At 36.5% G+C, this 72,089-nt stretch overlaps 1 protein-coding gene across 2 annotated transcripts; it reads right to left on the reverse strand.

Moving 5' to 3' along the window:
* Positions 1 to 3,321: 3,321 nt before the first annotated feature.
* Positions 3,322 to 54,941, reverse strand: LOC117425861 (A disintegrin and metalloproteinase with thrombospondin motifs 18-like). Of its 2 annotated transcripts, XM_058993766.1 has the most exons (23): positions 54,552 to 54,941; positions 54,325 to 54,403; positions 53,202 to 53,518; positions 37,449 to 37,713; positions 36,670 to 36,869; positions 36,149 to 36,232; positions 35,898 to 36,057; positions 35,400 to 35,505; positions 31,892 to 32,029; positions 31,511 to 31,664; positions 29,352 to 29,447; positions 28,917 to 29,065; positions 25,443 to 25,615; positions 22,574 to 22,704; positions 21,222 to 21,345; positions 19,780 to 20,024; positions 15,596 to 15,737; positions 15,139 to 15,265; positions 11,047 to 11,251; positions 8,921 to 9,115; positions 8,408 to 8,638; positions 7,961 to 8,108; positions 3,322 to 7,677 (listed from the first exon to the last, which is right to left on the reverse strand). In XM_058993766.1, the coding sequence occupies exons 1-23, from the start codon at positions 54,651 to 54,653 to the stop codon at positions 7,559 to 7,561; spliced, it is 3,690 nt and encodes a 1,229-aa protein (XP_058849749.1). In that variant the 5' UTR covers positions 54,654 to 54,941; the 3' UTR covers positions 3,322 to 7,558. The 2 variants fall into 2 exon arrangements, with proteins under 2 accessions (XP_058849749.1, XP_058849750.1); XM_058993767.1 differs by lacking the exons at positions 54,325 to 54,403; positions 54,552 to 54,941 and having other exon boundaries at positions 37,445 to 37,713; positions 53,202 to 53,337.
* Between the last annotated feature and the right edge of the window lie 17,148 nt (positions 54,942 to 72,089).

Raw genomic sequence — 72,089 nt, forward strand, 5'->3', positions numbered from 1 at the left:
TCTTGTCCTTGCATTTACCTTGTTTCTCCTAAATTATCTGGCATTCAGTTATGTCCTCTGAGCAGGAAACAACAACAGATTAACCTACAAACAGAGGATAGTCAAAAATCCTTTAACAAGTACCCTTCAGGAACCGGTGAACAAGGACAATGAAATTCCCAGACACTGCATTTTCTAACATAATTGAATATTCGTATTCATTGTATAACGTATGCCATGTGCGATGCGTTTTGCAACATCTGTGATTCCACAAACAACTAATTTCCAAGCATACTGCACCCTCTAGTGGTAATAACACTAATATTGCTTTAACAGTTAACTCTACCTTTTATAATTGGAAATGATCAAGGTATAAGAGTATCAATATGTTAGTATTTTTTTTTCTGTTTAACCATTTATCTTACTGATGGTCAATTAACCACATTATCAATTAAACATACTCACTTTTTTGACAGTACTGCTAAACCACCACACCCCAACATCCAGATTTTACCAGAAAACTGCCTTCTTGTAATTCATATTTTGCCCTTTAAACCACCACATTAATGGGCCACATCGTTTATACTTCCATCATTCAATTTTTCCAGTATTTAGATCTGGTAAAAATGACACACTTGGTTATATCTTTGAAGAAAAATGGCAGACATGAAAGTTGTTTTCTTCTTCTTTTTCATCATCATAATCATCATCGTGGTAGAATTTGAATTATTATAGATAAAGCCTGTCCTTATAACACATGGTAAATACTGTACAACAGGTTTAAATGAATGAAACTATGTATGTGGGCAGCAGTGTGGAGTAGTGGTTAGGGCTCTGGACTCCTGAACGGAGGGTTGTGGGTTCAATCCCCAGTGGGGACACTGCTGCTGTACCCTTGAGCAAGGTACTTTACCTAGATTGCTCCAGTAAAAACCCAATAATTTTATGTTTAATAATTTTAGGTAATTGTATGTAAAAATGATGTATATCTGTATAATGTGAAATAATGTGATATCTTGTAACAATTGTAAGTCGCCCTGGATAAGGGCGTCTGCTAAGAAATAAATAATAATAATAATAATAATGTTCTGAAAACTGTCTCTCTTAAAACAGTCCTAATCTGTTATATGTCATTGTCTCTGTAAAGTTAATGCACCTTCCTTCTGTATTCTTATTTAAAAGAAAAAAAAATACTGGTGAGCCTTTAGATTACAATGTTGTTTCCTTTAATCATTGCAGTCTGTGGTTCTTAGAAATCAGGGACACGCTCGCACTTTACAGTCAATAGAAGTAATTAGATTTGGCCTCAGGCTGGGTGTTATTAATCCAAAGGTGTCAAAAGAAGGTCCTTGGACTGCCTAAGACCCTTAAGGTGATTCATTATGACCACTTAAAAGTCCTGCAGTTCTGTGGAGCAACCTTGGAATATTCTGATGCATTTTCACATTGAGATATGTATTTGAGTATATATATATATATATATATATATATATATATATATATATATATATATATATATATATATAAACACTGGCATTGTACAGATAGTGAATAGCAAATGAAATGTTTAAAGTGAATGGACCTGAAAAGCAGATATATTTCATGAATGATCACTTCAGTTATCACTGAACAGAGCAATTATAACGGAATGCCAGAAATACATAAGAGAGCAACCTAAAAGTATGTGGGTTATTTGTATTGGGGTGTCCCATTAAAATAAACTATTATATTGGCACAAAATATTGTGCAGATAGCAGTTTACTCCAATTGTATCACAATGTGTTAACACTTAAAATGGATGGCTCTTTAACTGCAAAACTATAAAACTGCAATTAATCGCAGAAAGAGCTTTATCTATTAAATGAAATGAGATTATATCTTGTGAAGATTTCATAAGTTGCTTCTACATGGTTTGAAAGATACACAGAAAATTGTCCAAGGTTAGCATAGAAATCCATGTTAAAATACACTGGTGCTCTTTCTAGAAATAAATGGATGTTGACCCCTTTTTCATTTCAGTTTCAGGTAAAACTGAAGCTTTTACTGCCGCAGTATCAGACAGTACATTACTTTTTGGAAGAGATATAAAGGCACGAAACCCAAAAACATATCAACGTATAAGAGTCTTTCAATCCAGGAGAGCAGTGAGTCGCACAGTCCGGGCTTTAAGCATCCATCTCCCTCGCAAGCGGGGTATTCCCTACCTGCATGCCCATGTCTGGTTTAGAGGACTTGCAGGTGTTCAGAGTAAAAAGCCTTCTTTCTGCTAACTAAGTGAGCCTTACAGCTGCTGACATTTTAAAAACAGGCAAGCCAAACTAAAAACAAACATCAGTATGGGGGTTTCAAAATAAAGCCACAAGACTGAGGAACGAGAGACATGGTATTTCATATGAACGGGAGCAAACGTCATTTCATTTTAAAGCTTGGAACGAGACAATGTATTGTACCACTCTGTGAGTAGCTTCATTCCCTTCCAAGGGAGAGCATCTCAAGCAGAGTTCATGTTTACAAATGGGTGGTTTAATAGCTAATATGCGATGTAAACTTAACAAACCACATACTGTTTGGTATAATTTAAATATTAAACCCTTCACCTCCTGGAATGTGCTCTCTCCAATGCTTCCAGGGTGTCCCCCTGCATCCTATATTAGACAATACAGCACGTTAAGCTCTAGCTAATGCATATTGGTAATATGTGTGAAGCATTGTTTGGTATAGGCAAGAGGATTTTTCTGATTGTTGTAATTTTTTGTTGCTACTTTGTTCTGGACATACAAGTATATGTAAATAATGATTGGGGTCTAAGGGACAAACAGCTATTAAACAAGTCAATCACTGCAGTACATTTATATCTATAATTACGTGTGATCGTGCAAAAAAAAAAAAAAAGTTACATTTTTGTGTGTTTGAACTGGATATATTACATATATTGATTTTACATCCCATTGTTATTGTACATTCCTGTGCTCATCCTCAAGGCTATATTGAATGTCTCCCTGAGGAAAGATTATTGCTTGTTGTGCATGGCATTTCAGATGATGCATTGCAGGGCAGTCACCCCTCAATCATACTGTATTGCAAATAAAGGCTCTACTTATAACCTTACACTGACTTTCTTGGACTCAAAGAACAAAAAACCAATAAGCCAAATATCAAGAAACCTTGAACAAAGTAGAACGGATCTACTGAAGGGTTAAATTTAGGACACAAGTAACATTTCTTTTTCTAGCTTGTGGTCCCATACATATGTATATCTGCCTCATCATGGCAGACTCTTTTTGTCAGTTGTCTTTGGTTAAAAAAAAAGAAAAAGTAATAAATGGCACACAACAGCTTGATGCAATGTTTGGTGTACTGTAAAATACATTGTCAGAGTCAGGGTTTGTACAATTAAGAGTAGGGAGCATGACACTACATCACTGGCACTGGGAAGCTAACAGAAGCCAATACATTTATAAAACTGAGATCTTACTCTTCTGTTGAGAAGGGAAAATGCAGTGGTTGACAGAAAAGATAAAGCTTAAAAGATTTTCAAATGCTTTTTTTTTCTTATTAGAACTACCAATAATACAAAGGCCCCCTTTTTATTCTGTTTTGGTTCTTTGCTTATATTTCTTATTTGGCATATGAATATGAACAAAAAATATGTCTCAGTATTCCAGCCTTTACAGGTTTCCCAATGTGCATCTCCTCGTGTTTGTAATTACAGATCTTTAATTTGTACTTCACAGTGTACTTCACAGAGTTTTAGTGAACTTTATTTATTTTTCTTCTCCAGTTTTTATAGAGCAAATGCTCAGTCAGTAGCAGCAGTATATTTAAATATATTGAATTCCTTAACACACAAAAGCACTCAAGGGACTAGTAAAGTGCATTTAGTGTCATATTAATCAGTCTAGAGATTGGATTCCAGACAAAAGGTTAATGCCACCAATCAGGTTTACAAAGTTGGAAGGTTATAAGAGTCACTGTTTCTAGAGAAAGTGCTGCACACTAGAAACCCAGTTCTGTCAAACAAAATTCCATCAGACTTGTAAATCACCTTCTAATCATAACATAGAGGTGACCATGGCATGTCTTTGATATGATTATCTTAGGATATGCCTGGTGGAAACTACCAACCGAGTACTGGGGAAATATATCCTTGTATTGTCAGGAAGAAGTACAGTGTGACTATGTGGACAGCTATGGCCAAAAGTTTTGCATCACCTAGAATTTTAGGATTGAGACATAATTTAAAAATAAAAAAAGCTGTGTGAACATAATTTAGATCTTTTGTTTAACATCATGTAATCAGAGGAACTACAAAGGTATATTGCAGAAGTCTACCAGAAGCCATAATAATAGTATGGTATTTCATGTTAGATTTCACATGTGACGGAAAACATTTGGCCACAGCTGTACATGCTGAAATCAGCACCACTCTCATCAAGCATTCTACAATTAAAAATTAGACTGTTTACAATTACAAAGTAGTTCACATTTCAAGTATTCTCTAGTACACATTCCAGACCAGTATGTCGGTTTGGCCTGCATTATAAATGTTTTACTAACCACTCTGTACTCTTTGTTTGAGTGGGGAAACAAGCATTGGGGCAGTGTGCACATTAATGAAAGGTTTAAGAATAGGGAGTGGTGGTTCTGGAAACAGATCTAAAAATGTTAGAAAAATGTAATGTAAATTAGAATCAGTTTGTTTATCCACCCATCTTCCTGAGAAGTGTTGGATGCTGTAACCGCAGCCAACCTCAGGCACTGCTGAGCCACTGGAATGCTATGGGTGTCAGACTGACAGCATAACTGCTTCTTATTAAAATGTGAACAGTATATGGAAAACATTTTGGTATATTTTAGGGTGGGGTCAGCTTGCTGCATCAATAACACACTGCAAAAATAAGTTTGTTGACAATACGGAATGGAAATTAGATGTTGCGCCTTGTTTTATATGACTTACAACATAAACTAATTATATTTCACCATTAGGAGACAGTGTTCAGCTATGGCCAAAAATTTAGCATCACCCTATAGAATTAAGTAATTTTGCTTCATAAAATCAAATGAGACCTGCTGAACAATGTTATGTTAACATATTGAATTACATATGGCTTTGTAGTTTTCCATATACTTAACGTAAAAATGAATTTTTTTTTATAAATGTTGCATTTCGAAATCAAAATACTATTATAGCTTCCAGTAGACTTTTGCAATCTCATTTTGTAGCTTCTTTGACTACATGATGTTGACTAAGATATATCTTATTTATTAATATGTCTCAATCCTAAAATTATAGGTGATGCAAAACTTTTGGCCACAGCTGTACACTGAGAAGCTGTAAGAAGTAGCACTCTATATACACATGCATTACATTGCTCCACATGCTCAATGCAAAACACAAATTGTGAAAAAAAAACATTAAGAAAATGAACCCCAGAAGAAAAATGACATCACTTACCAGACATCCAAACTATACATTTTAGAAAAATTACTTTTTAAATGAATAATTGTCACTAATGTAATTTAAGGCACTCTTCAGGTTTAAAGGGTGTTTTACCTTATGTATTGTACATTACTGAATCAAGCCAGATATGTATATTTCTTCTATGTCATCTGTTGCATTGACATGAATGAGTTACATTTGCTGATGTGTAAACATGTCATAACATTTTATTATAAAAGTTTAAAAAAAAATTAAATATGACACATAACAGTACATGGTGCTATTTTACATATTGTGAAAAGACAAAAAAAAACAAACATAAAATCACAATAAATCATGTTGTTACAGATATTGCCATTCACATAGGACATGTACTCCAAACATAAGGAGACACTAAACATATCAATAAATTACTTTCCTTTTTTTTTTTTTTTACAATAAAGAGGAGGATGTAGACCAACATACAAAACATGATCGTCTTAAATGAGAAGAGTACAAAACATAAACTGGGAGAAAAACATAATGTTGCTGCATCTGTTTGCAATCATCACTCATCTTTAAGTAAAGATGATCATATATTAAATTGGCTGAAGGAAGACAAACTCCTAACCTTAACTGCACGCTGTACAACATTAATGCTGAGCTGGCTAATCCTGACTTCCAAAAATATCTTTAAAACGTAGTGGAGTTCAGCTCTGTCCAGTAAAAAGCAGTTGAGACTCCAGAAAATTAGTTGGATGAAGCTTGGCTTGTACTGTACTTGGTCTGGATCGCAAGTGCTGTCAGCTTTTTTCTCATATTGGTTCCTTCCAAACGTGTGGCTAAAAGGCAACTACTCATATCGGGTAAGCATTGGGCATTAACATTCTATTTGACACAGTCGGAGAAGGCAATATCAAAATGTACAATATTTTGAAATGAAACAACATAAGCAATGAAAGAAGTACTTTAGGGAATTCATTGCTTGAACAGCATCTAATGAGGCAGGGTAGAATTTGACTGCTTCGTTGCGCAGACATGTGCATCTGATAAAGCATAACAATTTTGAATCCTGCTGTGTAATTAACATTAACATGAGATGTGGGTCTTTGTAATCATCGTATTTCTTATTTAAAATAAACTACATGAAAATATATGGACAGCCAAGTTGGACTGCAAAAAAAATAAAAATAATAATCCATGATCAGTCTTGGTGACTGACATAATGACTCATGTCTTCCGTTTGCAGCCAAAAGCCATCTGTGACACAAAGCCAAACAACCAGGCCATGTATTAGCATGACCTGTGCCAAAATGTCATCAGTGCACAAATGTCCTGCCTTATAACAGGAGACAAAAGGGATGTAAAGAAAGACATTTTAGCTTTAAAAAAACTTTAAAGCCAAGTAAAGGAAATAAAAAAAAAATCCTACAGTTGAACATTCTACGTTTGGCATGCTAAACTGTTGTTACTGTATGTATGTGTTTTAAAGTTGTGTTATTCAGCTCTTGTAAGTCATTGTTTCTCAGTCAGCATTTGTTTCTGTGTTTACAGTTATGTTACAAAAACAACACAACAAAAATAAGTTACCTAATTAAGTGCATTTACACTTAGCAATCATATACTATAAATTACATGTATCGGGTTGCAATAATCTGAAAACTGCCATTGAACATATAACCTGGATACTGCTGGATAATCCGAGACTTAACCTGTTCAGCAGAGGCAATTCATAAATAGTGTCTAAACATAACTGATCCACAGTGTGCTGTCTAAAGGAAAAGCCATTACAGAAATATGTAGTGTTTACTTGTTAAAAGGTTTCAGAATCGCTCTTCTTAACATAAAAAATGAAATCCTACAGTCTCATATTTCCAGTTCTCAAACGTGCAGGAGGTCAATGAGTCACTGTGACAAATGCAAGCACCAGTAGATTTGCAAAAGCTGGACTATACCGCTATGATCCATAGCATTCCATTAAAACCCAGTTTTGCATGGAGCACTGTTTTGATAGGTGCAGCAGTCAAGTACTCCAAGACAAAGTGTGCTGCAGTCTACCATGTACTGCTTCCCCAACAGGTTTCCACAGCTTTCAAGTGAATAAACTCTAGACCCAAAAAAGAGAATGGTTGGTGTGAATGTAGAATTAAATGTGATTCGCTACCGCATCTTCTTGGTACATGATTTACAGCACTGCTGGCCATAGAATTTGTGGTTGCAGACACCATGCTGGGGGACCAGGTGGCACCAGCTGAAGAAGTCAATGCAGGATGGATCATCTATAGGAAACAACAATTAATTAATATAATTGACTGCATGTCCTTCCCTGTATCTGCAAAGTGGTGCATCTTTCTTAATTTACTTAATAGATCTGCATGCAGAAGCCAGTTATTAAGCACATTTTTAATTGAATGCTACATTAACATCTCAGTCAAAGACACTACTGTACGGTTTTAGCATATCACTGCAAGCGAAAATCCCATTTATAACCAATGTGTAGGAGAAACAGCATCTAAAGTGAATGCATATCAACTGCAATGGCCATGTATCATGTGGTAATACCTTTCCTCTTGGGTGCTGGACAGAAGTTGGTGTTGCAGGCCCTGGAGGTGGTAGGTCTCTGGTGATGCTGACACCCACCTGATGGTCTGCCCTGCCTGAGACACTGCACACTCCGTGTCTGCACCCCTCCTCCACAGGACACTGTGCACTGCACACAGACAGTCACGTCAGACTGAGACTACAACATGACACACTGTAGTATCTGACACTTTTAATTACTGCTATGCCCCAAGCCTAAAGAACTCAATTGCCAAAGACTGATGTAGACTTTAAAAAAACTTTCCCAGGTTTACTGCTGTTCTGACAACTTTTCAGATGTACAGTTTTACAACTGTACAGCGATTATGAGATACTTGGATTGAAGATGCAGTGACCTGTGCAATTGTAAATGTATCCTCTGCTAAGCTAAAAAAAATATTTACCATAGATATCCAAGTGTTTTTATACCTGTTGCCATGGGGATGAATACCATCCTGACACAACCATACTGATGGTCCTTTCTGGAGGAGGTCTTGGGCCTGAGCAGGACCCCTTGTTACAGGCTTGCTCCAGTTCCACAATGGGCTTCTGTAAGTTACGACATCTTCTCTGGGGGAATTCAATGTATTTGCCGTGAGCTTCTTTCTCACTACACTTCAGTTCCCTTTTCTGAACCCCTGGACCACAGCTTGTTGAACACTGGAATGAAGAGAATGGATTTTTTAAATTATTATTATTTTACAGTTTCCAATCAATCAAATCAATCAAGTAAGTTAATTTAATATTTCGTATCCATTTTTTTGGAATACAGGAAACTGTTACATATTACTTATGATGTGATCCACATGTCAAATTTCTGACTAATTGATGACCTCTTTGTTGGCTGTACTATTTTCTGCGATAGTTATGTTATAAATCCTTTCTCTGCTTATTTCTTATTACAAATGCAATTTGCGGGTCTCGTCATTTCTATAGCAATACCTCGCTCCATGCTGATGTCACCCACTCCAGTCTGTCATTTTTCGGGCAGCGTCTCAGCACACATGTCTCCTGGGCTTTGGGCTTCTGATCTCGGCTGCACATGCTATCCGGAAGGATGCTGGGCTTGTTTGACGGATTGGTGCTACTGCAGTAGACACCACGCTTCTTCAGACCTCTCCCACAAGTCTTAGAACACTATAAAAGAGCATAACTGTTACCCTTAACCCCCTTTAGTAATGAAAACACATTTCTGTCAGCATCTTCCCAGGAACGAATATGTCTTCTGCGAACACAAGGGTTTATTTTGTAAAAATGTTATGGACATAAAATATGATCCAGTTTTCAAACAGCCACCACATTTGTCTTTTAATGTCTGTCCCCGGTTTAATTAGGGTTTCAGTATTTTAAAATAAAGTATGTATTCACCAATTATCAGGTTTACCTAGCATTTTGTTAAACCATGAAATAACAATAAGAGCATATTATGTATGACAGCGTTATGAAACATTGTCGTAAAATGTGGTAAACAGGGTGTGGTTGTGGTATCATTATATCAAGCATCTTCTGGCTATGGTTAACCATAATAAATCAGGGTAGACCATGTTAGTAGTTAATGCTTTAACCATGAAAAAAAAAACATAAGGTAACATAAAAAATTAATATTTTGTATGTTTCAAAGTCCTTTGTTTTCCCTTTCAAACACCATCACCCCTTTTTAACAAAGAGAACATCTCACCACATCAACTTTAACCGCATTACCACAACTTGCAGGGCTACAGCTCCAAAGCCATTGCTATTAAATGTTGGAATCTTGACTGCTTGGATTGGTATGGTGAGAGTGGTCATTATTTGGCTGCTGGTCCCTTTGAAAGAGGAACTGATCTGGTGATGCCAGGTCAGCAGGGTGAACCATGACAAAACTACGCCCTTCCCCCTCATCAAGGGGACTGCCTGTATTAAGGTGGAAGTTGGGGAGGTGGTGGGTAGGATTACAACTAGGATTGTGACGGCAATGCCCAGGTGAGTTTACCTGAGATTTATAGGACACGATCTGATGAGAGAGCAATTATTCAATAATCCTAATGAGAGAGCAATCATTCAATAATCCCTCCCCCGGATTTCAGCCTAAGCTTCTAATGTATGTGGTTTGTACACAACTCTATCCAAAATCCTAACTTAAAACATGTATACAGTTTATGCACAAGTTTATTGCTTAGCATTATATATAGTATATGATCTACTGTATAAAGTACCGGCACTTTACAAAGACTAACTGGAAGCAGGTTTAACTGTTACTGTAATTTCGCTATTTCAATTGACATTGAAAATATTAGATACTGCACTTCCTTTGACATTTTTCTTCCTGAAAACTAATACACATGTCTGCCAGTGAAAGAACATCCAGTCATGAAAAGCCAATGATGTCATGCTTCCTTTTATTTTTTAACATATGTATTTGGCTGCTGACAGATGAACCTTATAAACCATCCAAATGGAGATCCCTATCACCAATGACTAAGATTAATAGCTCCGTCACACTATGCAGCACCTTATAAAACTCATATTATAGAAATCATGGCATAGCTTACGAATATTAGGATTCCATTTTTTTATAACACTGAAAGAATACTATATTAATAAAATGTTAGTAACACTAATTTCTCTGTCTGTCAATTGACAAATGCTTCCTTCCCTCCAACTAAAAATGATACACTGTTTAGTTAAGGGATTTAGAAAATATAGAAATCAGTCTTGGTGTATTAAATAAGGTTTCATTAACTACATTTTAAATGAATGGAATTGTCTTATAAAATATTTAAATTACAATTACAGTTCTCATTTGATCAAGTTCAGCCTTGCAAATCCTCATGTAAACAACAGATGGCAGCGCAGCAGTTCATGAACAGCTCACTAAGCAAACCAAAATAAATAAATAGCATGAACACAGATTCTAATGACATTGAGGAGCAAAACTGAAGTAAACCCTTGTGTCATATTTTATTATGAGTAATTATACAGTTACTCACGCACACACACATGTAAAACGACTGACTTTCACTTACAGAATTTTGACTGAAAGAACCAATTTCACAGATTACAGGGTCTGAATATTCCTCCATATTTACCTCAGACCAGGCCCCTGCACTCCACTCAGGTAGACACGCTTTGTTGTTGCAGGGCTGTACCTGGGCGGGCGTCATCACAGGACACTGAGAATGCGCTACCACCTCATCTCGCTTGAAGGCCACCTTCCGAAGACACTGGATTTGACGGGACTGCTGTCCCAGTCCGCAGGATTTGCTGCAAGTGCTCCATTCCCCTGCCGACCAGCTGTAAAGGCAACACAATTCGATTTAATTCCCCATACCCCTCACCTTATTTTCCACGTTCAGCCTGCAAAGTGATTCATCCCTTGGCTGCTACACTAAATAGTGCATTCTGTTTTTACAGAGATGAGCGAATGTAAAATCCGCTCTTACCTTTAAAAACGCTTAATGAAAGATGAAAGTGAAACATGTTTTTCAAATGAATACATGAAATACTGAATACTACTGAATACCATTACTAATTTGAAAGTGCTTAACTCTTAACCCACAGTGTAATCATAGCACCAGAAGCCTTTCTCAGAATAACTGTTCAGCTCATATAAAAGGATATTCTGATTGACAAAACTTGATGTTCCACTAAAGCAAGACAGAACAACTTTCAGCAACAATTATCAGAAGTATCCTGTACACATGTTAAAGAATGTACTTAACCGTATTTTGCTTTTACATTACTGTGAAAATAAATATATGTGTGTGTATGTGTACATGCATGCATGCATGTGTATTTATCTTAATGTCAAAATAAATCATGTGTGCGAGGCAGAAAACATGGGAAAAGAATGAATACTTCTCAATTTTTTTGCGGCCTGCCACGTAGCATTAAAGATAGCTCCACCATTTGGGATCTGGGAGTCTTGGCCTCAGATAAAAGCTGAACCAAAATAGAGTTTGTTTGGGCAGGAAGATTATTATAAATTAGTATTCAGACAATAGTGTGGCTATATACGCAGACATCAAAAAACTGCTGAAGCAGGAGTCACGTGGCACTTTCCAAACATATCCCTACCTCTGCCCTTTTCAGGACCCGCCACGTAATTGGCTATTTGGAATTTGTGTCCTTTAAATCAACTTACAAATTTGAAGGGAAACACAAAACTGCTGTTTGGGAAGTGAACATTACGTGAACCGTATTGGAAACAGCACATCAACTAAACCAGCAAAGTTGGTACAGGGCAGGGGACGTCTATTTTTTTCTTTGTGATATAGATATATAATTTGAGAACTGGAAAACTGACTGTCAAGCTTCACTGCAAACCAATTTTGGTTATACCATAATGTGTGTGGAGAGAGAGAGAGAGAGAGAGAGAGAGAGAGAGAGAGAGAGAGAATATATCTCTCAATAGGTAGTATATTTGAAGCCATACAATTGAAAAACAATATTTAAGCAAATTTTTTTTTTTTAACTGATTGGTCACATCTGTTTTTTTAATGTTTCGCGGTGTAATGAAAAATCATCAAAGTGAAATGAGGCAGATAAGGCATTAACATTTTAAATCACACCATTCTTTTTTTTCCTTGTCATTTTTGCTTATTCTTAAATTTAAATATTGTACTACTATAAACGTCATGCTAAAGATATGGTACAAGGAGACACAACCAATTAGTGTATCCAAGTAGTATCATTTTTTTTTTTTATCAGTGTGTATATTATTAAATAGCACAATAAGTTTGTTGTAGGTTGATGGTATAAATCTTCTTAATGAAATAAATAGATAAAATGTATACTGTACATCTTCAATTGTAACTTGTAACTGCCTCACTTTCAACAATAGTTTCTGAATAAAGGGTCTGTAACACAAAGTTATTGTGTCATTTCTAACGGGGGAGACCCCTTGTTGCAATAGTTTATCTAAGGGAAAAGTGTAATTGACTGTACAGCTGCAATGCGATTAAATCAAATTCAAGCTCACAGTTAAGAACCAGGGACACTGCAAAACGATTTAAACATTACCATTTATCTTTTTGATGACATTTTCAAGTTCCAGATACAGAGGTCCCCCTCCCTAGCCCTCATTTTTTATCTCCTCTGGTCCACAAAACACAGAATCCTGTGGCTCTTACAAGTGAAAGATCACAGTGTCTGGGCTGAAGCAGTGGTGGGGATTCTTGGCCGGCTAGACTGATCCTGTCTCTCTGGGATTTAAACCCTTTCACTACAATAAAACACGGATGGACCTGTCAGCACTACAGATATTTGCTGGAAAGATAAGCAAGGGGCTTTTCTTGAGTGTGTGTTTATATATATGGGTGGACTACAGTTCGTGTGGATTTTTAGTAATACAGTGTACTGGTATAGTGGGGTATTGTTGAGTAATGCAGCACAATTTGTTTTTGGAACTAACCCTCTTTATTTTGCACCCTGATTTACACACCAATTGTGAAATTATGAGGGTAGTGAATTAATGAAAGGCCCTTTAACTAACGTACAGTGAAAATACAAGTGTATTTTGCAATTTGAATTTGTTGGACACACTTTAATTTATATTCTGGAACAGGCCTGAGATTGTGTTCCACAGTTTACAGTAAAATACTTTCAGGCTGGCTAACTCATAGCAAAAGTACACCAACCATCAAACTGCAGTAAATGACACACATTTTGGCTTCACTGTACCCCTTCTGGAAAAAAAAGACTAAAGTCTCAGTGGGGCTATCCTGTTAAATAACATTTGAGATAACATTTAAAATCTATTGTGAGGTCTACCGAACAGCACAGCATTAAAGACAATGCACGCAGTAAGTGAAACCATTCTTAACTGCCAAAAGAAAGGTTCATCACAAAAAAATAAATCACATAAAAGAATTTCCATGCTGATATACGTTAGAAGGGTTGTGAAGTGTAATGCAGTAAACTCTTTGGCTTAACCTTAAAAACCGGGTAGTGTTATTATACAGGACTATACGTGTCCTACAACATTTCTTATGAAGCATCACGTGTCTAGTGTTCAATATGCTTTCCAATTAGAGGTGTATCCTACAGAGCCACTAACACTGCTAGCAGCATTTTAATGGTAATGACATGGTAGTTTGTCATTACCATTAAAGCTGTCACTTATTTTGGGAAATACAAACCAAATCTACAACTTATGTTCTACGATATGCCACCCTTAATCAATGGGCCTTGATTTTCTGGAGATGGACTGCTGTTGTTTGCATTTTATGATGTAGCTAGCAGGAGTGACATGTATTACCTGTATGTATTACCTGTTAAAAAATGAACGTGGGTATTACCTGACCAGTTCACGGTGGAAATTTTCACAGTGCTTAGACAGTTCGGATGTACAGCAACTGATGATTTTATCAACACAAACAAAGAAAATCACAGTTGCCATCTTTAAATTGACCTTATAGCATTATGCTGAAAGGGTCATTAAATTTCAAAGAACCAGATGAAAAGACATAGCTAGAAGGGGTTACATTACAATCCTAAAAGTGATACTGTACACTAATTTTGCCAATTGTTGTGCTTAACTGCTGCTGATCTACTTTGCTGCTAAGTGGTAAAGAAATTCATCAGCATTAGACAGAAAGAACAGATAAAAAAGAGAGATGCTAATGTTTGATGCTCAAGTCTGTTTTTCCATGTACAATCACTTTTCCATTTTACCAGCTAATGTTTTTTTCATTACCAGTACCAGCTGAAATACAGTATCTGCATATTCCATATAAGAAAAATACCATACAAAAGATCATCTACTGTGCTTTTGCCCTAGTATACCACAGTAAACTAAAAGGGTGGTCTTCTTACTTCATTCAAGCAGCCCATGTGCAAACGTGGCCCTCATTCCACTGTGATTTGTGTAAATATGAGTACAGCTGGAAATGGCTCAGGGCCTGAAGCAGATGAATTCAATTTGTCCGGGCATGTAATAGGTCTTAAACATATTTAATTTAAATTAGGTTAAAGGAAATCAGATCACTCTGCCTTCTGTTAATCTCTAAAGTGTATGCTTTGACTGGGGTTTAAAGTTGAATTTTAATGTAATACCACAACGAAAAAACTTTTTTTTTCTACAGCTAAAATGACCACTCATTGTCTTCTGACAATCAAATGATATATTTCTAATAAAAATAAACTGCACGAAACAGCAAACAAGGAAAATGTAAACTTACAAAGCTGGGCATGGTTGAGTGTTGCAGACATTAGTTCCAATTGTAGGTCTTGTGCGTGGATTGCAGAAGGATGAGTTGACCTGTGTGTAATGGTCTTGTAGACAAATAGCCTTTATTGACATTTGACCTAAGAGAGAAATGTTGCATGTATTGGATTGTCATAGTCTTACAGCCCTTTATTATTATAACTGTTTTATATAAGAAAGAAAGAAAGAAAGAAAGAAAGAAAGAAAGAAAGAAAGAAAGAAAGATGACCAGGAACATTCTACTGTAGGAAACATTTAGATTTGCTCTGAAAACTTCTGATAATGGACGTTCCTAGTTCAAAGAATCAGGTGTCTCAGGTCTCAAAAAGCCTTGCTCTTTCAAACCTGACAAAGGTGCTTTGAGTATCTTGATGTCTCTTTTCATTCTATGTGAAAAACTAGTTATTTTTGCTGGTGGGGATGTTACTCACCTCCAGCACACGAGGCTGAGCAATCTGATTTGATGGCCACCCAGGTGTAGTTGTGTTTCTTAACAGTGGTCTTGCTGTCGTTCAGGCTCTTGGGTAGGGTGTATTCCCAGGCGATGCCAGGGTTCTTGCCTTGCAGAAGTATCTGTAACAAGAAGTAAATAAAAAAAGCTATTTCATCACCAGAGAACAATATCAAACCTCAGGGTGTGACTCTGTTCCTACGTAAAAGCCTTGAGTTACAAGGCTTTAAATATGGACAATGCTGGAATAATGCATACACAGTTGAACAGTTGAAAGTGGGCTACAATAAGAATTCTATATTTAAGCAGAGGTTGTGTCTCAGTGCCTACAAAAAAATAAATAAAATGAAAATGAAAACGTCAGGAGGGTGACAGTAATGTTTCCACATACAGTCATCTCTTATTGTATTATCCAATCAAAGGCATACAGGTATACAGTAAGCATGCTTAAGTATAAGACATGCCCAACATCAGCTGTATTAACACCACATATACATTTTTTAAGATGAAAGGTAAATTTGCTTTAGGATTACTTTTTGTTCATTTGTACACTATATACAGTAGTTTCAAACAGTATCAGCAGCACCTTTCAAAATCAGAAAACAATCCTGTCTAATGAAAAGCATTGTTATATTAAAATGGTCTTATACTGTAATCTGACTCTCTACACACTGACTATGATTTAACACATCATTTTGAACAACGTGTGTAGCATTACCCTTTAATCGTCCTTTGGCTTGTAATCCAATCTGATTCTATGGCATGATTAGAAATCTGCAACTTCCTAGTGATGATGGGAACATAATAAAGACTATAGAGTAACTACTATATTAAAAGGAGTGATAACCAAGATCTTACCTCATTTTAGAACTAGCAACATTATCACTTGTCCTATTTTTCTTGTGTTGAATATCTTGTGGTTCTTTTCATGCTTTTTATAATTATTTAGTTAAAGATATAATGATATCTTAAATACAACTCTTTGGAATAAAAAGAAAAAAAACTGCTGTTATTTCTTGGAACTTAATCACTGAGCTGTGTACATATGTACAGAAGGGTCCAGCTGCTAAGTTAATAGGTAGCAGGAAGAAACAGTAGACCTGTAATGTTTTTGATCTATGGCATTGCATCAACATATGTTTTAACACAACGAAAGACCGACTGTTGCTCACATGTATAGGAAGTAAGAAAATTGATTTTAATGCCTTGTTTTTCCTTCCTGCAGCAAAACCTGCCTATAAGCTAAAAAGTTACGAGCAGTATTAAAACAGTATCAGATTCAACAAAGTTCTTTCAAAACCAATAAAATCACTGGGTACTGTAAAAGAAAGTAGTTTCAAGAAAAAAATGTATATACCACACCTGTTTATGGGTGGAAAAACAGTTAGCGAGTATCCCCATTGTAGTCTCCCAAGTCACTGATATGTTGTTTTAAATCATCCAATAGCTCTAAGGTTAATAGGTATAAAAAAAGCGTCCTAATCTGCTTACAAACTGACATCCGCCACAGACACTTGAATTGAGATACCCTCCGTTCTTAACTTGTTGTGCAGTTAACAAATGAATGCAATTTACTAAGAAACTTGCCTATGGTTATTTCAGGACTTTATTCAGGATAATCAGAAGTAGGCTCCTCTTCTGCTTTGTTATCTGAGTGGCTGATCTTGGATCGGGAGCAATTTTACTTCAGAGAATGGGGTCTATTTTGAATCAGGTAACAAACAAACAGAGCTCAGACATTTAGCTCATAGTTTCCAAAGGACAGACTTCTATACCGATGCAGTAACCGACTAGAAACAAAAGACTTCATCTCAATGCAAGAGGAATCAACAAGACTGAGATCTGGAAAGAGTTTATATCCAGAAGAGCACAGAGTGACTGAAACTAATCCAAACAGATCTTTGTATTGGCATAAGTAAGCTGCTTCGTATTCTACACTTGTTACACATGAGGATTGCATTGTAATGTGTCAGTCAGGCTCATCTGGTGAAGAACCAGATTATATATGGCCAGATCATCAGAGAAAGTCATTGTTGAAAATCTGGTGCTTGTTTTTCAGATTCCTGTAAGTTAACATCATCAGCCTTTAAATAATAATACAACACAAAAAAAACAACACAGCTATTTGTTTAAAACATATCGTATGAATTAAATTCAATACAAAAGGTATTATCAGAAAAGAATAAATAAACAAAAATGAACAGGAAAAAAAAAATGGCAAACTATCAACCTTGCAAACATTTAAACAAACCCCTGGTGCATCACAATCTACAAAACTGGAAACATTCCATTTGGTTCCAGCCAGTCAAATTTACAGCTGCCAGATAGGTCCTCAAACACTTCATTGTTTAATGTCTACCTTGAACACACCAGCCACCTGACTTCAGATACAACACTCAGGCAGTCCTGACCTCAGGCCTCGAGCTATACAATTGACAGCTTCTTAAGTTGCAATAACCGCTGCAGTTGAATCCTGCCAGATATTCCCAAGTTAAAGACAGCACGGCTTACGCTCAGGGCACAAATATTAAAACAATGGGTAAACTGAACTCTCCTGCACAAATAAGTACCCTTTTCACGCCTAATTATCCTTTCAAACAAAGATAATAAATTCACCAAGCCAGCTGTATCCCTGACTTTTGGTTTCCTGGCTGTTAACCCGGGTCGCAGGTAAGAAAAATGCAACAGAAAGAATTTCCATATTCTGGATCAAATTTCTGCTTGACCCAGGGCTTACCAGCCACACTGTTTGAAATATTTGTGAAGGTTCTTATAATTCTTTTTAATGGGATGAAATCCAAATACCTTATATCACAAAACAGCTGCACAAATTAGAAAGTTAGTAGAATATATATATATATATATATATTTTATTATTCGTATCCGTACTCACTGTCTGTTCTCCTAACTATTAAGATACAGATAACAACCTTTTAATGGAACTGAGTACTAAAAACATAGTTAATGTCTTCACCTGAAACAAACAAACAAAAATAGGGAAGACAAAACTTAAATGCAATATCTTTTTTTTTTTTTTTTTTTTGCATAGGAAGCTACTGTATCTGCCTCTATACAGCTGTGTATAGATATATAACCATGGACAGAAAGGTAGACAGCATGTTCTTCCAGCTATATTCTACATGATATAACAGTGACCAAGATTTAATTCATTTTTTAACTAGACAACTACATTATAAACTATCTCAAAATACTTTGCACTATGTGATTAAGCCAATTTTATCCCAGAGTGTCTTGCACGGACCTGAAAGCAATAAAGGCCATGTCTACCAAGCTCTCTCGGTCATAAAGTCTACACAAGCATTTCAATGACTGGGAGCACTCTCTTCAAATTACCTGAACAATGACGACAAATGGCATTCCAGGGATTTCGTCCTGACATTTTAACTATATTTGTTGGTTTAAATCTTGTTTTCACTTTAGCAGGAGGCGAGACACAGCCACAGGGATTCTTGGCAGCATCTTTTTAAAAGATCACTTTTCTACATGGCCATGGTGATTAACACAACATATACATCTCACCTGGTTTGCTTTCTAATCCATAACATGACTTAATCTGAATCCATTAGAAAGAATTAACTGGCACTGTTTACAGGGGCACTGTTAGCAATGCAACCTCCAGCAAGATTTACATTTTGAGGATTTTCCAGCAGTAAAGTGGTTTGTACAGATTGCTACATTTTAGAGATTACATATTGATTATTATTATATGTTTTCTGTTCTGCAAGATCACATGAATAAAGAAGGACAATCTAACAGGAACCATATTTAATTCATAAAGGCTCTATCCCCTGCTGCACACCCTTATAAAATGAAGAAATCTGCTGTTATAGAAGTGCCAAATAAAAGAGTCTTCTGTTTGAGTATGTTGCTGGTACTGTACAGTATAGTCCAACCTTTACACTGCTTCTATTTACCCGACAGATTCAGCCCTAATTAAAGGCTCACCCTGCTGAAACCCTTGACTGATGAAAGGCCCTCTGATGTAGCGGGACTGCACTACAATGAATCCTGAATAGTAGCATTACTCTTTTCAGTTCTTCATGGAATCTTTTAATCTGACTGAGAGCTACAGCATTTTGCCAAGGTTGTCACTGCTAATTTTGTAATGGACATAAGTGATGGAATGAACAGAGGAAATCTTACTTCAAAGACCAGCGTCTCATTAGTTGGACCTGCCGCATACAGGCTTTCCGGTCGGTTAAAGGAGCGTTGATAGTCAAACACGGTCCCAGCAAAGGGGAATTGTCCCGGCCAATCAACTGTCCAGTCTCCTGTCAGATAGTATTTCTTCTTCAAGCTACGGACCGCCAGATAACTGGTGGAGATTTCCATCTCATGCACTCGGATGCTGCGGACTCCTGCTGGAATTGTGACAACTGAATAATACTCTGGGGAAACAAAAGGGAAACAAAACTTTTTAAGCTGTTTTCTTAACATCAGGCAGCGGCACTGGAGAAAGGATACCGTTCTAAAAAAAAAAAAAAAAAAAGACAGTTCTAAGGATCCTAGCTTTGAGGTTAAGATGAGGGCCCAGCTGTTTTGTTCTTTGACTGATTGTCTCTGGTTTGATGCATTTTTCAAAGATCATTTTAAAGGCTTTACAAACCATTTATTTCACAAAGCTATTACTTTAAAAAAGGTGAACACATGGTTTTGTGGATTTGTGAAGTGACGCTGCTTATAAGTTTACCAAGGTAAATGTAAACTGCAAATATTTGTTTTGCTTATGCAATGATTTGCCATATTTTATCTATGCTATATCCATACAATAGCAGATTCTAGGGCATTACTGTCTGAAGGTTCTGCGATTATCTACCCTGGGGTAGTGCCTGCCAGTGGACCTTTCTAATTGGTGGATGGCGGTTTTCTAATACACTTCAGTATACCACAGACAATTGTTATGCCTTGCGTAATAACCCATATGGAATATAAACCAATGAAGAGATGTAGATATATGTTTCTGAACTATGAGGTAAAGTTTTGATACTCCGGACAAGTTTGTCTCAGCTTACAGTATAACTATAAGATGAGGGCTCACCTGAAGGCTAATGGAATCTGCAACTTAATTCATGCCATCTGATCAAAATAAAAAAGCCCCATATAAAACAAACGTCAGAATGACTCTCCAGCTCCACAACTGTGAACAAGTGTTTTGTAATTACAGTATGTTTCCCCTGATATATACTTCAGAACCAGACTATGCATGCAGTACTGGAGAATATGAACATATAGCAGGTAAAAATGGCTGCTGAGTTTTCATCTGAATATGACCACATGGCTAGATCATATCAAGTAAAGCACTGAGCTCTGAGGCATGTCCTCTTTTTGCATGGGGGATATTGAACTCAGCCATTTGTAATACTGGAAGCCTGTGACGGGAAGACGAGATTTGTATTTATGTGTTGGTCCATCTAGGAACAAATATGAACTAAAGTATGAACTCAGCAGTGCTTCTAGTGAGTGAACATGATATAATTATAAACAAACTTTAAATAATAAAAATGGATTTGCACTTACAAATATACATTACAAATATTCTTAGAGCTTTTCACACCATCCAGTCCTGTAACTCGCTTCTAACTTACCATTCGCTCTGTGCTGCTGGAGGTACTGCCCTTTAAAGAATGTGCATGTCGAGTTATCCCCCTTACACACGCCACAGGCATCTAGTGCAGCTTTTGAACCCAGAACCTGGTCACATCCTACTGGCTGAAACAGATATTTGAAACAAGTTAAGACGTGTGCACAATGTACGGTTGTCAAAATGTAAAGGATTACTATAATAAAAATAGCATATGCATTATCAGTTTGCCCATTTACAAGCTCTGTGTATTGAAAGATTTATGTAAAGCTCTAGTTCTACAGTATGTGAAGGACAAACCTCAATGGGGGTAGTACTGGCAATGCACCACACATGTTCAAGGGTTTGCTTATCACCATTGCTGTGATCTGGTAGTGATGTGAGACCAGCCAAAGTGTTGACATTAATAACAATAATAATAATAATAATAATAATAATAATAATAATTATTATTATTATTATTATTATTATTATTATTATTATTATTATTATTATTATTATTATTATTATTATTAATTTCTTAGCAGACACCCTTATCCAGGGCGACTTACAATTGTTACAAGATATCACATTATTTTTACATACAATTACATTATTTTTAACACATACAATTACCCATTTATACAACTGGGTTTTTACTGGAGCAATCTAGGTAAAGTACCTTGCTCAAGGGTACAGCAGCAGCATCCCCCACCTGGGACTGAACCCACGACCCTCCGGTCAAGAGTCCAGAGCCCTGACCACATCTCCTGCTACAGTCCTGTATACTGAAGTTTTGGTAAACACACCCTGGAAGTGGCACAGTGTTTACATCACATAAAGTGTTTTTGCAAAGATATTTGACCCTAACACTACAAAAAAGCCACAGAGCATTCTTCCAAGCTGCTGACAATAAATTATGTTACAGAAGAGAAATACTAATACATAATGTATCATTTCCATCAGCAAGTGTGTTGACAGGTGTGACTACTTGTTTTGTGATGGAAATATTTTGTGAAGATAATTTAAAAAATATGAACATTTTTAGACCACATTGTTTATACACAACATCCATAATATTAAATACACATCAGAATGAAAAAAATAACACTATTTATTCAAACAAGGTTTATTCTTTCTTAAGTGTTGATTTTATTCAATGCAACAAGTTTTCGATTAATTTTGTTTAATTATTTAAAATAACACTATTTATATACAGAATGTTATATGCATACATGGCTTGTGTTGAACTGATCAGCAGGCATCCAGCTGTCTTCATTCCATTGGCCATTGCTTATGTGATTAAACTATACATACTTCCACATGCATGGAACAACAGGAATACAAGATATCTGAAGAAGCTGGGGTTTACAGTACCTCGCAGATCCCATCAATGCACACATCGTGCATGTGATCAGAGCAGGAGGTCCCATCCTTAACTTTGCTCGACATTGCAAAGAAGAATTCAAAGTCTTCTGCTATGCAATACAGTTTACAAATGTCTTCCACTAAAAAAGAAAAAAAAAGATTATTATTATTATTATTATTATTATTATTATTATTATTATTATTATTTTTTTTTTTTTAAATAACCAAGGATGACCTATGAAATAAGGGTATGATCAAACAAGTCATGTGTGATGTCATCTGTCAGGAACTAAGAGGTATAGGTTCAGATTTGGCCCAACATCCAAACAAAATCTATATGCTATACTCCTGTGGATTGTGATTCCTACTGCATAACGGCCACCTATGCACTATGCAGAACGCCTCAATACAAAATGTTGTCTGAATTTCCACCAATAGCAATAGCTCTTCACTGTTACTCCATAAATAGCTAGAAATGAACTTGATGAGAACATTGCACGCAAACTGCAATACTATGTAAACGTAGCACATCAGTACCTTGTATGATCAATGGACACATGGTGATTTGGCTAACTCATTTGGTATGTACTGAGTCATGTTGGGTGCCTCTTGATGTTTTCTTTGTGCTCGGGGCAGTATACCCCAGGTATTTTGGTTATACCAGGTGTATTTTCATTTCCATGCATCACCTCCCTGCCAAATCATGTGCAGCTCCATTGCTTGAGCCATTCAGCTGGGGTCTGCAATTGGTGACTTGTACATTTTTGGCTGTACTCAGGTTCACATTGCCAAAGCTAATGAGCTGAGCATTACCATGTTCGGTTTTAGATTACTGCTATTTTATTCCCTACTATGGGGAGGGTGTATTAAATTAAGGTGACGCTAATGCTAAATGCGTAATACAAATTCTGTTATAAAGTCTTGACATTAGGAAAAATAAAAATGCTAAGTTAGTTTTCCCAATATATTTCTCCCTTCAGATTTTTAGCACCAGTTTCTACCCTTGTGGCCAAAAGCTGACAAATGTGTATTTAAATGACAGCATTTGAAACAGAAGCATATACTGAACTAATGTTAATTAATAAATAAAAACAAAACGACAAGTTTAGTAATAAAGGACCCACAGATACTATATGTATACAGTATATACTGTTGAATGGCTAATTATGCAAACACATTACTGTAAATCTATAAAGACCACATCTTAAAAGGTAGTAATCATTCTGGGAATGTGAGTCCTTGTAGGTAAAACAATTCTGAACTTTTTTTTTTTTTTTTTAGGCAATGACTCTTCCTGAACATTTTTTTTTTAAATAGTATATATTTCTACATTCTAAATGTTTGCCACTTATTTGCTTTAAAAGATATAGAAAGGAAAATCTGAGACCAATGAAATTATAGAAATATATATTAGGTAAGATTTACTGGAATTATTTTGTTGACACCACATGCTTTAACTCTCTGTTACACTATTCTGGTACATGCAGCGTGATCACTATGCAGTGTTTAGGTTATTGTTTGTACTGATCAAAACCTTTCAGGATTCTGTGCATTTGAGCGAGAGGCCATGTGGTCAGGGAGATAAAGTGACAAATCTCAGCCAAAAAATCCAGGTTTTGAATCCATGCTCAGCGCTTAAGCGCTCAGTTACTCCGGGGCAAGACTCTACCTTTTGATGCCTCAGTCAAACCAACAGTAACTCTAAATCCCTGTGATGCATATTCAAAAACACTTTACGATAACATCTAAGAACATGTAAAATGGTTTTGAACAGTTACATCTGATCTGTGTAGACAAGTGGAAGAGTTTTTTATTACTGTTATTTTGTACAAATGGTAAAAATATATATGTATTGTCATTGAACATTATGCTATTGAAAGTAACTAGATTCAGATAGTTAAATGATTGATTAAGTAGCTGAAACCACAAGATGAAAGTTCTTTTGAGCACCACTGTATGTTGCTGCCAGCATCATAACCAGAGCTGACACACTACTTAGGTTTCAAGCTATGGCTGGCAGTATTTATATGACTGCTTGGTATTTACTATTCAACCTCCAAATCTATGTTACAAGGCAAACCAACACAGAAAATTAAGGAGTATTTTGTCCTTTTCCCAGAATTTTTACATGAGCATGAGCATTGATGATGCAAGAAAACAACCGAAGACAGTCAAGGCATGATCGATGAATATGGCATCTATTCAAAATCAGTGTAACTGGTTAGGTGAACGTTTTCATCGTTGAAATTAAAAAAGTGTATAGTTTTCTACATCTGTTATGCTGTCTGCTTCAAATGGGATAATATTAACCTAGAAAAATAATTATTGGAGTTAAAATGTCCCCAAGGCTTTTTAATAGCCTATTAACTCACTCTCTGTGAAGACAGGCTACTACATGTTTTATCAGCTTACTCTTAACAAATCCACTTTTTAGAACTTAAGAACTAGCATGAGGCATCTTGATGTTTAATAAAACAAAACATAAAAATATACTGTATTACATTTTGTTGCTTTGAACCAACATGTTAATGTTTAATAGAATGCATACTATATAAATATCTGTTACTGTGAAGTATGAATAATATTACAGGAAACTATGCATACATAGAACATAAGAACATAAGAAAACTTTGGGAACAAGAAAAGTCTGTTCGCAAATTCGCATCATAAATGCATGTAACTTTTTTGTTGTTGTTCCCTTTTATTGTTGTTCCCAAGACATTATAACTGTGTTTTTGTGTTTTTAAGTAGTTAATAATCTCCATTACTGGCACTGTACAACATAAAATGCATGTGATGAAAGACATTCTGTAATTTATAAATGCACATAAACACACACGCATATACTGTAGAAGTAGGTATTATAAAGTGACTGTACCTTTTACTTTTGTGTAGGGTTTCCATTTGTAGTACCAGCCCCTGAAGGGCTTGCTATTGTATTCGGCACACTGCTGTGCCCGGAAGTCCACGCTGTTGGGCTGGCAGGCGTTGATATTACACAGCTGGTATAAGCGAGTGGAACCTTGGCAGAAGTCCCCACCATACTGTGGCCTAGAGACAAAGCAATATATATATATATATATATATATATATATATATATATATATATATATATATATATATATATATATATATATTTAAATTATATACAGTATGTACGTGTGAATATTTCCTGGAAAAAGCTTGAAAAAGTTTATAAAAGTGTAATAAAGTATACAACAAAAAAAAAAATAGTAATCCATTATTAAAGCAAATGCATAGTAGGGAGACATAATAAAAAAAGAAAAAATGATGATTCTTTAAAGTATAATAGTCACAGCATTCTTTAATAAGGATTATGTTTACAACACATGCCAGTTCCTCTCACATTTTATTCTTCCATTTAGGCAAGTATCCTGGAAAAAACTCCAAGTTATACATACCAATATCCTCCAGTCTACAGTGGTGCTTTAACTTGATTTTACAGATATTATCTCAATTCAATTCCTCTGTAGAGCATGTAACCTTTGTTTCTCAAATGAAAGCATTCTAGGCATGCTTCCACTGTACAGACGTGCTCAAATTTGTTGGTACCCCTCCACAAAAAATGAAGAATGCACAATTTTCTCTGAAATAACTTGAAACTGACAAAAGTAATTGGCATCCACCATTGTTTATTCCATATTTAAAATAAATCAGACTTTGCTTTTGATTTTTTATTCAACATAATATTGTAAATAAGAAAACAAATGAAAATGGCATGGACAAAAATGATGGGACCGCTAACCTAATATTTTGTTGCACAACCTTTAGAGGCAATCACTGCAATCAAACGTTTTCTGTAGCTCTCAATGAGACTTCTGCACCTGTTAACAGGTAGTGTGGCCCACTCTTCCTGAGCAAACTGTTCCAGCTGTCTCAGGTTTGATGGGTGCCTTCTCCAGACTGCAAGTTTCAGCTCTTTCCATAGATGTTCGATAGCATTCAGATCAGGACTCATATAAGGCCACTTCAGAATAGTCCAATGTTTTGTTCTTATCCATTCTTGGGTGCTTTTAGCTGTGTGTTTTGGGTCATTATCCTGTTGGAGGACCCATGACCTGCGACTGAGACAGAGCTTTCTGACACTGGGCAGTACGTTTCGCTCCAGAATGCCTTGATAGTCTTGAGATTTCATTGTGCCCTGCACAGATTCAAGGCACCCTGTGCCAGGCGCAGCAAAGCAGCCCCAAAACATAACCGAGCCTCCTCCATGTTTCACTGTAGGTATGGTGTTCTTTTCTTTGAAAGCTTCATTTTTTCGTCTGTGAACATAGAGCTGATGTGACTTGCCAAAAAGCTCCAGTTTTGACTCATCTGTCCAAAGGACATTCTCCCAGAAGGATTGTGGCTTGTCAATATGCATTTTAGCAAATTCCAGTCTGGCTTTTTTATGTTTTTCTTTCAAAAGTGGAGTCCTCCTGGGTCTTCTTCCATGGAGCCCACTTTCGCTCAAAAAGCGACGGATGGTGCGATCAGAAACTGACGTACCTTCACCTTGGAGTTCAGCTTGTATCTCTTTGGCAGTTATCCTTGGTTCTTTTTCTACCATTCGCACTATCCTTCTGTTCACTCTGGGGTCGATTTTCCTCTTGCGGCCGCGCCCAGGGAGGTTGGCTACAGTTCCATGGACCTTAAACTTCTTAATAATATTTGCAACTGTTGTCACAGGAACATCAAGCTGCTTGGAGATGGTCTTGTAGCCTTTACCTTTACCATGCTTGTCTATTATTTTCTTTCTGATCTCCTCAGACAACTCTCTCCTTTGCTTTCTCTGGTCCATGTTCAGTGTGGTGCACACAATGATACCAAACAGCACAGTGACTACTTTTCTCCATTAAATAGCATGGTGGGACAAGTTTCAGCCATGTTTAATCTGTGATACACTTCTCAGCTTCCAAAAAGTGACTGACGCTTACACTGTGAAAACAAGTTAAGTTCACCAGCACCTGTTAAGGGTTACATCATGTAAGGCACGTTTTTTGGGATGCATGCCTTTGTCGTAAGAAACCCTGTTTACATGCTAGGGCAGAGAAGTACGCTTTTATTTGCATGCTGATTTGTCTTTGTCCTCATTGTCTACCATGCTGAAAGTTTCTAACTTTTACATCCAAAAGATGGCACCTGCAGGTTCACTGTGTTATGGTGTTGGCAGATCACTTCCATATTCCCCCCAGGCTAAATTTGAAACTCTGAACTTGATTACTTACAGAACTACAACAACACTTTGTTAGATATCTAACTTGAAAAATTTAACCCTGTTTTCAGTCCCTGAGTTTAATAAAATACATATACAATTGACAAATAATGAGTAAAGCAGCTAGTCTGGATTAAAAAGAAACTGGATCTGACCAGGATTCCCTCAGAAGTGTAGTGAAGCAATATTATTGCTGTCATTAATCAGTAGAATAAATTGATTTGGCCTCAAGTGGAAGAGATGTAAAGGTCATGTAATACCTCCTGGAAAGCTGATAAATGATGTTAAATTTGTGGCAGCAAGGGAGATTTAAACTGTTATAGCAGAAATAGCCACAGACATTTAGGGGATGATGCCCCCAGAGTATGTAAAGCAGATTAATTTAATTTGGATCCTGAAGACCAATATTTTCTAGAAAGCCACCTTATTTAACCTACATCAAGAGTTTTATGCACAGGATTTTCCAGCTACAGTTCAAACTTGATATTGAAGCTATACCACTCCACATCTGTGGTGTATTACTGCTATTCTATAATCCTGTTTGAGCTAACACAGGTTTTTAGGCCAAGCACTGTTAACAGCATTTGTTTCCATGGGCTCACATTGCTGTGTTTTTCTGGTTCATTGTACCCAACGTAGCTGGGATGAGCAACTGTAGGTTAAGGTAAGTCCTGAAACCCTTTCAGACCATAAAGGAGTGGTCTACAGGTATTTATTACAACACTGCTGGTAAGTCTCTTAAATATTATCATCTGTCATTTCTAATTTGTTTTGGCTGACTCAGCAGAGCAGTTTCTCTGCTGCCAATTAAAACCTGCATTAGTTTACTCAAACTCCAGCCTTATTCATAACATTGTTACTTTAATTACTTAAATACATTTATAAAGAATAGTCTTTTACACAGTATGTGAATTTCTAGAAAGCTCCCATGAGGTGCCCTTGCTGGAATAGCAAAACCACACATCTCAAAACAGCGTAGGTGGCATTTTGTTGGGATTAACATAAAAAGGTCATATGAGCTCATTTTTAATAACTGCAACAACAATATGTTCATTACTGTTGAATTTCTAAAGAGAGATGCATCAACTATAAAAATAGCATGAGAATGATAGGACACAGTTCCAGATATCCACTTACTTTGGGCTATTGCAGTGTCTCTCGCGGTATGTTACTCCCCTTCCACAGGTTCTCGAGCACTCAGACCACTCTGACCACTGGGACCACTGACCGTGGACAGCTTTGGGCCCATGATCCCCGAACTTCACGCACAGGCCTCTCCGACACCACTATCAAAACAAGAGCAGAAAACGGGTGTCAATATCAGCTAACAGCAGCTTTCCCATCAGAGATCATATCTTGCCTGGCTTTGGGTGCTAGCCTAATAAAGCATTCTTTAGAGCATTATTTTTTTATTCTTTGATTGCTATTGTTTATTTCAAATTTGTTATTGTTCCCTTTTTTATCTAATTAATTTGTGTAGTTAGTGGTCAGGAAAGACTATACAGCTATTTCTTAGAAGGACCTCCCACTGGGAGTTAGCTTTCCTAAATATATACTGTATGTATAACTCACCATGTTTTGTCCACAGATGGTCCCTTCTGCTGCTGGCATAAACTTAGTTTCACACCTGTGACCTGTTCTATGGCACCAGAGTGACTTACAGATATCCTAAAAGATATAAAGAATTGAATCATCAAATAGTTGGTCCCAGCTATGCTTTACAGTTGTCCTTAATGTCAAAACATCTTCCATAGAAGCTGCTGTTAAAATTTTTATTTTGAAAAAAAAAAAAAACACCAGTTTATACCGGTAGATAGAGATAGAATACAAAGCAATGGGAAACAATGAAACACTGCAAATATATAGGTATATGATGACAACATTGCGATTTAGTGGGAAAACAAAAGAAAATGTCCTTATATAATGGCACTTCTGAACTCCATGGTGGTTTATGTTTTGGCTAGATGTGAACTGCTAATTGGGGGTCTGTAAATTATGACTGCTTAGTTGTAATCCAGATCTAAATTAGAGATGAACACAACTGCTATGCTTTGGATTTCAACCAGCTTCTCAGATCATCCAATTAAACAGCCATGCTTAAATGTTCCCAGGGTATTTTAATACAATACAACAAAATATATATATATATATATATATATATATATATATATATATATATATATATATATATATATATATATATACACTGTATATATCAAATTTAATCTTGGATTCATACTTTTTCCCACAATAATAATAAAGTTTTGGCGTAATTAATAATGACAAAAAGATTTGGCAAGATATAAGAACAGATTAAAAAAAAACTGAATAGTATTTAGATTCATCCTGTTAGACAGTTTTCACTATGTCACTGTCACTATTTGACAACCCAGGTTTGATGCCTTTAAAAGCCTGCACACATCTTGAGATAGCCTTCCCTGTAGAGCTGTTATTTGTTTTAGCTGCTTGTCTGGAGGAATGTCTAAATACAGAACTTCTGCCATTTGTTAAAGACACATTCTGATACAGAAGGCACACAGGTTCAGACATCAAAATAGAACTCTACAGTTGGTGTTTAAAAAGAACGAGAAATAAATCTGGCAAACCGGCAACATCTATTACATGTTAATCTTCTTCAAAATAAATGACTCTTTAATAATCTAAGAGGAAAAGCTTTAAACCATGCCTTGGATAAGTGCCACCTGGCACCCCGCCCGATTGCATCTGGCAACAAAAGTCAGTTTTCAAAGCCGGTCCCACTGAGCGCTAATCTAACGCTGGAGAGGCTGCTTGGTTTGTGCACTGAGTTCATAAGAATGCACGGCCAATTAGCCCTCTTCTTCTTAGACTATACAGTCTGAATCCCAGCAACTGCTGCTGTGAGATAGCTAAAATCCCTTTAATTATGAAGTTGCGTCGTTCATGCAGTAGCTTAAATCACAGACTAAAGCTGCAATTCAGGATGTGGAGGCAAAGGGATAGGGATATACTGTATGGCTATTACTGAATTTGGACCTGGCAGAATTGTTGTTTTCCCAAGCCTGTGTTCCCTTTAGCCCTGAGTATTAGCATTAGCATTTGAATTAGCATGTTAATAAATGCATAGAAGTGCAATGTACTGAGTATTTGTATGCTAATGGTGTGCAGCCCATTTTTGTCACACAACCACTACGAAACTGAGTTGCCAGTGCTCACGCTTATACTCACCCCTTATTCGTGTCTTCTAATGCATGTTGTAGGAGCAGCAGTGGCTTAACTTTATGTTGGACATGATTTATAAGGCTGTGTGGTCCAGTGGTTAAAGGGGCTTGTAACCAGGAGGTCCCTGGTTCAAATCCCACCTCAGCCACTGACTCATTGTGTGACCCTGAGCAAGTCACTTAACCTCCTTGTGCTCCGTCTTTCGGGTGAGACGTAATTGTAAGTGACTCTGCAGCTGATGCATAGTTCACACACCCTAGTCTCTGTAACTCACCTTGGATAAAGGTGTCCGCTAAATAAACAAATAATAATAATAATAATGTTGGTCCTATATTATACATAAAAAACTAGTCCTGCTTTGAATGCTGTGGCTCACTATGATGTATTCTTTTTTAAACCCTTTTTGCATTCTGATAATGGTTATTAGATTTGAATAAAAAAGTTGATAGATCAAATGTTATTTTGAACTATAATAAAGTTCACATTTTTAGAGAAGAAAGGCTTTGGTCATATATGTTGAAAGCAGGTACCTTTACAAAGTCCAGATTGCAGAGTTTTGCCTTTGTGCCAAACTGCCATTTACACTGTGTGTCAGCATCATACAGTTGCCCTGGGAGCTTGTCCGGGTATCTATACTGTCCAACTTGCTTCGGGTCATCAACAAGACAAGAAGCTTGAGCTGTACTGTGAAAAAACATACTGCATATTTAAAAGAAAAACGGTTTGGTTCAATCATGCACAAGCAAAACCTACAATGGATTTTCACCGGTTTGAAACTTACAGCCTGGAAAAAGAAACATAGTATGGTGGAATCCCTTTGCTTGGTCCCCTTTTGGAAGAATGTGTTGGTGTTTGGTAAATTTAGTGCAATGATAATCAGAAGAAAGCAGTCCATTCTGGATTGGGCCTACCTGAGGAACCTGTTGAGATACTGGCGGCTACAGGCAGACCAAGAGAAGACGCCGTTGTTTCCAGCCAAGGTCGGGGACATTATGTTCCCTTCAGCCTTCTTACATACGTTCCCCTCACCGTCGTGGATCATACCGAAACTGGAACATACAGGGGAGGTAGAGCTTTACAAGACATGACAGAGCAGGAAGAGGTGGCCAACAACATGCTCAGGAGGTTCCTACATGATTACCACAGACCTACTGTAAGTGAGGAGAATTTGTTTGCTCTGTGTAGGGTCAAAACTACCTAATGAGGGATTTAAATGAATGCAGTTAATGTCATACATCACATATATGAATACACACTGTGATTCTAATCCCCAATGCATTCAAACTATGAATGTTATTGTGTTGGTAATGCGTGTGTTGCAAATATTTATTTTTATAAAATCTCACAATTCCTTATCCAACAGATCAAGTGCAATGCTTACTCATAGTCCACAGTGCTGTTTGACTTCTCTGACATGCCAGCTAACTAACAAGACATGAAAACAGGGCCCCCTTTTGTGTCAATGGATTATTGTTACACATCAAAACTGTCAGTCTAAATTAGGACAAAGTCTTCTCCGCATAATTCCTACAAACCCCATTCATCAGAGTAACTTTAAACTTCTTAAGATTTTTAGAGCGATTACATTTAAGGAGTTAACCTTGATCTAGACCTCTAAATGAATGAGGCTCATTTAGATACATGTTACTTAAGGGACGGAGCTTGTTAAACAAGCCACCGTAATGAAACAGAGGATTACGGGACCTTTTCAACACTTGTTCAAGTTCAAAGTGAAGTTCCCGAACATTACAAAGCCTTTTGTTTTTAATATGCATGGAATACTCAATTGTCTAGCCTTTGCATGCACAATTTTTAGTTAAGGACAAAAGTAGTGAAGATAGCTTTTTATCTTTAATATACAAACCACTTTTTACAACATATTATACATGGTATATAATTATAAAACAAAAACTATATTACACAAACATTTTAAAAATGCCATATAAAAACTTTTGTCTTCTGGACCAAAATTAGTTTAATTGTATTCAGATTTCATGACTTAAGAATTGTGGATGTATATTGTAAATCCCAGAGTCTCAAAATGATAAGATAAACCCATGTTTCTATCTGTTCCCACATCTCTCTGTGTTGTGTATGGATACCAATATTATTTCAGATGCTACACTGGCGGCGTTTACATGCACAAGTCATGACAGTTTTTGCCGTACTTTTCAGGAAATGCGTTGCTGTGTAGTTCTGATTTTGGAAGAATATCGGCCGTACCAATGCAGATTACTCAAATCCATATTTAAATGTCAGTGTCTGCTTACTAAGTAGGAAAAGAACAACTCTGAATATCGTGAGGAGAGCTTCATGCGTTGCCATGAAGATAAAAACATTTAACATTAGAAATTAATTATGAAGTTGCACACATTCTGAATTAGCTACTTGTTTGTCTTGTTATATTTCACACACACACACAAACACACACACACACAAAGGTATATCAAATATAATTTCTACTAAGTACAAGTTTTACTACTTAGAATTTATATTTGTGGTGTGTGTGCGTGTGTTTGTGGAACATCTAAAAGTTAAATTTCATTAACACTAGAACCGCCTTTTACAATACATGTTTTTATTTTGAATAGAACCTACCATATTCTACTATATATATATATATATATATATATATATATATATATATATATATATATATATATATATATATATATACACACGCACAAGCCTGTTGTTATCTCTACTTTGCCTAGCAGCCATCAATTCCTTCGTTTTATACAAGAAATGCACTGGGTATCAATAGGAGAGATTTCATCTTGAAGCTAGCCACAGCACTTCAGCAGAAACATTTCAATCAGAAAACAGCAAAGCTGCAGGCTGCAGCAGCTCAACCTGGATTCTGTGCTGCGAGTGACACACACGCAACAGAAATCATATGTTACTTTTGTTTTAGATTAAAAACTACTTTTGTTTTTACAGTTTGGTATATACATAAACCTGTTTACACAATAGTTTCTTTTGAAATGTTTATTTTATTATAGTTTTTCATTTTTTTTAAATTTTTTATAAAATTTAGTCGTTGCCAATTATTTTTTATTATTTTCTCCCAATTTGGAATGGCCAATTATTTTATTACAGTCGGCTCACCGCTACCACCCCTGCGCTGACTCGGGAGGGCGAAGATGAACACACGCTGTCCTCCGAAGCGTGTGCCGTCAAGCTGACCACTTTTTTTCAAACTGCAGACTCACCATGCAGCCACCCAAGAGCTATGAGTATAACCGCGGCGGTTCTAGTGTTGAAGTAGTCCATAAATGCACAGTGTGTGTGTGTGTGTGTGTGTGTGTGTGTGTGTATGTGTGTGTGTGTATGTGTGTGTGTGTGTGTGTGTGTGTGTGTGTGTGTGTGTGCGCGCGTGTGTGTTTTGTAGAAGAACGAGATCTTGACTGCTGAAACCTAGTGAGCCACAAGCTCCGGTTTACATGGGTTTTTACAGCTATTTTTATCGTGAGATCACGATTGACCCTGCCTTTAAAGTTGCACTGCTAAAAATACGTCCTTTTGCTGTTTCACGATGTATTCGCGTGACAACGTCACACAGTCATGACTGTAGAGTCGACTTTCACTGGCATGTAAACCCAGCCAATGTGTCTTTGCAAGCACCTGTCACTTCTCAATAAGAGTTATAGGACCAACCAGAAAACGCTGATGTCTCTTAAACTTGTATTAACTAAGTAAGAAAGTCCAGATCAATAGTGTTTCATTCGGTGCAATTTAATCAGGGCAGTTAGGCCCAATAAAGGATCAAACACAGAGCCTTGCCATGTAAACAGGTGCAGAATGTTTTAGGATGCGAGTAAAATTAATGATAAAAATAGTTTAGGTTACTGATGGCTCAGAGATGCTCATATCTAAAGGCTTTATGACATCTATTTTGACTTGCTCATTTTGACATCATAAAGGGGTATCGCAGCGTGTTGGTTTTGGATTACATAACAGAACACAGGTAGTCTTTTTATCCACTGTTGTGTAGGGTTACTATTTGGACTTGTAAATCTATCAATAAAAGAAAGATAACACTGTTTATTCCGTACATAGGAGTCAACAGGAGAAGTACCTGTTGATATACTGATGTATGCCTTATGCTTTTAGAGTGCTGTTATATTTTGGACAGAGGAAACAGTGCATCCATTGCTGCAGTGTTCGTTTCCCCTCTAGTCCTGTCAATTTGTTGCTGAAAAAAAATCAGTGATAGAAAACCAAAAGATCATGCCTCCATGTAGCTGTTATCAGATGTCAAATTATGTTGCATCAACAGACAGACACAAATGCCAACTCTTAACTTGTATAATGTAAACAGCTGTGTAGACTTGCTTTACACAAGTAACTGTACCTGTGAATAACAATTTGCTGATTGAACTCACAGATGCAACATTTAAAGTTAATTAAAGGACATACTTGTGCCCCGATTCATGTGCAATGGTAAAAGCCAAGCCAAGCCCTGTGTCTTCATTTATAGTACAGCTACGGTATTTACTGCACATCCCGCTTATAGGAGCAAAACCTGTAGAAATAAAGAAAACACATTTGTATAAATAAATACAGACCTTGTGCTGATATTACAATTGGGGAAGTCCAGTATAAGTGCAGTACATCATTTTATGTAGAATAACATAAAAAGTACCAATAAAGGGAGTCTTTAAACAATGCTATTTGAATGATCTAAACAGTGGTTGATCTAAAAATGTATACACCTGGTCATTTAACTGTATTTATAGTTAATGTTAACAAGTGAATCAATAAATCCGCCCTGGGGGATGAATTAGATCATTAAAAGAGACCCCATTGGCAGTACCAAGAGTATTTTCCTTCAGATGCATGAAGTTTAGTAGAAATAACACTGTGGAAATGAAAACAGAATGGAATTAGTCAGAACAATACACCATGTTTCCTTACCAAGTGTGTCACAAGGCTCATTTTTCCAGGAGCAGATATCCAGTCCAGTGAGCAGCACAGCATGGTCATGACGCTTCCCATTCTTCCCAATCAGGCCAGACTGCCACTGGCAAAAGCTGTTCAAGGACAGGTCTGCGTGGTGGCTTATTGACAAGCCCACCTGCACACGTCCAATACAAGACAGTAGTGTGTGTTGATCAAAAATATTAACATTGAGGAAATGTTACAATGGATTTTTATAAGCAACTTACTGGATCTTGTTCCAGGAGAAGAAGACTGACAACTACAATGTTGATATCTTTACCAATGGTGCCGTCTTTGAACAAACTGGAAACCTGTGGAGATTATATTAGCAGGTTTGTAGGACAAGAGATCTAATTAATTTCAATTCAGTACTACATGGTAGCAAACATTATTCTTATTGGTACTGTTTATTTTATTTAGTTTTCATATATTTTTATTTAGTTTTACTCCTCTGGGGTTGCATTGAACCCCAGAAACATATAAACTTAATAGAGGAATGGCTCCCTCAATACAGAAGGTTAAACTAAATAAACAATAGTACTGAAATTTTATTTTTTGTAGAGTGTTTATTTAATTAACAAAAAATATACACTCCCTAACATCTTACAGTAGTTAATGAATGAATATGAATATCGATATATATCCAAAATATCTGTACTAAATGCTCTGGTAAATATTAATATAACACATACACATTTAACATCAGGCAACTACACCACTAGGTAGCATCAGGTGACTGACTGCTCACCATGTTCATGACTGTGAGGACGTATGTCGTAATGTTCTCTTTGCCATGTTTTTCCACCATTTTCCGGTCAGCCACCACCAGGGTCTCCACATTGAGCCCCGATGGCTTGCGGGGGTTGAGAGGAGAGCGTTTGGCTCTGCTCTGCTGCTCATACTCATCGGGCACTGTGTGGAGGTCCCCCGCGGGAGGTTTAGGAGTGTCTGCAGAGGGAAGCCAGAGAAGTGTGCTTTGGAAAAGTGTCAAGAACAAAAATATTAATTACCAGAACCATCCCTGATAAGAGGGCTGCTGCTGATGAAAGGACAGGAAATATTCACAATCATTTATTGCACACAAGTTCAATCTGGATCCGTTTCTAGGGCTTCCATTTCAGCTATGGCCAAAAGTTTTGCATCACCTAGAATTTTATGATTAAGACATAATTAAAGAAAAAAATAAATAAATAAACAATATGAACATAATTTAGATATTTTATTTAACATCATGTAATCAAAGAAACACATTTCATTCATCTTTATGAAGCAGAATTAATTAATTCTATAGGGTGATGCAAAACTTTTGGCCATAACTGTACAGTAGTTATTAGAATAGTTAGATTCGTATTTATAAAGCAAAACTGTGTGATTTGTAATGAAAAAAAAAAAAGTTTAAAACTGCACTTCATAACGTCGCTTTCAAGCATACCCCAACAAATGTAATACGGGTTGATGGTCTAATGCCCTCCAAAGCAGTTTCTGTTGTATTCAAAAAAGTTAAGAGAGAAAAGTTCCCTTACATACATTTCTTGCGCCGTCCACAGAAGTGCTGTCTCTGGTACTTCCCGTGCAGGTAGTCTCTCTTGTGAAGGTGGCCGTGGGGCAGGTAATGGTGACCCTGGTAGGAGCTGCTGTCTGCTGGCCTGCGATGGATGGTATGCTCAGCCGATCGCTTGTACAGCACGTGCGGGTGATGCCCGGGGAGGGAGGTGTAGTTGTGTTCCACTGCCAGACGCTGAGGTAGCGGTGTAATGAGGAACTCACCACCATGTATCCTTATCAAACCTGACTAGTAAACAGAGGAAGAGTTACCAGTTGTGAAGAAAAGAAATGGCATTACAAGCCCTATTCTGAACCAAAGAGGAATAAAACAGTTATAAGAATTAACAATTACATTTTTTGCAGTTTCTTGTGCGTTTTATACCACTGAAATTATTTTATTCATCTCTGAAAATCTCCCTTTGACATTGCACTTCCTTCTAAATAGACCCCTTTACCCTACAGGTTTGTGGATATTTATATCCAAAGGTATATATTTATAATTTAAAAAACATGCTTTCAGATTCTGCTAAGATATGGTTCTAGTTTTGGGTTAGGTTATTAATTAAAAGATAACATTGGGGCTTTGGTTACAGTGGCAGTTGTTTTTATCAGACCAGAATGCATAGTTGGTTGTGCTGGATTTTAATTCAGCACAATTTAGATCAAATCCTGAATCATACCGAGCCAGGACGTGTGCACATTGAAACTGAGCACCCAGTTCTGCACAGGGCTGCATCAACCAATCCAACCAAATTCCTTCAAAACATGAAGTTCAGACAGTGTGAGCAGGTTTTAAAGCTATGGGAAGAAACTGCCAGTTATGCAACTCAAAGGTGTGAGCATTCCTGAGGATTCAAACGTGGTGAATATTTATACAAAGTATGTGCAGTATGTAACAAAACAATGTAATGCTTTGAGAGGCTTTAAAACACAAAATGCCTAAAGCTAAATATACTGTACACTTTACCCAAGAACTGCTTTCTTTGAGCACTCCCAGACTATCCAAAGGTTGGCAAGGGTGGACTTTATTTTTTTTAGGAAAAATAACACTCTCAATCTCAGATAAGATATAAAAATCATCTTGTACCGTAGTCTGGCTTGATAGCTGAGCATCTGTGGGTTTTATTGATTTGATTTGAGCACTGAGCAGATATTCAGCAGTAAATGCTTATGCTTTTCTTTTGTTAAAAGGGTTTTTATTTCTACACCGCCCTCTCAAGGGGACCATTTCTAAGCTAATTTAAACCATGTTGACTGAAAGGATCCAATGTTGTTTTTTCTCTGTCAAAGAACTAATGCACACAGGTTCTTAATCCCTGAAGTGATTTGATGTGTTTATGTTAGCTAAAAGTATCGACTTTAGAAAGGCACGCTGAGATTTTCATTCAGCTGTGATAAATAAAGTTTGAGGCCAGATGTCACACATCAGAACACATGATTCCACTGTGGTTTAATGGATCGGCTATGGGATACGTCATTGAAGCAGGAGACTATATATTTGTCTTACTGTTTTTTGTAATTGTTGTGTTTCTGTAAAATATTAAATAAAAACTAAAAGTGTAAAAAGTTGTCAGGATATTAACAATGAAAATAAAAATTACAGGTATATTATTTAAACAGTTACAGCAACACGTGGGGAGGTGTAACGCTTTATTTTTTTCGGAATCCGACTACTTACTCTTTAAGAACTCTTAAACTTAACCAATAAACACTTTAGTATTAGGGTGTTTTACTTACACAATTTACAAGTTTATTTTGTTTTTTAAATGGTTAATCCCATAGATGCAAAGCCACCAACTTAAAACAGCTTATTAACTTTTTTTTATTTTTTTTTATTTTAATAGGCTGGCAGTTTGGAACCTTTATAATGTGAATGCTATAAAACCTTCCATTTCTAAAGTACTGATGTAATGTATGCTAGCAATGAATGGTATTGGTTAATTCAGCCTGGTTTAACTGACCAGACGACTGCATGTTAAAGATTTGCCGTGTGACTCACAAACTGTATTCATTTTTATAGTTTGTGTTGTTTTTAGGTTTTTTGTTTTTAACTGGCACATGAAGAAGCTGATGACCCCTTCGGTCATGAATCTCATCTTTCAACTCAGCAAAAAAAAAAAAAAAAATTCCATGGCAATCAGTCTGTGAAGTCTGCACAAGTAGAAAATTTAAAAACAAAAGAAAAACAAGTGTCTATTCTCAATCATTTTAAACAAGCCACAGGAAAGTACATGCTTTCAAGAAATCCTCAGTAATCAACAAAGCCAAGATACATCTCATGCTTGGAATAGATTCATTCATCAAGCAATACTGGAAAGTAGTCATTGTTGGCAAAGTTAACAGAAAAGGATACCACAAAGGATATAATTGTAAGACACTTTGCCACACCCTTGCCTCTTTTCAAATAGCGCTAATTGTAATGGTGCATACTGATAACAAATCATCCGCTACCCTGCCACCCGGGACACAGAAGAGAGACAGGGTGCATCCATTTTGCCCTGTATTCTGATACTTGTGTAAAAGAATGTCCTTTTTGGTTTCATCTTAAATGGTTAAAGTTGACATCAAACCACCTTCAAATACCCCCAATATGAATGTTCACAATTAAATTGTTTTCAAGACTGTACTATTATGCTTTAAGTCACCACATCTAGCTGAACTGTTCATATTCCTTGTGGGAGGGAATAGCATCCCATTCAGTCAGTCATTCATTCGTCCCTTCCACTCCCAATCCCACTTTCACTGCCTTGCAGGTGGTAAAGTAAACAGACAAAAGACAAAGGGAAACGCAAGGGCTTATTGTGGAAACATTTCCTGCCTTCCCAGTGTGCACCCCTCCCACCGAATAATAAAAAAGAGGCATCAGTTGAATCTGGTGTGCTGGGACAGCAAATTAATTATGAATAACTTGGCCAAAAAGACTAACGCTTCAGAGCATTACAACAGGAACAGAATGCCACTGCCTCCTTTGACCTGGTGATGGAGATTTTCAGCTTAGACCGTTCCATTAACGGGTTCTGCACAGACCAAAACAGCATGTAATTGCAGAGCACTGTATTGTATCACTCTCATATTTGTTGCTTCATCTAGCACTACACCAGTAGTGTGGGTACTAACTATGGTAATAAACATTTTAAACAAACTGGCATGTTTAAAAATTGGTATAGATTTGACTTGTTCTTCAATAAATAACATGAGCACTTTAGAATTGTCTTATCAGTTCAGCAGAGGCTTAGGGTTTCTTAAATCATTGAACAAACCATTAGCAGTTGAATGATAGTTCAAAGACCCTTGTATTAAAAACACTTTCCCAGGAAGTGTTGCATGGTCAAATCACTGTCTACAAACGACAGGAACACGATGTGAAAGGTTTAAGGGAACCAGACCTCTTGACAGATAATTAATCAACATAACACTGTTTGCCGCCAACATTTTAAAGATAACTTTAGAGAGTCAAATGACAGTGAAAGACAAATCCAGCCAGATAGCTCAGCATTTTGAAAATATCAGATGCGGCTAGGTGCCAAAAATCAACCAATAAGATGAGTTTAGACAGTAGCAACAGTTAACAATTAATTTTAAAGCATAACATGCCCACCTTGAGTTACAATATTCATTCCTCTACAATAAAACATGGAAGTTTACTTCTTTGAAAATAAGCAAACACTAGAGTCATTTCTGTTTTTTAAATTAAGTAAATTAAGAACCTTGGGGTTAGGGTTAGGGTTTGTATTCAGTTTACAGCACTTTGAGATGTTTTACAGGAAAGGTGCTATATAAAAATAAAATTGATTGATTGATTGATTGATTGATTGATTGATCAAGATCAGGGTTTCCCAATCTTGGTCCTGGGGACCCCCTGTGTCTTCTGGTTTTCATTCCAACTGAATTCTCAATTACTTAATTGAACCCTTAATTTAACTATTCATTAGTTTAATTAGACCTTTTTAATTGCTTTCAGCTTTTAAATAATTGGAGATTTTAAGTTAACTATACCATTTTATAACTTTAGTAACTTGAAATCAACAACTTTTTAGGAGATGAGAACAATCAAAAAGGTATAATTAAGCATATTATTAGTTCAATTAAGGTATTTGTATTTCCTCATGGTGAAATGTCAATATAAATGTATTTACTGTTAAAATGTATATAAACAACTGCAGACACATTCTATTTTTAATTTCACCATAAATGTTGGGGGCATGTTTACATATAGAATTGGACATTTATATATATATATATATATATTATATATATAACTATCAGCGTGATTAAATAGCTCAATTTTTGTTTCACCACTCCACAAAACCTTTGACTTGAACTCATATCCATCATTTAAATGCTGTTTTTGCAAACTTTAAGAAATTGTCTTGTGACGTTTTCCTAAGAGTGGTTTTTTCCTTGGCCTGCAATCATTGAGACCTTCACCATGCAATACCCGACCTATGGTTGAAATGGAAACCCCAGTCCCACTTGCAGCCAATTCACTTTGAATATCTTTGGCAGTCAATCTCGGATTGTTATTAATCTTCCTCACAATTCTTCTACTTGTTCTTGGTAAAAGAACCTTCTTTCTTCCAGACCGAGGGAGCGTTGTGACAGTACCATGAGTCTTGTACTTCTTGATATTACTACTATTTGTTTATTTAGAAACAATACTTGAAATTGGGATATTCAAATGCTTGGAAATCTTCTTGTATCCTTCTCCAGCTTTATAACAATAAATAATTTTCTGCCTAAGGTCATCAGATAGCTCTTTACTTTTTCCCGTATTGACTTATTGGTAATGACAGCAATCATCCTATGCCTAACCCTTTTATACTCTCTGAGAAATGTTCACCTACAATCTAGCATTTTCTTAACTCTTCTAGAATTAGGGTCTGCATTATCATATTGAAATTGCTAGCACCTTGTAGACAATACTATCATAGCATCAAAGGGTAATACTTTTGAATTAGCATTGCAAAAAAAAAAAAAAATGCTGAAATAAATAATTGTAGATCTATTTCTTGTAACTTTTTTTCCTCATCCACAAAAGCATAACTTTTGCTACAAAAGATTTTTCCTATGATGATTTGTTTTCAAGAAATGTCTAGAAATGATACATTTCCATTGGGGTATGTAAACTTTTGACTACAACTGTACGTAGTTACACAGACTACAAGTTAATCATAGAACCATGTGTGTGTTATTATCACTGGTAAATCATGGGGAAATGTTTCTACTACAGTATGTTCATCTAAAATTGTGGTATATAATTATCAGAGGTTAATTATAGGGAATAGTTATCTGTAAAAAGATATATGTTAATCCATGACAGTGATTATCATAAGTAAAGTATAGACAAGAGCTTGCTTCAGTAAGTTTTTACAGACTACAAAACATGATGCTTGTGTTTGCCATGCTATACTTGGCTTAAAGCATTTTTCAACTTATGATTATTTACTTTAAATAGATAACAATCCAGCTTGTTTTAGAAAATCGCTGGTTTCCAGAATCAACCTGGATTAAAATTCCAAACCACTCAATTGATTGTAACACTTGTTAATGATTCTCAACTTCAAGTCAAGCATAATGTTGAAATAACATGTTTAAATACATTTTAAGACAACAGCACTGAAGAACCATTGACAACAGGAACAACATTTGTTAACATGCTAATAAGTTAGTTGTTAACAGTGAATAAACCAAAAAAGTGCTGTAAACACTTATGTTCTTATCCACATTACAGTATTTACTGAATGGTTATTATTTGAATGAAGAAGTGCAGTTTGCACCCTTACAGTACATTAATTTATCCATCCATAAGAAAGAAAATGATTTTTTTTTAGCTAATAAGTTATCAAGCAACTCAAGTGCTATAGACGCTAGTATAGTAGTATTATATTTAAGTTATACATGTAAGCCGTATATAACATTTATGACCAAACCCAAGAGACAAGTTGTCCATTTTAGGCAGGATCATTAGTTGTGAAAGCCCCTAGTTCTCGGTAATTCAGTAACCCTATAATTTCCCATTTCATCTGCAGTATTGTACTTTCAGGAGTCCTGTTCAACCTCCCATCTCAAAAGCCAGCAATATAACCAGCCTAAAAGCAGTGCAGCCACAGCTGGCCGCGTGTTCACTCATTAAACTGTTCCTGAATGCCATAATCACACATGTATTCCATTTGCCCCACAGACATACCAACTTTTCCAATAAATTGTGTAACAAAGTCTTGCAGTAGTTAACACGTGTACATGCATTTGCTGTGCTGAGTGCAGGAAATAAGTTCCATCTGTGTGATGTGGCATTTCTTAGGGAAAAAAAAGCTTTTTTGCTTTGATTACATCTGACAAATATTCCCTGCAAAACCTAACATGGCTCGTCATCTTGACAATCAATTGTAACCTGTCTCCTAGATTAAAGGGTGATGTTCCAAAGGATTTGTCTGATGAAACCTGAGTCTGCTACTACTATGATTATAAATGAAGATCATTCCTTTAGACTTGACTTAAGGCCCACTTCACTAAGGACACTGGGCTTTAAAAGGTTAAAAAAAACTTCCCAGTGACATACAGTATTTGCCTAAATTGCACAAAATACAGTACAAAGGTGTGCAATGCAAGGACCCTGTGCCTTTTCATTTGTGTACAGTACTATTGGCCAAGGACATAGAAACAATAACCTTTATCAGAGCATGCATGCCCTACCATCCACTTGTATGGGTTGGAAAGGATTTAACATTATGAAAAATAATCAATGTTATGTTAATTAAAATAATGTATTTAAAATGGCCATTATATTTGCAAACTCAACAAATTCAAAGGGGCTGAACACTAATTAGTTAAGACAGGTGTCTGACATACTGTTTGGAATTAAACAAAAATTTTTCCTGTGGTTTACTGGCTGTGGAAGAACATGTGAATGGGTAATTCAAGTGGCTGTAGAAATTGTTTAAATTATATATCAGGGCTTGAAATTAACTTTTCCATGCACTAGCCATGATAACTAATTTAGCAGTAAGCATTTACAAGTTCTCATTAACAGCAATTTACATCTAAAAAGAATGACCTATGATAATACTTATACTATCTTATTAACAGACGCTGTTTATAAAAATCCTTTTAGATTTAATTATGTAAATATCAGAAACTAACCTCAATTCTTAGAATGAGAGAGATGCTGACGAACTGTATGGAAAACTAGTCCTATCACTTCACAGCGTAAGCCCCGCCTCCTCTGTTTTGTTTGGTTGTCGGCAACATCACTTTCATATGTGATTTGATAAAAAAAAAAAAAAAATTGAAAAGGCAGCATATATTAAATAATAGACCAATCAAAAGCAGAAATTGTGGTGCTTATTGTGGTGACATAATTTTTTCAAGTTTCTTGTTGTTTTAGCCAACTCGCAAATTTGCACCACTGGCACAGAGCTGCTGGCATTCAAAGTGTTAAGTGTACAAAAACGTACCTGCCACTGTGGCGTACAAGTATGTGAAGTTTATTCACCACAGACCAAATTAACCTCCGTTTGGCGGGTGGGCGGGTGTTAATTTCGAACCCTGATATATATTTGCTATATGGGTCATAACCTATACAAAAAAACAGATCTTATTGCTTTGAAACTGCATACAATAAGTGTTGCTATGCCTGGCAGAGATCCAGACCATATAAATGACTCACACATCCTATCTGAAGCTTTGTTTGTCTTCCTTTCACTTCTGCAGAAGATAATAATTAACGGTTACAATCAGCACGCCACTCATGAATCTTGTCCTAATCTCCTTCCAGACTGAGGATCTGGAGTGGAATTCTGCTACCTGGCAGAAGTACAAAAACTCTTACAATACAATAGCTCTTCTAAATAGCAGATCATTTTTTTCCCAAAAACCAGGTGCATTACAAAAATCTCACTATAAGACAGACTTGTGTAAAACATCAGTAATTGTGCAGTCTTGCATACCAGCAGTAGAGATGAGGTACATGTAGACATGCTGTGCCTTTCCTTTAAGGGACTAGTAATTCAGCCATATGCCCACCCAGACTCTGTCATCTTTGAGTGTATTTTTGTGATTCGGGACCTGTCAGCCATTAACTAAAAACATCATAACACGCTTTGCTTACTGTATGCTGCTTAATCCTAACACACTTCCAGCAAATATGCTCTATTTACCAATGTAATTTATCTATAATGTATCATTTAAATCTACCTGTCTGCCTATCAGTTCTTTGTGGACAGAACAGCACTGTTAATGGCTGGGAGTGTGAATCTTAGCCCTGTCAGTCCATGGAAACCAAAGCTCTGGAAACCCAGCTATGAACAATAGTATGTCAGGTAACTGAAATTATTGTGGCGGCTCATCAGATTACAGTTGCGATGTGACTCTGAATCATGATTTGAAACCTTAGTCCCACCCAGAATGACAGTGGTGTTTGCATTGCAGGAGTTGGCACACCTTGCCAGCGGGAAGGTACCCAATGAAGAAAAACAGACCATTAACGCCACAGAGGCAAGACCAACAGGAAATCCACATAAGCTTCCTGCAATCTCAACCTCCCAGATACTGGAACAAGTAGAGCTGAGAGGGAAAAGAAAAACACCACCTCACTTTGCAATGCACCTTGCGAACATTCATGAAAGAGAATTCAGCGTAAATATCTGTGAGTCTTCATTTTCAACTACGCAAACAAATCTGATTTCAAAACTTTTGGAATTTCCTATATCCCAGATTTTTCCTTTTCTTGTACAAAAATTGAACCTATACTGACAGGACTTAACTGCAAGAAATACTGTTCTTTCAGCAGTGCTTTGCATGAGACTTTAAATCATTGTATCTGCTGTTCAACAGCAGGGAAATGATTCACAGAGGTCTTTTCTTCCAACTAAACATATTTGTTTTATTATACATTGCTGTTCACAAGTTAGATTAATTTGGGGGAAACAATTGTTTAAAAAACAAACAAACAAACAAAAAAACACAGTACTAGCCTAACTAGATTGATTATTTACTCTGTATGTGTATGGGTTCAAACTAAAGACTTAACTGCCATGAATTTGTAGAAAAGCTAGACATCAGAGTTGTTGGGCAATGCCACTGGCCACACCACTGCTTGTTTAATGAGACCCCAAGTGCAAGCTGTCCAGCACTACTGTAGATTACAGGACGGGACTGCTGTTTTATTGGTTGAAACCTACTTTACAGGCTGGGTGGCAGAGACAGATGCCAAGTGTCTAAGCAGATGACTTTTTCAAATATGTCCTACAATCCACGAATATGTACAGCATGTTATTATGTGTTATAGTTTTCTCAGCTTTTACCTCATTTACAATAAATGGATTCACAGATGTTTCTCAATTACCGGACAGTGTTTTTAAAATGCCTATTGTGTCACCAAGGCTGTGATAAGCCTAGTTAATATGTTGGCAGTAATAGTCCTCTTGAAAAAGTAATTAAGGAATAGTAGTGGAATCCTTAAATACAATTTGAATGATATAATAATGTGCGTGGTTAGATGTAATTGGTAACAATCCTTGAGTAACACACTTGAGTGTTAAAGATTCTTTTGGAAGGATAAAGGGAGAGTTATAGATATCCTGTGTGTGGTGCAAGAATTCCTTCAATAATCCATACTTTCAGTTATTTCCAAGAAATTTGTTAAATGTTCCTTCTATAAGAAAACCTACAGGGTATAACTGGGGTTTTGTATAACAACCTAGATATTTTGTTAAGAATGCATGTGTACTGTATATACTGTATATACAATTGATTGATTTGGGTGATTCCACAGTATTGTTTAACTTCCCTCACATATGTTTAAAACAGTATGCTGTACCATTAAAAAAAAACGTATTACAAGGCTTTTCAGTTGTATAATAGATATGGGATATGCAAAACAATATCACACACAGACCAAGTTCTTCTATAGCCTTTAAATGAACATGGATAATTTCCCTATCCATTTCTGTATTATCAATCTATGCTTTGAGAATAACCTTTAATACACTGCAGCATTGAATTCTAAAACAGTGTGACTTTACAGTGCCTGAGGAGGACAGACACTCACACAAACCCATATTTACTGAAAGAGATGGAACAGATGAAGACTACAACTGTAGGTCAGAGCCTTTGCCCAGACATAACACCTCTGACTGACCTTATTATGGTACTTAAGTATAATCTGCCTTGTAATTTGGAAGAAAAGTGTGGGAATGAGATTCCATCAGGTTCATTGACATAGCCAACTGGGATCCGAGCTAAGACACCAGATCCTGCATAATTTGCAATGAGTGTAGCTATTGTCTATGCACCAAAATGGACTGTAAAATGAACAATAAGCATTTTTTTTCTTAACTACAAAGGCTTTTAATTTACTGCCCCATAAATGACAGAGGTGAAAATGGCATCTTACAAAGTCTTATAACTGAGTGACTCCTAAACCACACCAATGTATCTGCAAAAAGCATGCATGTAGGTCCACAAGGAAAACCCCACATATACAAATATATGGTTTTACTAAGCTTCCATAAAAATAAGCTCCAGCAGGTACCACTGCCCAGTGTACACACCAGGCTGAGAATGATCTTGTACTGTGCTGATTCTCTTCAGACATTCTTCTGGGGTAACAACCTCTGCTTATGTGAGATTTTGAATTTTAATAAACTGATACCTGTACCTTGCATACCTGTACATTTACATCCATTGTAAAACAGCACTGTGTAATATGTTCAGATCATGTTACACAATGGCTGTGTCACAAGCTGCATTTGTACTGTATTACGCCACTAGACAATCAATGTTATTTAATATAACTCCCTGTGCATGTATTTAAACTAATGGGTTTATAAAGCACTTGAGTGTGCGGAAATATTAGACTGGAATATTTATTTTAAAATGCAAGCAGACAGATCCAGCAATGGTAAAAACAGCAATTCCATCCTACACCGACAAACCTCACACAGATTCTGAGAGGTCGTGTTTAACCAGACGCACAAGGCAAGCTTGGCATTTTCTAGCATACGGCTGGAATCTGTAACCAAGCTGGAATTACAACTGTTAAGGTTTCTGCACTTCATATTAGCAGCAATAAACAAACACTCTTCAAAAACACTTCATTGCTTTGGCAGCTGAAAGCCAAAAGTTCAGTGGCAGAGAAGGTGCGAACACCACACCTCAGCCTCCTGCATGGACACTGATGGGTCTCAAACTCTGATCTGGGAAAGGGAGTGGAAAAACAGAACCAAGTGAAAGATATGTTTGAAGACCCCAGTAGGGTTATATCAGAAGTCAATCTCTTAGTTTTCAGGACTGACTAAACTAACAATATGATTAACACTTTAAGCGGAATTTTACCACAGCTTGTTGTATTCTTTAGAACACAAAATAGAACAAAAAATGTGAATATTATTATTATTATTATTATTATTATTATTATTATTATTATTATTATTATTATTATTATTATTATGAAACATACCTGTCCTCTTGACATGCTTTCGGTTTTTCGAAACGGTTTTATTCCAATTATACTGATAAGGATATCAAATTTACAAAAACAAAGTGTCATTGTAATGTGAATGTTATTTCAAAAGATAAAAATAAGGTCATACAAATATATACAAACACACACACACACACACACACACACACACACACACACACACACACACACACAAACACAAACACACACACACACACACACACACACACACACACACACACACACACACACACACACACACACACACAGACACACACACACACACACACACACACACACACACAAACACACATATTCAGAGGTTTAGATGACGGTAACAAGCCCATTTCTCCCAAAGAGTTTAATCCCGTAAGTATGAACTCTGTTTCTCAAATAGTTTATCAGATGTGATGTTAAAATGGCGATAAAAACTAAAACATAATGGGGAATAACAAGGATTAAAGAGCTGGAAAGTTGGCGTTATTGTTCACATGGTAGACTGCATACAGTATATTAAATAATGCAATTGGCTATTGGATCAACAGATGCATGAAAGAGGTATATCACTTATTTGAAAGACAGATTCACCTACACACATCATCAAACATAATATTTGTAATTATTTTAATATTGTTCGTCACAACAATTGTTGAACAAACCTTTCAAAAGAGGTAGACTGCTATCAATTTTCAAATCGATTCCCAAAATTGCTGTGGGTAAATGGCTACATTTAAAATATTTCCAAATTGTACTTTAACAATTGAAACACGGAGTCCTTTTGGAGATGAATAGGATTTACAACAAAGAACTGAGACTTTAGAAGTCTTAAGTGAGCTGCCTTCTTTCTTCAATTACACATCTAGTTTGACAACAACATAAAAGGTTGCTTTCCTCTATCATTACACATCTGAGACAACTCCAAAACTCATACAGCACATTGTACTGTTTAAAGAACACAAGCAATCATTTTCCTATTGACAGAAAAACTGGACGTGCATTTATCATTTAAAGGAAACAAGCAGAATGTATGGCAAGGTTACACAACTTTCAAGTGTTTGGTGCTACGAAGGCTCTGCAGTTCTATGAAGGGTGTTTGCTCACACAGCACAGCCACACACTAGTTAAGTGTTTATTACATCTGCTGTAGTATCCATAAGACATGAGTACACCGATCATAATTCATGATACCAGTTCCACCTCAATCATAAATTACCAAAAACGCATGATAAAAGTAATTACTGCACCACAAACATTATGCACATCTTTGTGGTATCTTGTTCTAGAGAAATAATAGTAATTGATTCTGTAATTGATCATTTTGACAGCATCAGCCCTGTGATATATTATGATTCCACATAATGTTAAGCAACGAGACAGGTTACAATAGACCAAGCGCCTGTCTTTGAAGCTTTTGTTTTCTTCAAATTGTTTTCCCAGAGAAAATCTAAACTAAAGCTGTATAAACCCTTGAAGATACACATAAAAGGATATCAATGGTAGTAGACCAAAAACAGCAATGTGCATTTCAAAAACGAACTGTTCTTGTAGGAATCATGGTTTTTTGGGGGTTTTTTGGTACAGTAAATGACAAAAATCTGTGAAGACAAAATTAGTCATCTTTATGCTCACATAGAATTTCAAAGCATTCTATATTAAATATATGAGTGAGGTTGCTTGGCGGATAGAGCCCTGGTTGGTAGAAAGTTCTACATGGACAATATGGTCACAGCATCTACTTGTGAACTGAGACTAGAAAAACCAGAACCTCTAGTATTTGTGGTATTTGTGGTAATGCTACAGTACAATTTCTGTCATTCATTAATTTTTATTTTGTACACAATCATTCATTCACTTTGGCATGTGGTTATCCAATTAATACTGTTAAACTTGGTATTTCTGTTCACTATAGTAACACACTACTGGTGAAGCATTCATTTAAGATTTCCTCACAGTTGCTGTTAACATAGGTCACTTTCATTGTTCTGGAGGTCCATGAATGAATGCATGCAGAAAAGAACTCCAAAAGATACACTTCTGCATCATCTATTAAAGTGGATTAGAGGACATGACTGTTTTAAATGGAGGCATTAACTTTGTAGTGTGTAATATAAATGGTGGGTGAGGGCTTGGGAAAGGTCAAGAGTATGTGCGACACAACTCAAGACGTCGGTCACTGCATAGAGATCTTGCAAAGGGTAATCAGGCTGTTCAGGGTTGCAGCACTGGGTAAGGTTTAACAGTACAGGGTGTTATCTTCCTGGTGGGCTAGAGATCTCCTGAGGCTTTCTTAAAATAATGTTAATGAGAATAATGTTTCTCCTATGAAGTGAAGTTGGTGATTTAAACATGGAGCCCCTTTGTTATGTAAATGCTATTTCTGAATAGCAATGTTACATTTGAACCCTGCTTAGATACATGTAGGCTAGCACCGAGCATCCTGCGAATGTCCATCTAATAGCCTGAAGTCCTGTCCTAGACATAATCCTTTCTCCATGCTTATTTATTCAACAAAGACTGCTAATATTGATATATTGTGGAGTGTCTGGAGGCCAGTTCTGATAAGATAACTCATTCCATTTGACATTGCCCTCAATTCCAGACTCAGAAATCAGGTTTAATACTATCTGACACCATCTGAATTATTATAATGTGAACTTTGTAAATACCATTAATTAGCGATGGAATAAAAATGTTGTACAACAAAAATGACTGTTTTTAATTACACAAGAGAGTCTCCTCTCTCTCTCTATATATATATATATATATATATATATATACACATCTTTACCTTACACAAAGAAAATGCAATACTTAATTCAACTGGTACTTTCTAAAGTTACTCTGATAATCTGCAGTCAAACAGTCAAATCTAGACCAACATAACAGCCTTCACATAACAGAATGAACAGAAGAAACCACCATTAGTTGGAAATCATTCCAAATTCCGAATTACCATTCTTAAACAATTAGACTCCCCTATAGTAACAAACTGACATCCACAAAGCTCTATGCAAAGGAGCAAGAGGAAGCCCTCATTTGCATTTAATCTTAAACCTCTCATGAACAAAGACTGCAAGTTAAATTCAATTGGTCAGGCTTGTGTAGTGTTTATATTTTTTTGCAACTGAGTCTGACATCAGAGAAAAAAAAACAGAGATCAATTTAAAACTGAGCCTCTCCCTTTGTCTATTAAGAAATCGTCTAAGTGGGTAGTCAACACAGCAGACAACTGGATCTCTTGAGTCCCCTATGTCATCCAGAAAAAAAGATCAAAGAGTCCTTCCAGTCTATTCAAATGCAATTGCTTCCAAATCACATTGTGTTGTTCCATACATTGAAAGAATGGGTCACTGCTGTTTTATTGTAGAGAAGCTACCACTAATGAAAGGAACAATAAAAAGATTAGTGCTGCCATCCATGCAGGAGGAACATCACTTTTGGTTTAATTGCGGTGAACAAGCGGGATAGGGAAGCGGCGAAAACAGGGGACAAAAGAACAGAGTTCAAAAAAGAGGATAGAGGCTATTCACAAGGTATACTTTATCACAGTGTAATGTTCAAGGTTGATGTGTGACTGTTGGAGCTGGTGGGGCATAGCTTTAGAGTGCTTCCTTGGATGCTGTATCATGTGCCATCAATGTGGGTTTCCCATTGCTGGGAAGGCCCTCCTCTTTGTAGAAAACAGTGGGAAAAGTCACTTTTATGGTGCAGGTCATTCTAGTAGATAAAGGTGTAAAGTGCTTGTTTTAACAAGTTATAAACAATGTGGATGGATGGCAAATGTCCTTGTACAGGGCACTGGTCCTCACGTCTAGGACCTGGTTCCAACCTGGCTTGGGAACATGCCCTCATACAAATTATAAACCATAATCACACCCTGTAATTTTCATCAGTAACCTAATCCAATGGAGGACAACAGTATACAGTACAGTTATTGTACTAATCCAGTGGGTGTATATTTAATGGGAACGTTTGGTGACATTTTACTACAAACAACAACAATACTGCATAAATTAAATACTCATGTATTGCAAACCTTAGATGACCATTTTGAGTCAATGGACAAGGGTTGTTTAACAGGTCTGACCTCTTATTTGAAAATCAGTGCTTTAACTAGCATCTCCTACACACATGCACCATGCAGCAGCGCTGGCAAGTTGGTTAAGTCTAGGTCTTCCCCTTAGCAAGATATGCATTCATTGACCTGCAACACAGTTAAACATGTCTTTATAGTGACACAGAAAAGAGGAGGACTACAAAATGGAAAAACTTACCAAGCCTTTACATGTTGATATCGCAGCCGATGAACTGCTGTGGTTTCTTATAAATCCCTGATAAAAACAATCTTCAACTGGGGGCTCTTGCCATGAGGTTGCACTGTCTTTCCCAAGTGTCTGGACAGTAAACCCATTTGCTAACACATTAGAGGGCTTCAAATCTAAATTAAGTTCTTTTCCAAATGCTGACAGCCTGTAGTGCAGCGAGTCCTTTGGATACTGCAATGATCTCCTCTTTCTGCTGCTTCCCACAATATCATGGGAAATATAAGCTCCCTCTGAGTCTACTTCTACAGGTGTTACAAACGCATAATCTGTAATGATAAAACAATAATTAGTTTATTATTCAGTCTTTGGTCTATCACTAAGAATATTGAGTTCTAGCAACACCTTTTTCAACAACGTGGGTTCTGTAGAATACATGGCTAGTGTTCTAGCACACAGGTACTCAGTACAACTTTTGATTTTGCAGGTATTACCATTAATGTTTATTGGGGTTACCCCTAATTACATTACATTACCTGTATGTGTATAAATAGATAGATAGATATACAGAATATATAGGATATATCTTGCACATAGATATACTGTTGCTGTTTAAGCGGTTGGCTTTGTACTCGCTGTCAGCTTATTCAGTTCAAAGCTGTGGTGGCTAAAAACATGTTTCCTACAAGGCACACCCGGGATATACAGACAGTAGACACTGTATGGCAGTATCAAGTCTTCTCACTTTTTCTGCGCTTATAGAGAGGTGAGTGAGTTTGTGAGGGCAGTCTGGCAGTCAGCGACAGCAACTGCAGCAGTTAAAGGGAATCCCTCAGCTGACAAAGTGTCTGTGACGGAACGCCGGAGATGAAAGAGAGGCTGTGCGCTTTATTTCAGCTGACAGCATACCTGCTTGGAGAACGAGTCTCAGCAGATAAAATACTACATTTAGAATTATTCCCCCCACCCCCAAAAAAAAAGACTGCTGAAAAACTTTCTTTGCTCTGGCTTAATTATTATTATTAGTAGTATTAATGTTGTTGTTGCTGCTGAAAATTATTTGTTATGTACCAGTCACAATAAATACCTTTAAAAAGTGTATTCATGTCATAGTAAAATAAAGAAAAATACTAACCATAATTCAGTCCACTGGTGTCACTCGTGAATGTACCTGTTACTGACGATACTGAATAGGAACAACAAATCTGCAAGGTCTGCAAAATATCAAACATGACTTGATTACAAAAAGCACAGTAACACGCCACAAGCAGCACAGGTATGAGATAAATTAATGACACAGTATTGCTTTAAAAAATAATTAATAATAAAAAAAAATAGTCTAAAAATGACTTGGTCACCTGCCTTCATAACATTCCCAAACCACAGGGCTGACAGAAACGTCATTGATCTGCTGCTGACTAATGGGATAGGTAAAGTCCACAGCAAAAGGAAAAGGCAATCCATTTTTTTTCATTCAAGCACCTCTTCAGTTACCTTCTCCTTAAAAACTAAAAAAAAAAACCTCGACACCGCTGAATGCAATCGATAAACATTTTATTAGTTTTTGCCTCAGCTTGGTCTTTATTTGAAGTCCTTTAAATCCATTGCATTTAATTGTAAAAGTGACGGTAGCAGCAGGTATAAGTCTACCACTACAGCGCTTATTTAGCTTTGCAACTGCTGATCATTAACAGTCAGCTTGCGCTCAGACTGCTCCAAGACTATATAGCTGCAGAACGAAGGCTCGCTCAGCGTAGCTCCCACAGGGAGCTCACATAGGGTAGTGCTGCGTGCGCAACTCGTAATATACGTCATGCTTCATTCACCCGCAACACCGCTACCACGTGACCCTAAACAGGGTGTGGGAGGGGGTGAACACTGAACACAGTGATTACCCTCTGTGAGAATTAATTGGTGATGCACGGTAAATACCACGAACCTTAGGTTTAGGGTTAGGTTATTGTTATGTGTATTTAAAGTTACTGCCAATACCCCACGAACCTTAGGTTTAGACTCTGTGTTCTGCAGCAATACCCCTCTCGACTGAAAAGCTGAACTAGCCCCTAAGGGAGGTAGGAAGGCAAGGCGCCAATCACAAGAGAGATCCCCAAATTATAAGCACGGTGAATGAAACCCCGGTTTCCAAAACACGGATTTCCAAAGAAAACGTGAGAGGGATGTTACTAGCCATAGTGACCCAGGCATCCAGCAACATTATACGGTAAAACAGAGAAACAGTGATAACTTGCAGCATGTCAAGGAACAAGTATTAGAAAAAACGACATCAATAACCAATTCAGATTATGACACAAAAGCCCCATTTAAAACTACATTATGTGGTCATTGCTGGCACTGCTCTTTTTTTGTAAGAGGGGTAACTTTTATGTTCAGAGGCAGGATTTGACAAGCGTGTTTACTTAGACTTGAGAATATTGTTTGCTGTCTTATATCCTGGGGGCTCCAGTAACAATCTGTACACATAGTCTGTATATTATCAGCCTGTCCAAGGAGCACCTGTTTGAGAGCTACTGCAGAACTACAAAGAGGAGCTGTCTCTCTGCATGAAGGCTCCCCAGCATCTCATTCCACACGTAACCATCTCATCTCTGTATTACCAGATGGTTTTAATTCATAGTGTTGAAAGTTGTGCTTTAAGAGTGAAAAACTGGGGCGTTTTATTAAAAAAAAAAAGTTCAATCCATTGACGCCTTAGCAACTCCGTAGCCGTTGAAATAACAGTATATAATAACACAGTCATAATTAAAAAATTAAAAATGGGGTGTTTTCTTTCTATTGTCATCTAATCAAAACATGTTAAAATAGATCAGCTTACCATTAAAATACATGATATACACATAATCAAAATTATCAAACAAATAACCCATAAAATTGTTTATGTTAGTTTTGAATTGTGCTAACACAAACCTATATATTAGTTTGCTGTCAACTTGCTGATCACTCTCTGATACAAAAAAAAAAATGTCAATACTTAATAGCAAAACCCCAACAATTTAATAATTCAATAAGTCTGAAAACTGGTTACCGTCTGGTAACCCTGAATTTACAGCCTTGGTAATTGTGTTATAGTTTGCTATTAAATATGCTTAATTCTGCAAGCACAATGTTCAACACAAAGATATTTTATTACATATATCTGTATTTAATTTTATTTATTTATTTTCCCATACAGATAAGGACTTGAAGAGCTAGTAAACCACACCATAAAGTCTCAAGTCCCTGAGATCAGCATTGCAAGACAAGAGTTAAAAAAAAGAGAGCAATTAAAACTGAAACTTTAGTTTGGGAGGAGGGACATCATACAAGGTTGTTCATTTACAACCTGCCACCTCCCCCATTTCCACCCTTGTAGTTTCCCCTTGGTCTCCCTGATTTAAAAATATAAATACCTTTGTCTGTCGATAGTGCGCAGCTATCCCTTTCAGAAATAGTGAAATAGTGAAGTAAAAAGCCATAAAAAGTGCTGTGAAACTGCACTAACAACAGCAGGCATGGCTATATTTTTACCTCCTTTCTAAAGTGGTCCCATATTTTCTGAGCCTGGAACAGCTGCAGTCTGTACTGTTCTAATGGCCCGGTAGCAAACAAGGTGGTGATGAAAGACAAATTCATCCCATCGTGGTGCCGTCATCCCAAAATCAAGACTGTAAACTCAGCAGTCAAATTAATCAAGTTTAAATTCAGCATGACAGCTGTTATCCAGGTGCAAAGTAGGAGTGCCACTGAAAAGGGTTTGAGTGGTGAATTTGTATAACCCATCGGCCTTACTGTATACCTATCCATCTTATCTTACTATTTAAAACAATGACTCTAATGTACATTGTGTTTTTACTGGAACAATATGGCATTGCTTGTGACGATCTTATACGATCTCTATGGGAACAAACAATGCCATTGTATATGGAACCAACCTTATTTAGAAGAATCTATTCATTGTGCAATTACTGTACTTTAAATTCAGTAGTGTTAAACAATAGCTCTGCCTAAAGAAACTTGGTACATACATGAAATATCACAGTTATCTTAACTAATGTATTCTTCTTCTTGTTTCAATTAACTGTGTATGTCATTTTCTGTTTCAGTTACTACAGCCTGGTGACTAAGTGTAACCATAAGCGTGTCCCCAATCAAGTAGACCTAAGAAATGCATCAGTAAGAAATACCACACTGACCAAAATTAAAACTTGATGCTTTTATAACGTTAACTCGATTAATACCATACATGCCAACAGTCCCTACATGGTCGGGACAGTCCCGATTTCCTAGCAAATGTCCTGAGTCCCAATGCATAGGAAGAAAGTCCCGATATTTACCCATAGAAAAAAAAAAAGTATTCTGCACAGTAGAGTTAGTGAAAACCACACGCTGTGCTCTACGTGCGGCTGACACATCTGCTGATCACTAACTTATACAAAGGTAAGAACGCTTCATTATCTGTATTTTTACTGTCATGATGGTCGTGTTGAGTTGGGGTGGATATGTCTATTAAATAAGTGTTTTTTTTTTGCGTATGACTCCTCCCATGTGTATGATGCACATGACACCCCTCCCCCCTCCACCCAGAGACGGGCGTCCCGCTGAACAGTTTCCAAATGTTGGCAAGTACGTAATACCGCTTTCTTGATGCAATACGGTAGTACAGGCTACAAATGCAGAACTGTTGCTATAATAATAAACATAAATCACATTATTATAATTATAGATTGTCTCAGTCTGACTGTTATTTTACAAATATACTAGAGAATAAGAATATAGCGTGTACTGTAACTGTTTTACGTATCAAAAAAAGCAGGCTGCCTTTGGTCAGACAACACTCCCCAACAGCCACTTAGGAGCAACATAGCAAAAGGGTACCGATATGTTTCTTCAAACAAGCGTCTACTGTAACAGATGTGGGATCATTGTATTTCACTGAATCAAACAATGTTCCTTACTTACACTTTCAGCTACTCTTTTAACCTCTGTGTCAGTTCACTCTGCATACAATATATTTCCAGAACACTTTAATGACGTGTCAGGCAAGCATGCTGCTACTGAACCCTTTAGTCATGCCAAGGATGGAAGTATCTGATAAGAAATCAGCCTGACAGCCATGTATTTGCACAGATTAGCCATAGACACACAGACATCCAAACCTATAGCAATTTTTTTTTTTTTTTTTTTTTTTTCAAAACTTCAAGCTTTGTACATTCCATCATATTGTAGCATGCACAGGAGAAGGCAGCAGCAGGGCTGGTAGGTGACATAATCCCATTTCTGACACCAATGTAGCGATAACGCAGACAGGCGCATCACACAGGGTGAGGCAATCCACACACAGGCAGAGGGCCGGTTCGTGCCCGTCCTCAGCCTGTGTGTGGATTGCCTCACCCTGTGTGATGCGCCTGCCTGCGTTAACCAAGATCGCTACAATATATCAGATGGATTTTATGTTTTGTTGTCGTTGCATTGATCAGTGTTGACGAATTCAGCTGTCCGTACAGCTGTCTTTTTTTGCATTTCACTTTTTTTTATCAACTTAACAGGTTTCTGTTAAAATCAAGCTGGTTAAATTAGGAAATCACATTACAAGTAGTCATTTCAGAAAAGTAAAACACAACCATGGATACATGAGGTAGATGCAAAACAGAGATATGGATATATCATACACAGTAAATGAAAAATACACAAAATAAACAACCTAAAAACTAGCAAACGAATTATACTCTTTTTTAAAATATATTTAAATAATAAACTTAACATGGTATTGTACATGGTCTTTTAAAAGCTGTGGCCAACTCATAAGCTCTCTTTCTATATGTAAATGGTGCATAAGTATATACTGACATCTGACATTGGTTTGTTGCCTTGGTCACTGAGACTCGTCATACTACACTTACTGTGCATTTCCAGGTGAACTTTATCTTCAGAATACACTTCTCCCACATCCAGTTCTGTCAGTGCTGCCCGGACCTGCTCTTTTCATTCTGAAAGATTGCTGGTCATGTTTTTCTAAATGTAATCACATTGGCATCTAGTTTAAATTAGGTCCCTAATTCTACCTGCACACCATGTTGACCTTTATTTTTCTTCTTAGGTTGACTTACTTGCACCTTCATGAGGTTTGATAAATTGCATAGCTAAGTGTCCTCCTTAGCATCCAAAGTGGTAGGCAATTGTTCAAAAACAATAAAACGTATGCCACAGACACTTCAAATACATGTTCAAAGCCAGGTGTTGTAAGCCGTGCTAACTTAAAGATTAGTTTAAATAGTTTAACAATAAGCAACAAGTGAAGATATATAGCGACGTATGCAAGAATGAATGAATGGTAATTTGTTGAATAATAAGTGTAATACCACATGTGTTTAATGTTTAAGCCCAGGAATAGTAACCTTTTCTTAAATCTGTTTTGTAGGTAAGATACAACTCCTGACAGTCCCTAAATAAATGTTGTTGAGTGGGTTTCTCATTTGCTGTTCCACTGCTTCCACCAGTCACTAAACTATAATAAAGTAACTTGACCCGTGTGCAAAGAGTTTTTGCTTAATTGCAGTACAAAATACTGCATGGCACTGTATTGTGAAAATGCACTATGGGCCAGGTTTATATGAAGGTCTTTTCACTAAAAATCAAAAAGCCAAATTAAGTATCAAGCAGCTTGTAAGGTTAATCCAGGGACTCAAAGGTGTGCCTTGAATATGTAACATTAACAGTTTTATTTTTCTTTTACAACAATGACCTTGATAATTCAGCCCCGCTGAGGTCACATAACCCTGAATTTGTTCAACAACTTGTTCTTTTTCTTGCCCTGTTCTTGTCATCTCCTCGTTCTCTTTCAAGCACAGATCAGTCACGGCTTCCCATATCTGTTACTAATTTATGGTTGTTATATCCTTGTCATTTTATTGCCAGCTACATCTATAAGATCTCAGACTGAGTTTTTTTGTTTATTTTGTCGGTTGCTGCAATTCCTTGCAGATTATTTCGGCATCCAGACAGCATTTATAGGACACATGTCCTGTGGTTGCCATTGTGGCATCCAGTTATCTTTTTTGTCTGTCATTCAGAATTGGTCTTGCTTTTTGATTGCTACTTTTGAAATAGTGTTTAAACAAGGATTCTACTCCAAACACTTCAGTTAACCCTTGGAAATATAAGAAGTTAAAAGGCTATGACTAATTTCTTCTGGGCGACATTATTCCCATCTTTAGGCTCCACTAATTTAAATTCCCAAATGGGATGTTTAGTAAATGCTGACTTTTTTTTTTTTTGTGATAGAATGCTTACCAAACAGTCTGTAAGGACATGACCCCAGATATAAGACAGACACTCCCTTAGTTATCCAACTGGGAAGATGGAGGGTGGTCTCAGAAACTAGACAAGGTTCTGGTCATTACTTGGATAGTGGACCTCGGTAGAAAATCAGTTGCTGTATTAAGTTGTTTTTGTTTCTAGTTGGTAGCATTCTTCTTCTGATGTGCCATCTTGTTTTAGTTGGCACAACGCTGTGGTAGATGTTTTCTTTCATATAATGTTTTTTTTTTTACACTACCCTTACAAGTGTATGGGCTTTGCCATCTTTTTTGGGTTCAGGATTTGTGTCCATATTGAGTTATTGCCATTTCTCTCTAAATTTGCCAGGTTTTGAGCTTGAATGTGGAAGGACTGAACAGCCCTTCATAGTCATGTGACAATGTGACCCTTCATATGGTGGGGCTGATAGAGTTTTGAAAGGTCACATTGTCACATCATCTGAATGGAATGAAGGTTGTTATCTCCAGACAAGCTCAAAGCCAGGTAATGGCAGATTTAGAGAAAACTATTTTAAAGTTCAATCTGTATGCAACAGAACCCAGAACCACTCAGAATGACTGCTAACTACATAAAATAGCAATAAAATCAACCTCTAGTTCCCCTGCCCTGTTACCCAGTAAATACGAACCTGTTCTCAGTAGGTCCTACATGGTTAACACAAGAATAGTGACTAATCAATCTGCTACCATGAGTCACAGTCCTAGTTTTGACACTGTTTCTGGTCTGAGAATTAGTAAACTGATATGACAAATACTACAGCTGGAACAGGGCTTAAAGGAGGGGCATTTTTGGAAGGTAGAATCAGCTGCAGATTCCTCCAAACAACCTCAGTCTTGCTTGGTGCTGTATTAACTGAAACTTGAAACTATGGGAAAGTCATACAGGGATTCCATATAAATATTGAATAGTTAAAAAGAAAGGTGAGTATGAATTTGCTTTTTAACATCCACGGTGTTGTCATTTGTTCAGCATAGATATAGTCAACTTGGGCAAGCTTTACTTGAATACTCCTCACTCAATAATAAAAAATACAGTAGCACTAAAAATAAATGTATAATATGAAAGACTGATAAAGACGTATCATCAGAATGTTTGTCTAACTTTTTTTTACTGAGTTTCAGTTAGAACTACTGTATGTCTATTAAACTCAGCACCAACTGGACCATATTGTAGGACTTTTATTTAGAGTGTGGTCTAAATAGAACACGATTAAGACATATGATTTTAGTTTGAGGAGATCCAATATAGCAAAGCAGTTTTAAGACAATACCTGAGTAAAAAAAAAAAAGCAATACCTTCACTTGCGTGTGAAAACAAAATTGATTATTTATGGACTCAAACTGTTTACTGTAACAAATGTAGTCATGCTCAGTGTAGTAGCTTTTGAAGTAAACTTCTAGTTTGTTTATTTCTAGAAAACTACCGGTCCATACTTTTTATTTATTTATTTTTTCATTAAAATAATTAAGCACAAAACAAAAACTCCATAAATCTGGCCCAATTTCATAATTGTTGAGCGAGCTTTCAAAAGGGGATGAGAGGGGATCAGGAAAGAAAAGAAGCGAGTGCACAGATGTGTTTTAAATTATGCCTTTGGATCAGATAAGGCTGCAGCTAATCACCCACAATCTTCTGCTTGATCCGGGATCAAATCCTCCTGCTAGTGACACTAAGAGTTATGCAGGTGGTGAAGATACAGACTACAGTACAAGCACATTGTCTTAATGTTCAAGATGCTGACTCGGTAAACCCAGGGTATGGAATTGGAAAAGATCAATTTTTCAGATCAACTTTCTAAAGGGCTACGCACTAACAATTGCATTAAATAGAGTTCAACTTGTATACAGTATTTGTATTCTCAAAATAAAGACAATAAGCTTGGTGATACAAATGAAAACACATTTATCATGTCCTGAAGAAAAATTCTCAATTGCTTAAAAAAAATAAAATAATTAAGGGAAGATTGTAAAAAGTGGGAGCTACCATTAAAAATACAAAAAAATAAAACATTATAAGGAAAGGAATCCATGGGATGTTGTTTGTGGGACCTGATATATAGTTATGGTTTCATTTACTAATTACAGGGTTTCGCTTGTGGATCAGCTACTCTGCAAAGGCATGACATAATTGGAAAATGATAGCTAAAAGGAATATTTGCTATTTTGAGATCTTAGTTAAAGTAACTACGAATGCAGTTAAATACCAGGCCAATTTCTGTTCTAATGAAAAATCATGTGTGACATCAGTGTTTGCAATGAACACATCAGAATACCGATTATAATTATAATTGTACAAATTACCAGTGGTATGCTGTAAATGTCATCACTCAAAAACATGGCAAAAGAAAGATGCCAGAAAATTAAAGATAGATGTCTGCTTTGGTTTAACACGTGTGGTTTAAACATAAGATGAAGTCTGGAGCAACGCGTGCCTGTTCTAACCAACGGGAGTGCTAGCTACCTCATATAACTGTGTGGTTTTCCACATGGCAAACAAATTATAATTATACTGAAGAAAACTGCTTTAATGTCCATGTGGCATGTTGTATTAAAACATACAAACTGTTTTAGAAGGTATTTGTTGCCACTTGAATGCTTGTTTGTTTTCAAAAAATCTATTTACTTTTGTGTATAAAAAGCAATTTAAAAAAAAAATCAAATCTCCTTACCAGGTATCAAGATTGCAAATGAGAACAGTGAGAATTGCTTCCTCAGACATATTCCATTTCTAAGTAAATTAATCACAGTTTAGATGATGTGATCAGAGAAGCATATTATTTGGCCAGTCTAAACCATCTGGGAATCCTTGGTAAGTACCTGATACAGAGCTGAAGGGGATTTGCCTCCAAACCGTATCTGGAAATGCTCTGTAAGTGTCCCTCAGGCCACTTGAATGTGATCCAGCATCGGCACCTGGATTTGGGCTGGATGACTGCCAAGACTGAATCAGTTCTTGACTATTCCTGGATTACTCTGTCTTAACCGAGATTTAGACTCATCTCCTAGTTTATTGTAGCCTGCTATTTTCCCCCCTTTCATTAATTCTACTGTGAAGTCATTTAAACTAGAAAGCCTGATTTAGCATTTCACTTCATTTTCTTTATTATTTGCAGCTACTCGTCTTCCTTTTAAGCTAGAGTAGGAACGGGATATTTTGCTGTTCAATGTTCTGTTTTGCATCACGTTTGAAACCTCTCAAAAGGTTATGCCTGTATTTCCCCTTTATGTTCTTGTCATCTTTCTAACCAAATTTTGACAGTGGTCCACAAAATGGGAATTCTGGGCTCTGGTTTTTAGTGTTCTCAACATAAAAAATTCTCCTTAACCATTTTTCACATTTGCAGAACTTTTTGTGTTCTAATTTTGGTTCATTTAGCCTCCAGAAGGCTCAATGAAGGAGAGAACACAGTTATAAAATACATTTTCACGTATTTCTTTTGGTTCTTGTTTTCTTAATTGAATTTTGGATAGGCATAGATTTTCAAATATGACTATAGTTGAATTATGAAGTATGAATTAAAAGTTGCAATTCCTACTTGTACCTAATTACTTTCTCTGCAGTCTGTCAATATCGATCAAATAATCTAACAGCAATCAGACCATTCACCTACAGCACAGTATGTTTTATATGTGCTGAATTAATGTTAAAATAAAAAAAAGAAGTGTAGTGCTCAAGTGGATTTAGGGATATATACAAAACATCTGGATTAACCATTTTTTGTGTGCTTTTTCCCACTGTGGTTACCCTTATTATTTACCCTTATAAAAACATTTGCTTTGGAGACGGGGCAATGTCCCCCCTTAATGATGGTATTCATTTTTAAACAGTATAACAATCAGTTGCTCATTTAGACCCATGCAAAGTTTTTTTTTTCTTTCTTTTTCAAGTCCAAGACAGGAAAGCGTATGAACATAAGTTTACAACACAAATGGACTTTTATTTTAAAATAAATAAGTGCCTTCTAAGCTGCATTTATTTTAATCTATGGCGGTTTGTTAAATACAAGGTGCATATAAAACTATTCCATTAATTTGGCTTAGTTTACCAAGCCTAGGGTTGTTTGGATGTTATCCATTAAAGTAAGACATGGTTTAAGTATCTCTACTGACTGTACTGTAGTTCCTGTGTCTGGCAGTATGAACTGTTCATGCAGCAAATAACTTCCCTCCTGGGTATCATTTCTGAGTTATTATTGCATGGGACTGTCTAGTAACTTTTAATACCAATGGGTTGGACTAATTGTTACAAGGGAGACCACAATATGTACTGCATTTGCTGTCCTTCCAAGCAAGGAAATTCAAGGTTTAGGACAGTTATATTTTTTTCTTCTTTTTTTCCATTTTCGATGGAATTTCAGTAAAGTGGTTGACCAGAATATGTTCTGGTTCTGGTTGATGTCCATTAGAAACCATATAGTAGAGAAGTACCTGTTTGTGTCTAGATAGTGGAATTATTCATTACCAACTATGTAGCCCCACTATTTTAGGGGATATGAGCTTGGGGTTGAAATGACCTCCCTCTTAAATATTGGTATATCATATTAATTTAACAGCTGGACTGGTACTTATTCAATTTTGTTGTACTATGAAAACATATATCAGAAATAACATGATGATTTGGGGTCTGGTTCCAAACTTAACATTTTTAATGGAATCATTCCAAAATCTAATGGGATAAGTACCATGGTGAGCACATGGTTAGCACATATCCCAACTGTACAGACTTTGCCAAACATGGGCATCATTGATGAGTGAGATGTGATTATAATAATGAATCCTCATCTAGAGACAGGCCCCTTCAGGTTTCAATTTGTTTGAAAATATGGATTGCTAAAGCTTGTGAATCATACATTATTTGTATGGTATTTTTATGCCAATCACTGATGTTACACAGTTCGTTTTGCAGCAGGCACGAAAGCATATAATTCCACCTTGTATCTATAAATGTCAGAATAACCAGCCCAATTACCCACAGTTTTTAGGCTAGAACCAAAAATGTCAGTGGAAAATCAGGAACCTCCCTGTGGGAATTACCAACCCAACATATGCTTTCAATGGACCACTGGTACTGTGCACTACTGTAAGGTCTAATCAATATGTCTTGTCATAATTAAAGACTTAAAGAAAAAAAAGAAGCTTCCTCGGTTTTGTATGCTCTATTTATGACAAATGTGTCTGCATGCCATCTGAAGTCAGGGTTGTGCCACTGTCTAAAAGGGAACAGTGGTCTTTGAAGATATGCTGTTTTTATCAAAGAAGTACAGTATTTAGAAACAGCCTGCATTCCATATATCTCCCTAGTGTGTCATGCTGTGGCACATAATTTTTTAAATGGTGGTTTTCCAAAAAATACAGAAAATAGGGAGAAGTATGCAGCAGAATAATGTACCCTCCCTAGTTTTTAACTGGTAAAGTGGCATTGGGGGAATTTTGAGGTTACTTGGGATATGCTTTTTTTGTCATCACAAAAAAAAATTCCTACTAGACTGCCAGCTCTCCATTCTAAAGGAAATGTAACAGTTGAGAAGGCGAGACAGGATGCATTGGACAGGTTTGTTTAGATTGGGGTTCACACAGTTTGGGCTTGTCACCTGCATACTGTAACTAATAAGGAGCTTATTATTTGTGGAATGTGCTTTTTAAATTTGCATCCTTCAAATTAAAAATCTTAACATGCAGTAAAAGAATAAAATGGTGCTGAATGATCCGATAAAAAAAAAAACAACAAAATATACTTAAGACTTTGAAAGGTATAACTGGATATGTTTTTCAACATCCCAAATAATACTAGTTCAATTTCCTTGAAAGATGACTGGCTTTTATTTGACCCCTAGTCCTGCATCTAAAGGGTAGAAGGAAGTCACCACCCTCTAAAGAGGAACAGATGATAGCTTTGAACAGGAATTGAATGGGTGAAAAATTGGAAATTTCAATTGTTGCTTATATTCAAGTGTAACTAAAATTACTTTGGGTTGAAAAATAAAATGGAGAGCTATGACAAGAAAAGTCAACTGAGAAAAGCCAGTTGCTAAACTTTTTTTTTGCACTTTCTTTTTTGGTCTATGTGGCATCATTTTGTTGTTAGTTAAATATATTTTGAATATCAGCTCAGTGGAAAGTTAATAAATTTGTTTTGCATCACATTTAATAGAGTCTCAAGAGTTATCTACAGCAATTGTGCCGTTAGCTGAATTGCAATATTTTTCATTGCACTTGGACTAATGCAAAACAAATGTTACTTAAAATTAGTAATGTTTAATAAGGGTTTCTAACAGAGTATACTTCCTGCTCTTCTGTGCTAGTATTACTTCCTGTGTCTCTAGCTCCAGCCCAGAGAGATCTTAAAGCTTGAGTTAGTTACAGAAAACTCTGTTCTGGCAAGGACATTAATTAATGTAGTCAGTTTTTCTCATTCCATTATGGTAGGGTTGAGGTTTGTAAAATGTCCTGTTCACTGAACTATCACCCATTACAATAACAACATTTTATTCATATAGCGCCTTTCATAGCAAGTATCCCAGGGCACTTTACAAGATTTAAACAAACAAAAAGAAAAAGTACAATTAAGTACAGTTAAAAGCCAGTTAAAAGTACAGTTAGATACAATTAAAAGCCAATTTAAAATAATAAGTATTTAAAGAAGTTTTAAAAAACTCTAGAGAGTCTGAACTTTTAATATCATTTGGCAAGGGGTTCCAAAGTCTGGGTGCATAAACAGAAAAAGCCCTGTCACCCTGAGTGTGCAGCCAGGAGTTGGGGACAACCAACAGACCAGCAATATATAAAGGAGCAGTGCCAGTCAGAGCTTTATAGGTTAGCATTGCAATTTTAAAATCAATCCTAAAGTTAACAGGCAACCAATGGAGTTGACATAGTACACAAGCTTTTGATCTTGTTAGGATACAAGCAGCAGCATTCTGGACATATTGGAGCCTTCTAAGAGTATTATTAGGAAGACCACAGAACAAAGTGTTGCAGTAATCCAATCTCGAGCTGATGAGTGCATGAACTAACCTATCTGCGTTGATAGTTCAGTGGAAATGTATTTTAACATGATTCAGGATTTATTTTACAGCCTGCATTATACCCCTGCTCTACAGCATTTTTGTTTTTTATTTCAAAGGGTCTGTGTTTAACGTTTGTGTTTTCATTTGTGTTTCTCCCCCTTTGTGATCTGAGTTATAGTGCTCTTCGTCAGGGGGGACAGTGATGGCAGATGTAGTTATCTCTGATTACCTAAAGATACTGCGGAAGTGATGAGATCTGTTTTATAATCTAGCTAGTGGGACCTTCAAGTGGCTCCATTCATCTGCTGCCTCTAGAGCTCAACTTGAAAATTAATCTACAGCTCAAACATAGGGAGGCTGTGCAAGGAAGTGACATGAAGGGAGGGAGGGACCCTTGGGTAACTGTGGTTAGGATATACGAACATAAGAACATAAAAAAGGCTACAAACAAGACGAGGCCATTCGGCCCATCTTGTTTGTTTGGTTGTTAGTAGCTTATTGATCCCAGAATCTCATCAAGCAGCTTCTTGAAGGATCCCAGGGTGTCAGCTTCAACAACATTACTGGGGAGTTGGTTCCAGACTCCCACAATTCTCTGTGTAAAAAAGTGCCTCCTATTTTCTGTTCTGAATGCCCCTTTATCTAATCTCCATTTGTGACCCTGGTCCTTATTTCTTTTTTCAGGTCGAAAAAGTCCCCTGGGTCAACAATACCTTTTAGAATTTTGAATGATTGAATCAGATCGCCGCATATTGTAGTCTTCTTTGTTCAAGACTGAATAGATTAAATTATTTTAGCCTCTGCATAAGACATGCCTTTTAAACCAGGAATAATTTTGGTTGTTCTTCTTTGCACTCTTTCTAGAGCAGCAATATCCTTTTTGTAGCGAGGTGACCAGAACTGAACACAATATTCTAGGTGAGGTCTTACTAATGCGTTGTAAAGTTTTAACATTACTTCCCTTGATTTAAATTCAACACTTTTCAGTATATATCTGAGCATTTTGTTGGCCTTTTTTTATAGATTCCCCACATTGTCTAGACGGACGAGTTAACCAGAAGCATATTTAACATCCAGAAAATAATACTTTAAGAATAAAGAACATATGAATTAATTGTCTACAATGACTGAAGCAGAACAATGTGGTTTGTATATAAAACTTTTTAATTTGTAACTTTTTTGGATAACAGAAGGAATTGAAAATGTGTTTATCATCCAGATACATTTATTGTGGTCAAATTGAATGTTAATAAAAAAAAATGGCAAATTGTTTTCACAACATTTTAAAACAAAGGATCTTGTTCTGGTGGTTGAAATCTGAAATTATATCAGTAAACAGGCTGAACTTCAAAAAGTTTTTCCCATGTAGAAACAACTATCAACAACTCCTTTTTTTTTTGCTTCTGTATGATCTTACAGTTAAAATGCAAATTTGTAGAGATAAGATTAAGCTTAAATGTAGAATTAGGACCAGGGTCAGGGTTACAGGCAGATATTTTTAAATCATCATGCTTGGGTAGATCTTTCACTGTAGATGCATGGTTATATTTTTCCTTTATTTTTGTATTTCTAACATTATTATTTATAGTTAAAAAAAAAAAATGGGAACAAAACCAGCATAAATGGTTTACTCGGTATGACGGTTTTAATCCCTCGGTAGGCGGGACAGAGGGCGTCATCCCAGGAAGGGGCCTATCGGCAGCTCTGGTATAGAGAGCTCAGGAATTACATACCAAGAGGCAGGCATATCCCATACGTAATGTTGGTGGTGGTTGTCTTCTCTTTCAGGGAACCAGGGTTATGGAACCAGGGTTATGTCAGGACTGCCCAGTCCCTGACCACATTCCGGCGCCTCCTTAAGACTCACCTCTTCAAAGAGCACCTGTAGAACTCCTCTGTTTGTATCCTGGGACACTATCACCCTTCATGTAAATGTGCTTTATTTTGCTCTTATCAGCCCCTATTTTACTGCATTTAATCCTGTACTTCAGAATACTGTAATCTGCCAAGTTTTTAACCTGTAGTACTTTGTATTTACTCACATCGTGATGTAACTTTCACTATTTAATCATATCCTGATGTAACTATCACTATTACCTGCTGTATTATTGAATTGTGGTTTGTCAAACTTGTACTTTACTTGAACAAAAGTTATTGTATTTCTTGCTCTTATTGTATTACTTGTATTGTAACGCTTGAAATGTTTTTGCTTACGATTGTAAGTCGCCCTGGATAAGGGCGTCTGCTAAGAAATAAATAATAATAATAATAATAATGGTAAGTAACCTAGCGTTTTCATGTATCCGCCTACCTTCAATGGAAGACATTTTCATACAGGTAACCTGGTAGTACCAGTAAATAAAATGTGGCCTATTCTGCTGCATCTGCTGCAGTAAATACTCTTTATAGTAATAAAGACATCCTGCCAATTTTAGCGTACTTCAGCCCAAGCATGAAATTGAAACATAGCACAATGCATCAGTATCTGTCTTTCCCCATACAGCAACTAAGAGACAGTTGTTCTTTTGCCCTGAACAAAGACTGCAAATTTGCACGTCACTCTATTGGAGAAACAAAGAGGGCAAGACGGTTGAGGCCATGTAAACATAATGTAAAGATGGTGCCTGCTAAGGCAAGTTGGAAGCTTACATTAAAGTTATGTTAATAATGTAAAAATGTTCTTGCATATGACAAAACCCAAGATGTTCTTATGGTTGTATCACACCAATATCAGTGATCACTGTGCATCGAAGTTTAATAATACATTATTTTAAGATGAAAGTATACATGCAGTTTATGAATTCTGTTTGCAGCAATATAACCTGATTCTATATCTGGTTTCCAAAGCAGAAAAAGCAGTTGTAGAACATTATCTATCTTACTGACAGACAGTAACTAAACTACATACAGAAATGATCAGCGTGGTGTGCTTCTCATGGGGTTTTTTTCCAATATGTATGCTGCTGTATGTTTTCTCCATTAGTCGACTCCAGATAGCTGAAAATGTATTTTGCTGTCTGTGGAATATAACCACAATAATCCTGGCTAAGGACCACCATGAGCTAATAAACAAATTAAGAAAAAGGAAAACATTCATACAGCACATCTTATAAAGCATCAACAGCTCTGTTTCATCTCCACATATATTGTCTACATTGCCAATATTTCTTTGCATTTTGTTTCAAACATTCTTTTTCTGCAGCATGTAAAAACTGCAAACAAATGCTCCTTTGCCTCAATTCTATAGAGATCAACCTGGTGTCTGGTTTTGAGCCCCACCTATATATTTTGTTTCTAGCACATGCATGTTTTCACTTGAAGGCTGAAGGCTTTTATGGAGAGTTTTTTTTTTGGTTTGTTTCTTGCTTTTAAATAATAAAGTGTTCTTAATACTGGTTATTGATTGTTGTTGATCATTACCCTGTTCAATGTTTGATTAAGACATTGGTTGGTTGCTGATTGCACCTCTTCTTAGTTCATTAAACATAGGGTGTGCACTGAAGAAGAACTGAATCATAAAGTAAATGGAGCCTGGACAGTTTCTCTACCAAAAAGAAGATCTTACACAAACTACTATACTACTGCTGTATATACAGTAGACTTGTATTAAAATGTACTCCCCTGATATAATTTTTCTCCATTTCAAATTGTTTCTATATATTCACTTATATATAAGTTATCTAATTGACTGCAGTATTTGTGTAGCAATAGAGAAGCATAACCATGTATTTATAGAATGTAGGCCAATGAGCTGTAAGATTTGACATTTCTCAATGAAATCTAGACCTTAGCCAAATCCCCTGACAGTGATTAAAGTTTCCTAACATGTTAAGCCATTTAATACCCACAGATCGTGCTACTACTTGTCCTGCAGAGAGGATTTGTCTTTAAAAGAAAAACGCTCCCACATATATAAATAAATGGGTCTTTGAAAGGTGCTTGTAGCTAAATATTTAACTCTCATTAGCACAAGTGTGCTTTAGTCAGAACATTTGATATCAGTGGTCCAGATAAGCTGCGTACCTGCAATTTTTACATAAAAAAATTAGAAATACACATTAAATTTAAATTTAATGTGTAAGAATATGCATTGTAATTTTACTGCACAGCTTGACTGCCTCCCCTCCCGCCTCCCCTAAAACTTCCACTAACAACTACATCTCCCAGAATGCAATGTCTTCAGTTACTAGGAAACTACACAAGAAAAACAACCCAACAAACATTATCCAATCTCAGGCTAGCCCTGTTGTCTTTGCAGCCAATCACAGTAAGAATAAGAACAATTAGAAGCTACACAGGTTGAAGCGTAAACACCCCAATCCAGCCACATATCCAACTGGAACCATTGTCAGAGGCAACCGCTAAAAAAAAGGTGCTTATATATTAAACAAACTTTTAGAACTTATTAATGCATTAACCCATTTTATTTATCTGTATGGCTTTATATTGAAGTTTGTACATGTTCAGTGAGTTTAAGAATTTACTGTTAAAATATAATTAATGTAATTAATTTGCAGTCAGTATGATACCTTGAAAAAAATGTGCTGAGCTGATAACCTTGTAGAACACATACGTGGTTG

Source organism: Acipenser ruthenus, chromosome 20, assembly GCF_902713425.1.
Source record: "Acipenser ruthenus chromosome 20, fAciRut3.2 maternal haplotype, whole genome shotgun sequence".
Taxonomy (NCBI): domain Eukaryota; kingdom Metazoa; phylum Chordata; class Actinopteri; order Acipenseriformes; family Acipenseridae; genus Acipenser; species Acipenser ruthenus.

Coding starts and splice junctions, on each gene's coding strand:
- LOC117425861 (XM_058993766.1), bottom strand. CDS start 54,653: ATGGATTGCCTTTTCCTTTTGCTGTGGACTTTACCTATCCCATTAGTC. Junction 29,066..29,351: donor CCATCTGTGGACAAAACATG/GTGAGTTATACA, acceptor TTGTTTTGATAG/TGGTGTCGGAGAGGCCTGTG. Junction 9,116..11,046: donor GTGCAGGGGCCTGGTCTGAG/GTAAATATGGAG, acceptor GCTCTTTTATAG/TGTTCTAAGACTTGTGGGAG.